Raw genomic sequence first — 60,948 nt, forward strand, 5'->3', positions numbered from 1 at the left:
TTGTTGTTTAACATGTTAAAAACATTGAAGCCCACCAGACTGTACTGACACTGATTAAAGCTAAATAAAATCAGAGCTTTATGCCTTTATCAGGGTGACAATATGATACTCTGGGGTTTCATGGGAGCGTTACATATTAGTTAGGGGTCAACTATGTAACAATAAAGTGCAACAATATAGGTAATAAAAGAACTCATATTACTCATACTTCAACAATCATATGAAGAGAAACTGGACAAACCATACAAGAAACAAATAACATAAACTACATGGGCTTTCTTATACCAAACTCTCCAAAGGGGGACTCTACTCTTAAAGACCAAAGGGAACACAAAAACTGATCATCAGTGTTCACCCAGCATCACAGCACAAAAAAAATATATATATATATTAAAATCATTAATGAAACAGTTAGTGATTTTACCCCTTCTGCTTTTGTTTGAAGAAAAATCTCTAATCTTGTCTGCAGAATTATCGAGACAAACAAAGTCATATTCTGCAGTGAATGTGGATGCAAGTGGATGTTGTCCACACTTTGTGGTCCTTGATCTATTTTTGATAAGACTTTGGAAAGTTAGAAATTTTCCTATACTGTCACCTAGTGCTTGCTTAATAGGGGTTTATTGTTTTTGCTTTCATACATTTTTATGCAAATAGCGAGCGTTAAGTTGACTGTTGGGGTATGTGGATGCAATGTTATGATTTATCCCTGCCTGCCAAAGTGGTTGGAATGGCTTACCTGAATGGGTTACCTGCATATCCTTTGTTTGGCTAAAAAAAAGCTTAAAATCAATAAAATGTGATGGAGATAGAAAGAGCTGAAGAGTTAGAATAGCGACCTTATCTGGAGAATTGAATTTACAACAGCATACAACAATGAACATGACAAAAACTATGACAACGCACTCTCGGTCCCTCTCTCTACACGGCTACCTGCCCCTCTACTGTTACAGCATCTCCCACTGCATATAGAGTCAGGTTTCAATAAAATTAACACGAAAGTATGCAAACACAGGCTGCTAGGCAAAGCGTACATAAATCTACATCAACTCAGTTTCTTCTTTTTTTTCTTTTTTTTTTTCAGTGCACACTAATTGTGAATGTTTAAGATGCCAAATTGGCTTCTAGGACACAGACCTCCTGTCAACTATCAGAGAAAGCTGAATATCTTTTAATTAATGGACAAAAACAATTTCTGGAATGTGTAGATATGTAGTCATTTAGAGACACTCTAAAGAAAGGAGCTAGTAATTACATATGTAAGGTACATAGATCAAAGGAGACATAGAAGACAGAGAAAGAGAAAAAGACAACAAATTACAGCAGCAGTTCAGACATTTCCTTAGAAGCTATGCTCACAAGTCATATCACCCCCAAAATGTATAAATCTCCAACTCTTAAGGGGAAAAATCCCCCCAACTCATTTTGGAAATCAAATTTAAGGCTCTGTACATGTTTTCCAGTTTGCAGAACCACCCTTCATTAAACGCGAATCACCTAAATATACAGCGCTTGTGGGAAACACATCACTGAAAAACTGTATGAGAAAAGCCAAAGGCCAAAAAGATCAAATTAAACAGAACAATGAAAGAGAAGCATCTAACCACTTGTTTCCTGTGAATAAATGCCACTATGGACCCTGACTATATAGGCCACATCACAAAAATACACATGCACAATGACAATGTACTCCCATTCACATAATTTGGTTCTCACAGGAGCGGAGCTTAATAGTTCACACATAGTTCACTGGTTCGTTGCATACACATATTTTAGTGCCATATGGGCAGCAACAAAAACACTTTTGGAAACAGTTCACAGTAAGGTTTGGGTTTCAAGGATTTAGAAGGACACTTCCCTTTTCACCCTATCCAGTCAACTGAATTTGGACGTAATTTTTATAAAAGAAAAGTCTTTTGGGCACATCTGATAATACACTACAGTATAAAATTAATTTGTTTCTATAACTATATTTTTCCACCTATAACCCATAGACAACCCATAGACACCTGTAGCTATTTACTCCACACAACTGAAGGTATAGGTATGTGTGCCACGTGTTGTTTTTCTACATTATAAAAATTGAGAATTTAAAGAGGATTTCGGTCAGCCTAGTACAGTTTTACAGATCTCTTACAGGTCAATGTTTATATGGTAATATGATGTCAAACAGAATATGATATGATGCCAAAGTTAAAGTGTGACCCTCTGAGCCGAAGTTCACAGTTAGGAAAATTATTAAAAGTCAGAGAAAGGCTCAGTCTGCAGCAAAAAGGGTGTTTTGGGTTATTGTAGGCTTAGAGCTGGACAGAGATATGCTGACGTCACCAAACTCCTTGTACCAATGAGGATCACAAAGGTGTAACATGTCTGACCCTAAGGTGTAACAAAAGAGCCCAGGAGATATCAGCGACACCCACCGTACATGTTTTCACAGCCCTGACACAGGTCTAATCAGCAGACAGAAAAAGAATTACAGTAAGAGCGACTGACAACTTTTCTCCTGTATGGGTGGACCATGCGCTAGTATGGCGGTCTAAATCTCTGAGGACCAAAATCAGTGTTTGAGAACCAGTCTCCCAGTGAAAACAGAGAATCTAAGTGTCACAGTGGCATGTTGTTGTTGTTATGCTATAATCCAGAAACTGTGGGAAATGTTTAATGCAAACAAGAACAAAAATAAGTGAGGTTTTAAGTATTGTCTCCTATCTACTGTTAATTCAGCACCCATTTAGACATAGTACAGATTTAGAACCCTTGCCTCATGTTAAAAAAGTGCCAATACAAGGTGATCGGGCAAAATATTTGAGCCGGGCTCAATTCTCACAACAATGCAATGCTCTTCAGGAAAGTGCTGAACAGATCAGAACTGTATGCCCATGATACCTACACCGGCATGTCAAAAGGCTGCGTTTTTTGACGAGTGGGTCAGACTCCAATATAGGTTGCTTCCCGCCAACACACTGACAAAGTCACTGACACATGACTTTTGCTGATCCCCCCCCCCCCCCCCCGAGTGCGGAGGGCGCATCCCTCAATACTTGGCTCTGCAGGGTTAAAAGGTCAGTATGCCATCATCCGTAGCTTGGAAGTCTGACATGATATCAACAGCTTTTGCTCAACGCAGCAAAAGCCAACCGAAAAGCAGTTTAGAGACACTCAATCCCTATTTGAACCTGATGACATTCGTTTGTGTACACACACAGAAATGTGAGGAAACTTCGCTTATACTGCTTGGCACTCCACTGTTTTCTCTTGTCAATCGACTGCAAGTGCTGTTTGGTATATGCCAATCAATCAACATAAAGTGCTTCAGAAAACCTTTTCCTAGGCTTGCAGCTTAATAAGATATTTAGAAGGGAGACAAATCAGCAGCATGGGCATTTATCGTTTCCATGTTGAACAAAAGTTTCCCCAATTGCACTGTACTTTGCGTCACATAAGTTTGAGTGGTTAATGCTCTGCCACTGCTGTCTTTCCTGCATTGAGTTCAAACAGCATAGAAATGCAGATTCCAGCTAGAAATACAAAAAAAATAAATAAATGGATAAAAATTCTTCTCTACTTATCAAAACCCGACTGCTAGCTGTTTAATGTAATCAGTGGCTAATGTTTAATCTGACTTTAGCTGCCGGTCTAAATTAATCACGGTAACAATCATCACGGATATAAAACTAACATTTACATTTTAGTTAATTCAAAAGGGTGAATAATAAACAGTGCTAAATAATAATGTTATTAGCAAGTCAAGATATCCACACACAGGTGTATTTCTGCTAACAACTACATTGCTAACAGCCGTGTCGCAAGCTAACTAGCTAACCTGCTAAATTAGACTTCTGGTCTTTACACAGTTAAACAACAAACTCCACTTTCAATTGTTTCAAAAAGGCTAAAAAAACAATCCCGTGAAACTAGAATACTTGCCGTGTTGACAGTGTTTACCTTCTTTTCTCCGTTGTCTTCCATAGTTGGTCCTTTTTATTTAACAGCAGTAACGAACAAGCCTCCTACAGGACCAACTAGCAAACTCCAGCACAGTTCGGGACGCGAAAAGGCTTCTATCCGAACCCTAAAGTGTGTCACGTTGAAATAAAAGGCTAAGCCTTATTTTAACAAGATTTTAACAAGCTTTTCAGGTGCAGTTTGGAAATGCTTGGGGTTACAGCGTCTTTATCCAGTCTGTCGGTGTACGAACAAGTAACGTTAAACAAACGTTGCATCCCAATACTCATGAGCAGGTAAAGTTAAGTGGTAGGTAAGAGAAACGGTCTTCCCTCAGAACCCAGTCCCTGTTAGCGGGATCTATCATAACTGATCAAACAAGACACGCGTCTCACTGTTCATTAATGTATCACATTTTGGTCTGTTTGTACCTCAAGCAATTATTAAATGAATCAAATACATTTTTATTTTAATATTAGCCTATAGTCTGAGCTAGACAGTCAGCAGGAGTTGGCCAAATAATCAGTCATTTTAGACATGTCAGTATTTTAATCGAGAACTGTCATCCACCATCATTTCTTAAAAGGCTTAATATGGAAGTTGCAGAAAGGTCTTCTTGAAGAATATTCAGTGAATATACACATGAAAAGGCATAACTGTATGACCAATCTAATGCAATCCAATACAGTGGCTCTGCCAAAAATGCTACTTTTACAAAATCATAATTTGTGGCCAGCCTTTTTAAAATGAATGAGGTGGTCAAAAAGTTAGAAGCACCTCTAGTTATAATGCACTCCAGTACGACTCCACTTCCCACACTGATCTCAATAATAATCACTTTGTAGAATTATCACCTTTCTCACGGTTTTAACCTAAAAACAAAGAAATTATAACCATGTAAAACGTACAATTCACGGCAGCGCCGCTGTATTGGATTGCATTAAATTGCACAGGTGTTCTGAATGTTATGCCTGATCGGTGTGTATATACACCGTGAAAATATACATATGGGAAAAGCTCACTTTTTTGAGAGATAAATTCATCAAGGTTTCTCATGTGAGCAAAAGTGATAAATAGTCATACAATCACATTCACGCATAAGTGCGTTAACACATTTGCCTCAGAAATCACCATTAAAAATTATGTTTGTTTGTCAACAGTGTTGGCAGAACACCTCCTAGTGCAAACAAGATCAGTCATCACTGTTTTCATTTTGAAATTGTAATGGAAGAATATATATATATATATATATATATATATATATATATATATACATAGCAAAGCTCTTTCATATGTTTGATGTAAGTAAAAGTTCCAATGTGTAAGGTGTGTGTAAAAATGTAAGGGCTGAAAGGCAAAGATCAGAAATCACTTAGAAAGCAAATCAGAAAGCAAGACCACCATTATACAGTAGCTAGAACAGATGAAATGACTTGATTAAGACGAAACATCAACCTAGATCAAGTACTGGACACTATTTGTTTGATTAACTTTGAAAGCATGACAGTTTTATGTATTCCAGAGCTTTGGCAAACAGTTTTATATGCTTGACGTTACTTGAATATACTGTAAAGTCTGCAGGACTGGCAGGTTCGTAGAAACTAACTGATGTGCAGTAAGCAGCACAACTCAGAAGGAGGGAGAGGGGGAACCTTTGGGGATATGTCCTGTGTGAGTAACTTTCATGGGAATTAAAGTATGTCATGTTGGAGTGAGGACTGGGACAGATGTGGCAGGAGGCAGAGCAACTTGTCCAACTGCAGAGTCGGGATTCAGTCCCCAGCTCCTCCAGTCCACATGTCAAGGTAAAACATCGAACTCCAAGTTGCTCCTGTGAATGTGTCTGTTACTTGCAATGTGCTTTGCATAAAAGCAACTAAACGTAAAAGTCGAGCACTTATAATACAACCATGTAAAGTGGGGATGCATGGTGGAGAACAAGGCTGGTCTGCATGTGCCAGCGGTGAAAGAGGGTTACTGTAGCTTAAGTAAAAGATTATCTTTCCCAATATGTCAGAGCTCTGATGCTAGTAGTAGTATGAAGGCCATGACCTGCATTGTCACAAAATACCTAGGACACACATGACACAGCAGGCCAGACATACAGCAGAAAACTAAGGGGCAGGTCCGTGGTGTTCTGGTGTCCTTCAAACTAGTAGGGGAGGCAAAAAAAAAAAAAATTAAACTGGAAGACCTCCATCCCATCTGCAGGATCTGATGTCTCCATTCAGATATGGGCAAGAATGCAGCACTAGCGGGAAGAAGGCGATTAAAGCTTTGAGGGCTAAATCAAAACCCACCTCCAGCAGCTTTGATATTAAGCCCCTCAAATACCAGAAGATTCCCTGTGAAACGCAAGGCTGTCTGCCGGACGCCACTGCTGGGAGAAGACAGAAGCACAGCTGCAAGAACTTTTCCTGATACACGCAACAGGAATGGTTTTGACTAAACGTACACACACGCGCACGCTCTCATACACACAGGCACAAAGGACAGCTCACACCATATGCTTGGACACCACTTCACATGCCTCAAATTAACACAGTTTTAATAGAATTCCCTCGCTGGGTAAAACAGGCTCTGCTGTAATATTTCCCTTTATGATGAATTGATTGAGTGGGACTCCTTTTTCTTTCTCTGGCTGCAATTTAAATCCCATTAACCCCCCTCACCTTGTCCAAGCCTTCCACTCTCCTTTTTCTTCTTCTTCTACCGATAATTCACTCAGGATCTTTGTCTCACTTTTTAACTTCACATCCAGATTTGTGAGTAAACGTAAATTCGCCATCACTCCTTCTTTCCCTGAGCTATAAATCTTCCTTGGTGACACTGTCAGAATACCGGTATGTTTTTTTTTTCTTTCTGTGACAGCAAATACCTTCTTTATAGGATATGGGCTATGCAGTGATCAGTATCATCTAGCACACACACACGCTCACTCGCAGAATGTAGCAGTACATCAACAAACACAACAAACATGCACAAACACATCTTGTCCTTATATACACAGACACACACACTCATACAGACTCTCACTTCTGCTCTTCTTACTGGTTGACAATAATCGCCCACTCTAAACACTTGCTGTACTCAGCAAACCGCCACACAAATAGAAAAGCCAATGCATTGAAACACGCACTATTTACAGCCATGCATACCTTCATATTATATGAGCTAGAAAGCTTGATATATCCTGTATGTGTGTAATTATGTAGTACCTTTATACGTAAGGCTTGAGTAATGATTAATGTATTTGCTGTTTTAGTACTTTATGTCCTGTACAAGCAGAAGACGCACTATTCAATAAGAGGAGGCTATGTGGGTTTAGGTGTAAGTCAAATCCCAGTCCTTATAACAACAAAGTTACGTAATGCTGGTCCTTAATCAGTTTCAATAAAAACATAATACTTTGATATCATTTGCTTACTTAGGGCCTAAGCACTGGAGCATTCCATCATCTCTTTACTGTTTTTGTTCTTGCTTTTCTAATTTTTTCTATCTACATTAGTTCCTTTTTAATATTATCAAATTGCAACTGATAAGTGTGTTATTCATAAACTTTAAAATACCAGGCTGATGCCTGGTGCTCATAAGGATTCAATTTAGACAGGTAGCAGATGATCAGACTATCCTTCTGAGACTTGCTGCACCTTATCAGTGCATTATGTCAGTCACAGTGAGCTTGCAATGTGCAGTTGATACGTGAAATTAAAAACTTTAAACTCTTTTTTTAAATGGTACAACCCAAGACACACGTGTCCCCTCAAGTACACTGATTATTAGTTGCTGGCACAATTCTCTTTCTAACATGGTCCATTGTAAGGACTGGAAGTAAAATCCACAACCCTATGTGACTTTGAAAAGGCACTTCAAAGTTAATTTGAAGCTAATATGAGGCTTATTAGTCAAATCAAGAAAAGTAGAGTATTGTTCACTGTTTTATTACAAAAGTCCAGGTTCGTCAAATAGGGGTATTTGTGCCATTACATGAAGCAGAAATAAGAGTAAAATAAGATTGACATTTAAAAACAATGCACCTTTTAATAATTCACTGGACATCTGTTCTGCCACGGGTGTAAGCCAAAGATCTGTTGAGCAGCAGCCCCTCCCCAGATGCCAGCTGGTGATCTATACTTACACACTTGTCAAAGGTCATGTCCAACATACCAATTAAACACACAGTAGCAGAGCAGAGAATGTGATAACCACACATCACATGTGTTTGTGTGCATGCGTGTGTTACACTGAACAGATACGGAGTGTCCCGTAGCAGATCTCAGTTCATGAGCTGATTCATATCTTACCAAGCAAAGAAAACCTTTTCACACTTTGCAAGAAAAACACTCAAACAAATCAAATGTATACACTGTTCATTAACAAGTAATTATGATCTCATTCTAGGCTAAAACAGGATACATGTCAGTCCATGTCAGTTTTGTGTTTGCAGGCTTTGAAGGAAAACGCTGTGCAACATGGCAAACTAAAATAGAACAGAATAGAATAAAATGGAATAGAATACTGCACATGAGCAGGTGTTTATCTTTACACAGCCCCTTTCACCAGGCACACACAGCACTAAGGTAACCCCGATGACCAGTCCCCCCTGACAACTCAAACCCCAGTGATGACAAACCCTCTCAAGCATATATAGCATGGCATTAAAGGACAAAGCACCTGTTCTGCTGCAGCAACACACACTGGTGCTCTCTGAGCCATGAGGTCACTAGTTTTGCCATCTGTGATGCTGCGACTCCAAAATGACCACCCCAAGCCCTGTCTGACACAACACCCCTCTCATTCCAGCTGCCCTATGAAAAGCTGGTCCCATATTTATACACTATATCTGGAGTATCCCATTCCTATGCGATTGCCATGAGGTAATCTGGGACTAGATCACATGAGAGTTCTCTGACAAATGATTTCAATAACATTTGAATTTGGAAATCATAGCAATGACAGTGTTATTCCAAACACTTCTTTAAGGAACAGAGAGAAAATTAGGTGGACAGCTCCAGACAGCTGGTGTGAGTGTGCAACATATTGAAGTTGCCGAGTGTGAATGGCATCCACAGATGTTCTTCACATGGCCTGCATGGCTGGACAGTCAGTGTCTGTTTGCATGAAAGTGCTATTCACAGAGCCAACTGGCTGTCTGAATGCTCCTCAGCTCTTTATTAACATATCACCATCCTTATTTGCCCTGCTCTTATAGTCCATATAACCCTTCTGGCTCTTCTGGGACTGATTATGTGGAAAAGCGGGGTTCTGTTATCAACTTTTAACAGCAGAAAATGGGATTTTATGTAGAGAAAGGTGTGAAAAAAGGAAAAACATGAGAAAGCGAACAGTGACAGAATGGTCTCCCTGCGGGGAAAGTGTGTAAATGCACTACTCTCTGAGTCAGCTCATCTGGACCACCTATGTGGTCTTCACTTGTCAAAATCCATAATTACAGCAACTGCTAAAAAATATCTAAAAAAAGCAACAGAGTGGATCGATTTAACTTTACCCTGGTGCAAATGTTTGCTGCTGTCTTATTTCACCATCTTTAAAATAATCTGTCAATCTGGTATTTGTGTCTCAGAGGTGATGACACATATATAACTGATTTTCACAGATGTGACAATATATCAAATTATCCTGAATATAACAGAAGGAGATGACTTTAATTGTCTGTATGAACATCTGTCTGTCTTAACATACAGATTTTATAATTACAGAGAAACCGAGTGTGAATCCTGTTTGTCATTTTGTTGACCTGAGCCAAATGTAGAACCAAGTGGAATCACACATGTGGAAAGTAAGACACAGAATAGATTTACATTGTGCTGACCTATGTTTTTATTTGTATTAGTGAATTTAATAGTGATAGCTGAGTAATCATTCAGTTAAAGCGTTTGTAGACTTATTGAGGGTCTGGTAACAGAATGATGATGTTTTTTGTGAGGATCTTATGTCGACAGCAGGGCATTTCATTTTGAACCTGTATTGTGATTAATGTGATTATAAAGAAAAAAGTCTGGATTTGCATTAAACTAGCGTCTTTGGAGTTGCTCTTAGATGAAGATCCTCAAGATGCTCAAACTAAAACAAACTGTTTAGCATCAGATGACACAAACTTAGTCATGCTTCATCAAATAAACACACACACATGCAAAAAACAAACACACGGCTGTCCTTGGCCTTCAGATTCCACTTAGTTTCCCTATGGTGTTTATGGAAGTACATTTTGACCCTTTTCATCTCCAGCCAAACAAACACACAGACACATGTGCACTAGATCGATACACATTAAAACAAAAAAAAGTTTTATACAATAATACATCATACATTAAGCAAGTTCAAGGATATTAATGCATTCAACTCAAAATACTCAAATGAAGTGAAGCACCATGTGCATCACCATTACTACCCTGCCGCATTAATTAGTGACAGAAAGGAGGAATGTCATAATCATCCCACGCCATGTGGGAGACTCAGAGATATTGTCTCAGGGCAAACACTCTGTGCTGCCCTGAAGCAATCAATTAATGACATACAAGAGAGTGAAATTTAAAATCACTAGGACCTTTGGTCTTACCTTATGTTTAGAGTGTGGAGACGCTGCTTCTGGTTCTTTCTTTTCCCCATCTGATGCTCCACGTCCCAGCCTATCCCTGTCCTGCTGCAGGCCCTCTCCCACCTGCACCATGGCCTTACATTCCCCACATGAGCCAATCACCAGCCTCCTTCCATCATCCACCACGAGTGTTCGTGCGCTGCGAGGTGCATACAGGAAAACAGGTAGCCTGGCCACAGTAACAGCACACAGCCTACCTTGCCTGCGTTGCTCCTGCCTGCAAAAAAAACACACAAAAGCCTCACAGCTGTACTGCCGGGCCCAGGGGGAACTAGGTGGCTGGGGGTTAGCACTGGGTAAGCTAGAAGTGGAAGGGCCGGAGTGACCCAGGCCCTTGTTCTCGTGTTGGGCCCACTGGGCATGTAGGTCATGAAAGCAGAGTTTACAAGCTGACACCAGGCCAGTAGCATCAACTGGTTTGGCACGGGGAGCAGGAGGGTGGACAGTGAGAAAGGGGAAGAAAGGCTCCCTCTCTCCGCGACGCCCGGGCGGGTTGACACGCAGCTGGTACTCTCCACTGGAACACAGCTCAGCTCCACACAGGTAACACACTGACACAGAGCTGCTGGGGCCAGAGGCCACACCTGTCTGGGAATGGGCTGGTCCCGACCCCTCTGTGGCCATGGCAGCGTGGTACCTGACCAGGAAGGAGCTGATAGACATGATGAGGTCTTCGCTGAGGCTGAGCCGATACGCACTCCAGATCTCCTCCAGGATAAAATGGCACTGTGGGCAGCAGTGAACACGGCCATTCCTCACCCCCTGGGAATTAGGTGGGCAAGGCAACATGTTGATGAAGGGAAAATACATGACACCATGGGATTTGCCAACACCAGCCTGTACATAGGCTACTTTCATATCCCCGCCACACTCCTGACCACAAAGGAAACAGGCATCACAGGAAGCCTTGGGTTCAGGTACACACTCCATAGGCTCTGAGGGTTTTTCATGGGGAGGATGGAGAGCGGTGTTGGCCTGGTTCAGGGGGACTACATAAAGACGCTGGAGGATGGGCACATCTGCCAGCTGGAAGCTCTGCCACTGCTGCATGAGGGAGGTGTGGCAGCTGTCACAAACCAGAGTTGTGCCTTCTGGGCTGATAGGCACTGCACCGCTGGGAGGGGAGTGAAGCCACAGGAAGGGAAAGAATGGCTCACCCTGTGCCCTCTCCTGTTTCTGAACACTTACTTTAAAGCGGCCATCATGTCTGAGCCCAGTGCCACAGATATAACACACACACTCTGGAGGACTGGAATCCGCAGTGTGGTGGGACTGGGCACTCTTCCTTGCTGAAAGATCTCTGGCGGACCTAAGCTGAGCCGTTTGGCCTGTTTTCCTGCCGTACATGTCCTTGTCATCATCACTTGTAATGTTAATCTCATCTTCACCAGAAGTGTCAGAATTATCTTCCCCGGGAACAGCTGTATCACATTGAGTGGTGAGAGCAGCGGTGCCAGCAGATGACAGCGCAGCGTTGAGGGGATCCTCGTCTCTTCCTCGGTACAGCAGCGACGGACGTCTGGATGGAGTGCAGCTGCTGTCGGCAACACGGTGCATCTGACGCGGCTCCGCATGTCTGACATTCCCCTCCTCCAGCCATCGCCTGTTGCGCATAATGACCCCATTGTCTTGCACAGGTGTGTCAGAAAGAGGACCGTCAAAGCATCGCTGGGGGAATCTCTCCTGGGACTTTGGCAGAGATTCTGATGATTGACACACATGATTCATAATTTTAGCTCCGCGTCTCGCCGCCAGAACGCTCTCCACTTTTGGCGATCCCTGTGCCCCATAAACACCCACCGGGTAGCGGATCGCCCGCTGTGAATCTGGACTGTTTTTAACACTGATGACATTGTTTTTCCTGCTACTGTCTCTTGGCGATTTGCCAGGTGCTCTCAGACATTTGTCTTTGCCCACACTGGCTCTGTCGACTAAATCCATCTCCGGGTCAGAAATGTTATCGTTGTCCGAAAAAGATGAAAAATCCGACTCTGCGCCCCCGTCGTAGTTCTGGCTGCTAATACTGATTCTCCTCTCCAGATCATAAGACATGTTCCACTCCTGTGGGACCCGCCGAGAGTCGCACTGGTAAGGCCGTTTTAACCAGTACATGCGCTTCTCGGTGGGCGTCCTGCTCCGTTCGAATGAGTTCCACTGCTCCGTCAGAAAGCAGTGGCACACGGCGCACACCAGCGCATGTCCATCCGGGCTTACTTCACACGCACCCGGGGCTGGCTCCTGGTTTTGTAGAAAGGGGAAAAAAGGAATCCTCTCTTTTTGGTATGCCACTTGTAATCTCAATTCCTTGCCCAGTGTGACTCCACTGCCACATATAAAGCAGTGAACAAGACCCCCCAGTCCATTGCGATCAGTCCTGGAAGTGTGAGCGGGCAATGGGCTGTCCTCACCGGGCATAGCTGCAGCCATGAGACGGTGCTTCCGAGATAGGGGTGCCAGTTCGTTTTCACGGGGGGAGTGCATTGTTCTAAACACTCAAAAGTAGGCTACATGACATTGCGTCAACAGTTAAGTTATGCTCATGGTCCGCACTTATCGTCAGGTCAGGGAAACATGCAATCAATTTTAGCCCAACTTACTCACTGAATGATGAGATGGGCGATAGTCCATTGAAACGAAGGCAGCAAACCGGTAGCAACTTTTATCTTTCAAAGACATGCAGAAATACACTTTTTAAAAAAAAAAAAAAAAGCCCACGACACAGCACAGAAGTTCCTGTAGACTTCGGTCACGGGTTCGCGTATCTGCATCGGAAATCCGTCCGAAACTTGACAGAAGAACTTGGGATCACGGGTCGCCTCTCCAGCGAACTTTCCTGCCTGCGCTCTGCAAACTTTGGCTGCTAATTCGCTCGCACTGTACACAGCGCCATCCCCAATTCGTGGGACCCGCTTCGACACCCCACAGGGAACCTCCACCCCCTTGTCAGCCCCCGGTAACAATTTTGCACAGATTATGAGCGCACACGCCTGCAGAAGCTTCCCCAAGCGTCAAAGGACTGACCGTGCACAGGATATCCACGGTTATCATCAGCTTTCTCCTACGGATGCACAAAGCCGAGGGGGGAACACATGGTTCCATGGTGTGTGTGTGTGTGTGTGCTCTTAACTGCTTCCAAAAGATTTTCAGCGTCAAATATGAATTATTGATACTCGAAAAATTACAGACAGAAAATCATGTACATATACTATTAAGAATGAATGATATATTTAAATATAATCATTCATTCTTAAAAGTATTCATTCAGTTTGAGCACATTTAAATGAACGCCTGTTAAAGAGTAACTAAGACAGCGATTTCTGTGGCATATTGCTTATAATTTTCTAAAGAGAATGACAATCATTATGATAATATTGCCTTTGGAAAATGTTTTTAAAGGAGTGTTTACAGCTAAATTATTATCTAATTCGATAGATAGATAGATAGATAGATAGATAGATAGATAGATAGATAGATAGATAGATAGATAGATAGATAGATAGATAGATAGATAGATAGATTGACTGATTGATTGATTGATTGAATAATTTAAACAATAATAACAAAGCTCGTCACGTCAGCAGAAATAAACATCCCCCACTATTAGGCATAGTGGGGGCAACATTATGATGTGAGGATGCTTCTCTATGTCAGAGAGCTCGTAGGACAATTGATGCGGCTGAGACATCTTGGCAAAAATCACAAGGAAATCTATCTATCTATCTATCTATCTATCTATCTATCTATCTATCTATCTATCTATCTATCTATCTATCTATCTATCTATCTATCCTCCTCACCCAACACACAGTCATACAAAATATTTACACGATACACCACCGTGCCCCCTGCCCTGCTGAATGCCAGCATCTCAGCATAGGACATGGCAGCAAGTCGAGAAATCACATCTCAAACACTCACGTCATCTAACAATAACACATGTAAACAGTTATGTCTGTCCGTTCCACTGTGTGCTGTCCCTGACCTCGTCCACTGTTTAGTGACTCACTTGTGCCAGAGAGTCAGGGAGTAACACTTCTTCATCACTGCTCTGCCCCCTGAGGACGAAATCCTCCTCAGCGCTCTGTAGTGGTTTTTTAATGATATTCAGTGAGCTTCTCTGCAACTCCTTGCCCACCCAAGATCTGCTTTTCTTCCTCAGCATGGCAACCAAGGAAGATTGCAGAAAAAAGGGCATTCCTGAGTGATGTGGACTAGTTTCTACTGACAATTCCCACAGACAGGGAGAAACGGTGTTTGAGGGCCGTGAGGGAGAACACAATCACTAAAGTAGATACAGTAGACATTGGACTCTATTAATCTATTCCATTCATAAATGAACACATTCATGCATTCACTTTGGATACCCCAACCTTCACTTAAGGTTATCCCTAACAAACACTGCAACACCATCATGTGTTGCCAGCACTTATTTAGAACACTGCCTTGTAGTGTTTGATCTTGGTATTGCATCATCTGGGAAATCCCCCCAATACAGCCTGAGGTTCATCCAGGCAAAAGACAGCTGAGCAGAGCAAGGGCTAAAAGTAGAAGCAGGAAGCAGAGAGCAGAGAAAGCATTAAAAATACATTATATTTTTCTTCTTTTCTGTAGCCTTGCTTTCTTAGTGTCCACCATCAACTGGGGCCAAAATATTAAAAAGCAAAAAAAAAAAAGAAAAGCTATGCAAGACTATGGATATATTTAGTGCTTGAAGCTTAATTTGATGAATATTTAAATTCATCAAATCAAAGCCTGAGGAAAGCTGGCAGCTCATATCCACACTAAGACAATAACCTGTGATAATGAGTAGTAGATGTTGATTTGTTTTGGGGGTCCGATACACACAAAAAGAACCTAACCTACTGCTTGCCTGTCTGTTTTTATACTGTGCATTATACTTGCCAGTGCATGTCTTTGCACTCATATGTGTATCATACATTAGAGGCTCTACCCACCTAGATTGAGGTCATGCAGGTATTTTGACATTTATAAAACCCTCAATGCGAATACACAAAGTGCACACATACTGATGTCTGTTCTCTTCTACCAGTCCGAGGTTGCAGCTAACACTGGCAATGTCCTTATCTTGATCACATAACTGTGTTTAGACTGAAATGCAGATCTCATATAGGTTGAGAAATCTGCTTGTTGTACACTCTTAAGTGTTTTTAATAACTCAGATTTAAAAGCATGCAAAGCATAGCGATACACTGTATGGAAGTGATCTGCTCTGACAGACCCTCCAGGCTGAGGAGAGTGGAAAGAGAGATGGGATGGGGGTGGGGGGGGTCATGGGAAGGGATATACACACACATGCTGATTTGTGTGTCTGTGTGTCGAGATGGGGGTAGTAGTGAGGGGAAAAGGGGGGAAAGCAGTGGGAGAGTGATTTGAATGAAATCCTCTTGCTGAGTTGTGCAGGGCCTGCAGGAGTTTTCTCAGAAGTGATGACAGGGGCAGACTGGGGGCACAGGCAGTACACTGAACCATGTGTGTGTGTATATGTGTATGTTGTGGTGAATGGGGGAAGGTTGCCAGCACCTGCCAATACAGGTCATGGGGGCAATCGTAATGGACTCTAGTGATTTGTTTTTATGTTTATGAGATATGTAAGCCACTTTCGAATACACAAAACCTCCACACTTGAATACACACACAACTCACACATAGAGTTGGCTCTTTATAAAAAGCTCATATTTTTACTCATGTTCCTTATTTATTATTGGCATTTAGTTACGGTTGCAGATACAGAATTTGACTTTACTGTGTACTATGACATGACTCCGTGTACACTATAGACCTGGTGTATGTCTGGGCCATATGGGAAGCATTATTTTACAGTTAGACAGTACTTGATACTATAAACCAGAGAGAGCTTTGGGAAATGGACATTTCAGTAAGAGGATATTAAGGAAGGATGTACATGAAAAACTTTCTTTTTCAAGTAGCATAACAGCAGTTTTCAAAGTTTAAGTTACAAATTTAGTCATATTCCAATACTGGTGGTTTACATTGTGGTATGTAGTATTTAACTGTAAAAATTAACAACTCGGCTGCGTTCCTGCCGTCTTCACAACAGAATTTTTGATGTTTTATCAGGACACATTATGGGGCAGCAGGGGCCCAGGTGGTAGAGTGGCCGCCTCCAGCCCCTCCTGACCACATGTCGAAGTGTCCCTGGGCAAGACACTGAACCCCCAAGAGCCCATCCCCATCCCCGGCCGCGCAGTGCTGGTCTGTAGCCCTGTAGAAATTGAGGAGGTTGCGCCAGGAAGGGCATCCGGCGTAAAAACTGTGCCAAATCAACATGCGGATAAATGATCTGCCGTGGTGACCCTGAACTCACAGGATAAACCGAACGGACAAAAAATTATATTTATATCAGGAAACATTATAAAAACTCTCATGGTTTCATTCAGATTATTAATGTATAAAGATTCTTATCAGAGACAGGTACAGCAGTGTTTATCTGAGTAATGCTTGTGGCTCACTTTGCCCACCTGTCACAGTAAACAAAAGGACTCCACATAGTACTCACACAGCACTTCCACACTTCAAAAGTTAATGCTTCTTGACCTGTCACAGTTTCAAAGTACGGCTAACACACATTTTTTCTGTCATTTTGCTTGATTAGACCTCTCCCTGAGGATCATTCCTCCTTTTCCCACATCTGTTTCTCTACTGCTCTGCTGCTCTGTGTTTTGTGCCCCAAAGCTGATGTTGAACATTTCAACATCAAATATACATCATCTTTTAAACTATTTTAACATTATGGTAAATATTTAATGAACTGTTGCAAATGTTCTTAAAATGGTACAATGATTAGTTGGTTATGCACAGTGTACTTTAAATATTTTTGATTATTTAAAGTACACTGAGCACTTGATTGGGGATTGATTACTTATAACATGTTACCTTCGTGCAAGTCGCAAATGATAATGTCTGATATATATATATGTAATATTTTTTAAGTTTGCTGTACTCACTTTTAGTCTGATAAATGGGGTCTGGGAGTAGGAGGTAACACTGTAGAGGAAATTAATTTTGATAACAAGAAAAGTTTTTTGCTGTCTTCTTACACATCGGCTACACGCGATTAAGTGACTTGAGCTTCAGCGGCTCGTCTTGATGATCTGACTAATAGAAAAACTGGGGAAAATCAGAATTTATTCTTCAATTATTTGTTCTTCCTACTGAGTCAAATTTATATCCAGTGTTGAGCAGAGATGGAAATTAAAAGGGAAAAGACATAAAGAGCAGGTGTGAAACTAAAAGGAAATTGAAATGTAAACATTATTGTTTGAATAAGAGACACAAAAATGAACTATTGGCCTGGCAGGCAGAAAACGAGAGGTGAGCACTTGCTGTATCTAGCAAGATTTCAAGCCGTTATTGTGTTTATTACTGTTTGACAGGGTTTAATACATTTTGATGCCAGAAATAACAGCCATGCTCTGCTCTGCATCCTGCCTGGCAGGAAGTGAGGGTGTACATGCCGTCACAGGGAGGTGACACAGGACGTAAAGCATGAGCTGAAGAGTCAGCAGTTCAATTCCTTGGTGGAGAGTCATCACAGGGGCCGACTATTAGTGTCGCCAACGCACTGTGTAAAAAACAACTACAGAATTATCTTATAGCTTTTCAAGGATGTGAGGTAAATAGAGGCTGCGTTTTTTTTCATTTGATATTCAGCGTAAAAGCATGCATCCATATAAAACCAAAATGAATGTATTACCTGGTGCTGTTAGCAGCAGTGAAGCATGTTCCGCTGAGAGAAAGGCAGAAAAAAAAGACGCCTGGACTTTCTCCTTGTTGTTTATTTATTCATTTACTTCTGCAGAATCTCTTCCCTTTCTCTGAGGCCAGAGGTGCAAATAAGGAATGTGTTTCCTCCGAACAAGGAAAAACTAACACATCCAGCTCACACAGTGCAGACTGGGCCACAGTTCATTCTGTGTTTTTGGACTGTAGTTGCCTGCTTTTACAGACCTTTAACAATATTAAATGAAGTGATAAATAGTTGAAGTTGAATAAATGTTTAACGTCCAGTCAGGCATCGATCATATAGTGTTTTTGAGAAAAGAAGTCATTTTGGGCTTTATGCTCCTTAACTGACATTTTCCTGATCATCAACTGAAATCTCTGCTACATTCTTCAGTCCACATTAAATTCAGACAAAGTTAAAAAAAAAGCCTGTGGACCTTTTTTTATCGAAAGCAAATATTCATGTGACAGGAGCATGTGACATCTGGGTCAGAGAGCTGAAACTTTCCCTTTTAACTAACCCCGTCACAGCTGTAGCTGACCTCTCCCCTCTTTCCCATAAGGCAAAGGCAAAGGCAGGCTGGAGTCTGTGTGTGTGTGTGTGTGTGTGTGTGTGTGTGTGTGTGTGTGTGTGTGTGTGTGTGTGTGTGTGTTCCCAGTGACACAAGGTTGACCCAATCCACTTTCACCTGTACTTGTCAGTCAGTCACAGAGCCCTCCCACCCTGCGGCTCCATACCTCTCCCATCTGAGACCATGAAAAGTCTTGACATACTGATGAACATTCCTCCCTGTTCAGGTCACTGAGACCCACAGGAGGAAGGGTCCATTGGGGGAAGACATGGAGAACCTTTAAAAGGAAAGAGGGAGTGATGAGGAGAGTACAAGCAACCAGAAGAGAGACACACAAAGGCTAAATGTTTAGAGAAGGAGGACAAGTGATAAGTGGCCCTGACGGTGTTTCCCTGTTGGGTCATCAGTGATCCACATGGAACTGGAGATGCTGGGACACCTGTTCTCTGTGGCAGATGTTAGCAAACTTTTTCTCACTTCGTCCTCCTTCTTTAGATTCCTCTATGATTTGTTTCCTGACAGCATGTCGAGGCAAATTATAACCCCTTTTACATGACCTAAAATCTTAAGAGGTGTGAATTGTGTCAAAATCTAGATTAAGATGACAAACATTCAAACTTATGCATGAACACATACACACAGACATACACACACACTCAGGCATGCTTTGTAGTAGCAGTAGCTCCTCACACTCCTGCCCCTCCTTAATCTTGTTCTGTGACACATCACCGTCTTTCACCTCTGCAGCAGAAGCTAATAACCCAAAAATAATGACCAGGATGAAAACACAGGACATCAGGGGCGAGAGGAAAGGCCAGCTGAATCTGGGGATGGTGCTGCTCGTAAAGAGACGCCTGGAATAATGGGAATGGAATGTGGTGTAACGACTCCCCCAGGACCAGGCCCAGCCGAAGGCCCTCTGGCTCAGCAACAACAAAGGGGAATGCTCGAGGAGCACAGGGGCGTGCGCGCACACACACACACAAACACACATAAGGGCTTTAACAGCCCCCCACCCCCCACCCCGAACCGCATCTCCACATACACATACACACTCATCCCCCCCACCCCCCTTCCTGTGCCGACCTACTGGAGTCGGCTGTTGTTGTTGGCTGCCTGCCGCCTTCGGAAGAAGCGCGCCCTCAGCCTCTCCCTCCTTTCCTTCTCTTCACTCCCTCCTTTCCTCTCTCTCTTTCTCTCTCTAGCTGCCAGGGAAATGATGATGACATGACATCTTCAGAGAGGTCCTTGGAAAAAGCAATTACCGCCCACCCTCATCCCTATCAAATAATCCCATTCCTTGAGCACAACTCCACCTTACGGTCCATTCAGCACTCCATATCCTCCCCACCAGACCACCTTTCTTCATCTATCTCTATCACCTTTCTGTCTTTGGATGTGTGTGTGGCAGTGCATGTGCTCATGTATGTGTGCTTGTATTTTCCTCAGTTTGCAGCTACATCACTTGTCCTTTGCCCTAAAGAAAAGCCTTTAGTTCCGAACCCCGGTAAACACATTTACACAGATTTACCAGACCCATGGTTTTATTCTCAGGTTCTGCCTATTAACCCATGTAATCATGTGTGTGTATATGTGCGTGAGTGTGTTAAGGGGGGTAGGAAAGCCCCTTGTGTCCTGTTCACAAACACACGCGGGCATACACACAGAATCTCCTCTCATTGCTTGTTTGGATTCCTAGGCTGTGTTGGTTACATGAGAAGCAGTGTGAGTGCTGAGTGTGAGCAAGAAGTCAGAAGACGAGGAAAAGTTCAGGGGGGGAGGAAGGATGGAGGAAAGCTTGGCTGCTGCCTTCAGGTCACAGTCATCTTCACTTTCACCCTCACGGTTTCATCCCTGTTTCCCGAGCCATTAAATCACTACAAACTCTGAGTACCCAGAGCGTGCCTTATAGGATAGCAAAGACTTCCACAACTGGAAGTCTTTTTGACGTTTCTAAATGGAATGAAGTGCAACTGTTTATAATTGCAGGAACAATAAACAGCATTTATTTGTTTTAACATACTCCTAATTGTGATGAATGATGTGCTGACTCTTCAATATATAATTGTATTACTCTGGTGGTAAATGTTGCAACAGTCTTTTTCTTTCAGCCTGTATTTCCCAGAAATCACAGCATAATTCTGGTGTTTGTAGTTCTTTGAATTTCTATCAACAAATGCTCAAGAAAAGCCAGCGTCTGGCACATTGGTCCACGCTGAACAACTCCTGGATTGACTGCCACAACATTTTACAGATAGAAAATTGATTTTGATGATTTTGTCATCCTGAATGAAATCATCCTGAACCAGCTCTTGGATGGGTTTGATTTTTTTACATACTTGAAGTGAAACTAGTGACATTTCAGCCTCATGCATGCTACGTGTTTAGTGATAATTAGCCAATGCTGGGCTAAGATTCTACAGTGAACATGGTAAAGATTATTATTATTATCATAATGGTCTGCATGTTAGCATGTTAGCATTTGTGTTAGCCTGAAGCCCCATGCTCCCTATTTGTGGTCTCACAGATCCGCTGGGAGGACTGCAGACTCTTACCCTTTGTTCTCTGATTCCTTTTGATTTTCTTGCAACATTTTTCTGTCTGCCAAGTCATCGTGGTTAGTGCTGTTAATCTGAACTATCTTTATCTATTAATGTCACATAAATCCTTTTCAGCTGCAGCTACATCTGCAACACGCATTACCTAGGTATGGGGGTATAAAATCACAAGTATTTCTTTGAGAATGACGTTACTGCTTAAAAATGTCTTATCTGCCACTTTGCAATTTTCCCCAAGCTTTTTTTTTTGTGCGTGATCGTTGTTGTTGTAGTAGCTTTTGTTGAGTCTATAAAATAGAGCCTTCAGCACAGATAAATCAAGTGACCAGTAGTATGCATCTCCAGAGAGTAAGTCTGTTTCTTTCCCATCCTCCTCTCCTTTTCTCTATTCTTATGCTCTCCTCCATGACAACTACTTTCACAATCCGCCTGCCCGAGCTATGCCGGGCCAAGGGCCAGAGTCGTGCTTGAGAGCAAAAGAGTCTCCCTTTCTTCTTCTTTGCTTCTCATAGACAACACATTTCCGTCACTTCGAAAATTCAGTTCTTAGTACTACTTACAGGTCTTCTCTTTTCTTTAGAAACTTATTGAAGTGAAGGTTACATATGCATAAGACTGCAACAGCAAAGTTTCCATTAGCAGCAGAGAAATTTTTTTTACAAAACCATTTCGAGAAGGATGTCAACGCGTAGGAGCACCTGAGCAGCTCGACAAAAGTGTAGAAACCTTTCATTTACATTACAAAGCCTAGCTCGGTGTGCTGGCCTGCATTAGTGTTGTTAAAATAAAAATAATATCTAGGATCTTCTGTGTTGTATTTGCTCCAGAGTTGGTGTTGTAATGCTGTTAGTGTAACTTAGTCATTCGAGCTCTGGCTTTGTCTGTCACATCCAGGAATTCGAGTTGAGTTTGTCTTTGTGTTTCTGTAGTATGAATCATATGTGTGATTGTGCATGTGACAAGGAAGTGTGTGTGTGTGTGTGTGTGTGTGTGTGTGTTTGTGTGTATGTGTGTGTTCATCCCCAGATGTACAGAGCAGGTGGCCGCATTACTCTCCTATGAGCTAAACTGCAGGCAGGGGCGGCCACTCACAACAGCTCACACATATTCTCATGTATCACCATTTGTCTGATGACAGAAAGAGTGCAGAAACAAAATGCAGCCTCTGTGCATTTAATCAAGTTGCACTCTGAATGTGCATGTATGTCTGCAAGTTCTCATGTGTGTGAATGATTGAGCACATGTGTGTTTATCATGATGCCTCACCTCAGCTCTCCCACAGCTTCCCGCCAGCTTCCCAAGGATGAAAGCGAGTGAAACCCCAGACTAGTGGGGCTCCACAGCCAATTAGGATTGTTTATTTAGCCAGCCACGGCCGCCTAGCTGAACAGGAGCACACAGCCAGCCACACAGCCCTGCAGGGGTAACCTCTCCTCTCTTTCACTCCCTCTTTTTCCACTCCTTTAAACTCCCTTGGCTCCATCTCCTCTCCTGCCTCTCTTCACACTTTGTCCCTTTTTTTCCCAACTTTCAATAATTTCCAGTCAGATAAAACATTTCCAGGATTTTCCTCAAGTAATGATAACACTAATCAATAAAATGGGAACTCTTTGATTTATTTACTCAGTGGGTTGTTTATTTGATGCAATTGCTACTACCAGCATTATTGTTCATTATCAACCACTCACACAGCATATAAACCACACACACAAATATAGACTGGATCATAAGCCATTTTTTACTCTCAAACTCTCTGATATTCATCCTCTGGTAACATAATAGTATGGTTGTGGTAAGGCCTGTCATACATTGTTGCATTTCCCTGCAGTCCAGCATCTGCACTTATCCAATCTTCCATTGTTGGACTCAGATCGTGACAGTACTGTGGTTTCTTCCCAAGTCGGAGTTTTACCGATTTCTGACCAGTATAAATCCTGCAGCCTTCCGTCTGATGTTTTCCCTGCAGTAAACCGACGACGTGGTGAGCTATGCTGTACAGGGTTTCTCACGCATATTGGCACCAACCAAGACAGAACGTATTTAGAAGGGAAAACAAAACCAAAAAAAAAAAAAACTAATTTGGAAAAGGATTCCACAAACCCCGCATCATCGCACCAGCCGTCCAATGTGCATGTTTTTCATGCTTGAGGTTATATTCACGTGAGAGAGTAGCCATCAACCAGCATCTTCTTCCTCATCCATCACTGCTCTACCTCTTTTCCCTCTGTAAACCCACATCTCTACCTTTCTCTTTCCATCTACTGTATTTTTTCTTTCCTCTTCTCATCAGCACAAACTTCCCATGATGAATTAGCTCACTGACTGATGTCTGAGAGGGGCCTTATTGTTGTGTGTGCACTGGGGTGAGTGTTGTATCGTATTGGAAAGAGGCAATCTGCTGAGCAGAGAGATGGAGGAGCCGGCAACATGATATACCAGTAAGATTAAATTAACTTGTGTGGAATAGTTTCATAAATGAACAACTGATCTTTATTAAATTAACCACTCTGCTCAACACCTCATCCATTCTTAAAAAGACATGCTCAAATAAAGTTATTGCGTTTAAGGCTGAAAGCTGTTTGTTTGGGAAAAAATAACTGCTTGGAGCTTTGAGAGGAGAAGTAAACTTAAACACAACCACACACGGGGCCCTGGGGTCTTCCAAGAAAGTTGTACAGTGTAAAAGGATCTTTGTGTACTTCTGAATATGCATGCTATGCCAGGGCTCAGGGCTAACTGGGGAAGTACCTGTTTACTCCAACACGCAATCAGTAACTCAATCAGTGTGTCTGAGAAATGCCGAAGGACAAATGGACTGCAGGTCTTCCACTGGGCAAGAAATCAAATGGGGGTCGCTTTAAGGTCAGAGAGCAGACAAACGAAAGCCTCCAGGTAAAAGGGTCTGCATCCACACAGGACAAAAGCAATTCAGTGAAACTGGGCTGGCAGTGGACACGTAACTAAATGAGTAAGCAAAGAGAACTGACACACAAAGTTTGGAAGTTAGAGTGAGGCAGTTTACTCATAGAGCAGCTCGGTGAAGAAATAAAGGTCTGTTCACTGACTGGTTCCACATGGGTGCTTGTGGTTTGGGTCTGTCGGGACCGCAGTGTGTATGCGTCTGTATATGTATCCATGTGTGTCCTCTAACCCTTCCTGCACCATCACTCGACACTGTGGACAAAACTGTAGAGTGCCAAGGTTCACGGAAACCAAAAGCTGAATGACATCATCTTAGAAGAGCTCACGGCACTTTGATGAGGAAAACCTGGTGGCGGAGAATTGGTCCAAGAAAGCGTTGACTAATTTTTCTTTGCATTCTTTGTTGGGTGCAGTGTGCCCACCTAAACATGTCATCCTCAACTATGAAAGCTGGTGGAGAATACACTCAAAATTCTTTGGTGAGGTGTAACTTTTGTACAGTGTTTGTGACGTCCTTTCATTTTTGGTCATCAAAATGTTGAGCACTAAAAACTTTAGGTGCACTGATGATTAAAGATCTTAAAAACGGTTCCATATTTAATTTAATTTACAGTCATGAGAGTCAAGTTACAGTAACTTCTATTTCATATCCCATTTACAAACTAAATGACAAGATTAAAACAAAAAACTTTGGGGGTAGAGATGGAGATGGATGGAGATGAAAGATCTTTTTTTGGAATTAGTTTTTAGTGTTTTTCTTTTTGTCAGCAGGGTCAGGGTTCAAACTGAGCCCAGAATAAACGAGGGATTTGGAAAACTACACAAAAATAGACCCACTAGTGGAAATTGAACCAGTTCCAGTAAATGTCGAGACCTCTGGTATCATTTTGGCTGAAGAAGAGAAGCCCATGTAAAAGATAAATGTGGGTTTTCGTTAACAGCACATTCAACACGTGAGACCCTCACGCTGCCTCATGTCTGGGCTCTCTGGGTCATATAAAGATGCATTTTCAAACCTTATATCTTATCCACCCTTTTTGTTCAATCCTCTTTTTAAAAAGCGGACTGTGTTGGGTACATCCAAGTCTTTCACTCACAGTCTCCGTCTCCACGACTTGCTGTCAGGTTGGCAGAGCTGTTGCTGGCCTGCAGACTGGCAGGGCTATTGTTTTCATTTCCCTTCCATTAAACACCGCCTTGGGAGAAAAAAAAAGGGGGGGGGGGGGGGGGGGGGGGGGTTAGTAGAGGAAAGTAGAGAGGAGGGGTGGGGATCCATCTTGGGAGGATCTGTTGCTACTAGACAGCGTATTTATCATAACAGCTGCTGTCCACAGGGGAAACTTGGCAGGATACATCAAAGAGTCATTCACGGCCCACCTCTACCATCTGACACACACAATCAGGCAAACACTCACACTTGCAGAAGGGCACGCTATCCTCCCATTCAATGAGCAAAATCTATTGACAGAAAAGGCTACCTCTCAGGTTAAAGGAAGTCCCGGTCTTTATTACCTAAGCTGTTAGCTCTTGGCAGTGAAGTCTGTTTTTACGATTGTTCTGGTTTTTGTGTAAATGAATTAAAGTTCCATCTGAGTGGCGCCCCTAGTATATGCCAACACATTCTGCAGATCGAGAGCGGAGCTGGCCCTGCTTCAACACAGCTCTCTCACAGTCTCTTGTTAATAGGCAGCAGTCCTTACAATTCTTCCCCGCAAGACAGAAAGAGAGAGCAAGATGCAGAGAGAGAGAGAGACTAGTTGAAGGCAGTGAGAGTGGTTTTATGCAGCTATTTTACCAAACTCCTCAAAGGCCCAGAGGATGAGGTTACCATTTATTTCCTTGTTAAGTCACCCCCTGCTCTGAGAGAGGAAACCAATCACGTCGCTCTGCTGCCACCGTGAGGCTGAGAACATCAACTACCTGCCAACACTAACTGGTATTGAAGGAAAAGATAGATTTTTGGTAAGTTTTACAACTTTTCCCAGAGTCAAAGAAACTCAGGGACGTCCTACTCATGTCTCCACATCCAGTTTGAATGTCAGTTAACAGATAAGGTTAATCCGTGGAGATCATAAGGGCAGCTCCTGTCAAGGCACTGGTGCATGTCTCCAAATGTGAGATCGTCATGTGAACAAACTCCTTGTAATTCACATATTGTAGCAACTAATTTCCAACACAAAATGAAACAAACCAACCTTCCTTCTGTACACATGCACAGGAAATGATTTGTATTGTGAAAAATTGGTTTTGCAAATACATAATTGCAAGAATTTTGCGCTTGAGCTCATCCAGTAGGAAACTGTGGCGTGAACATGAAGAAAGAGCCAAGAACGGATTGACTTGATATATGAAGGCAAAATATACACATAAACTACATTTTGTATTATTAATGTTAAAACAGAAGACATAATAACCAACTTCTCCATAATCGTATTTTCTCTAATCAACTTACAGATGTGGCCATATGACTTTAAAGCATTATCAAATTTAATAAGGAAGCTTTTCTTTAATCTGCTGTGAGGGAGCTCGGACCAGAGCACTGGCATCACCACTCCAATGTCTCAGAACCATCTGATATCGCAAGTGTTTGTATCTGATGATCACTTCCAACACCAGGAGAAAACCAAGATGAGAGAAAGCAGGCCTGCCAGCCTTCTGCAGCAGAGAAAAACTTCAAAAGAACCCGGCCATGGTGCAGACTGAAGGGAGACATGAGGAAGCAGGAGATGAATTTCATTGCTTAGTGAGCTTTTTTGTGATGTTTTCACCTGACAGGGACTCTGTCGTGAATGAATACATTTCCTGCAGCCGAGCTGTGATATGCAACAGCTCTCAATTATTATTAACAGCTCAGCTAATTGTCTCTAGATTCATAAATATCAGTGGTTTACTTCAGGACTGACATTGTTAAAAGTGTTGAGAATTTGAGAAATGAGAGTGTAGAGTAGATTAGAGCTTTACTGTAATAATTTGTGTGTCAAATGATCTCCACTTAGCAGCTCTGTCTGCTTTGACCTCAAAGCCACATTCAGCACTGCTGATCAATTCATTTTACAGAGACAGCTCATTCATTATGTCAGCAGTGGCAATTTAGAGTCTGGAATGGTTCGAGTTCTACACACTGACAGGGAAATATTATGATGGATATTCCTGATCCTTATTCTTTGTAACATAAGAACGTGTTTCATTTATAGGCACATTCACTATAAATTCTACAGATTTGTGTAGTTTAGGTGAATGTATACATTTTACATATACATGTTTTGTAAACTGTCGGGGCCCTGGTGTAGGGGCCCTGGTGGCTCAGTGGTAGAGCCATCTAGGAGAGCCATCTACACACACACACATATATATATATGTGTATATATATATATATATATATATATATATATATATATATGTTTTAGACATTGTGGGTTTAATTCAGCAAAGTTATCCAGATAATGCACATGTAACCGCATGGTTAATCAATGGAGGTACTACACTTGTTATAAAGCCATTGTTATTAAGTTGGATGATTGCAGATGAAGGATCAATATGTGTGACCGTTTATCAGCAGATAAAACAATGACAAAAACGCCCTCCTCTCCTTATTATCTCTCTCTCTCACACACACACACACACACACACACACACACACACACACAAATCCCTAAATCCACAGTTGCTCTAATCTAAAGAGTAGTGGTATGCAGCCACCCACTTAAGATAAATATGTATTACATAGTTTCCAGCATGGTAATGAATTTTTTATGCCAGCAAAATGACATCTTTGTGTCACAACAGTTACTGTTCAAATGTTGGTGTATTAAATATATCCCTGCTCCGAAACATTGACATTACATCTTCTCAGTGTGTGTGTCACAATAAACGTCACTGTGATGGAAAGTGAAAACATATTCTTTTAGCTCGACAGCCTCACCATGATGCAAACTTCAACATCATGTTTCCATTGAGTGAATTCTTCAGTTATGAGCAGCCCAGTGTTGGCCACCGATCATGAACGATAACTCCTGTTATTAGATTAGGATGATGCTGTGACCTGAGGCCCTGTATTAAGACACATCTTCTTCTGGCTTGGGTGTGTTAAATGTCTGTTACCACATGCTGTGTAGATAAATACCATACACAGCTCACGTGCAGGCGTTTGGGAACTCTCATCCATACAAGCACACACATTAGCATCAAGCTACGTCAGAAGGACATCGGCACAAAGACAGAGTGCACTGACGTCAATGCAGCAGTGCTTTGCAGTCATATTTCACCCCTGCTTTAGCCAGTCAGGTTCGAATGAGGCCATTATATTTTAACGCTGCGTAAGTGTCTGATGATGATTGTAATGAAAGAGAAATATGTCTTCTTTAATTTCTATCTGGACGTCTGTGGCAGTAAGAATGGAGTATTGCTCATCACTTGTCTGTGTTATTGAGATCTTCCCCCCTGAATCTCTCTCTGCTGTCCCTGAGGCTGCCCAGCTGAAACAACACAGAAAGGAGAACACATAAGAGCCTCGCTCTATCCCCTGTCACACACACTCACACAAGCTCACTCAAAATCCCAAGCCCTCCACTCATCTCGTGCCAAAACCGCTTCCTCGTGGCACCAAAATGTCAGCTATGTTTGACAGCTGCTGTGATAAATTTGTTGCAATTTCTAAAGGAATTGCTTGAATTAACATCTGTAAAGCTGTCAGTGGGGAAGAAGAAGGGGCAGGAGAAGCATTATGGTTTATTGGCTGGTATGGTGATCTCATTCAGCTGACACAAGACTGGGAAGATGGGGGTCTTACCTATGATGTAGTAGCAGATCACCATAGCAACAGTAAAGTATTTGGAGAGATAAACACAAATAGATTAGTACACCTGGTCAGAACGGACACCAGTGTGTGCATTAGTGCGTGTGTGTGTGTGTGTGACATGTGATCATCGCGGCCTTATTCGCACTGTGTGAATATCACTGGCCCAAACATTTCGATAATGTCATGGTAGCACACACTCAGACGAACACACTAAAACAGGACATAGGTGACCAGATGGAGGGTGAGAGGTTGAGAGGACGAGTGAGGAAAGTCAGTTTAGTCGTTCAGACAGATGTAGGCAATGATGCTGTTTCTGATCACTGGGTCCCAGAGATAGGGGCGATCCCCTCTGCCTCTCTGCTGCCACCAGGGTCTTACTCTGGGCTTTGTTCCCCTGTAGCACATTCGAACAGATGAGACACATTTAGACGGTTGTGAGTAAGAAGAGGCAACAACAGCGCGTCAGTCAGTAACCTGACTTACACTGAAGATTTACACCACTGTAATAGGATTTGTCTGTGTTTTTGTGTGTGTGAGACAGAGAGAGACAGAGAGAGAGGGGGAGAGAAAGAGAGAGAGGGAGAGAGAGAGAGAGAGAGAGATTAGAGTCCTGTGTTGAACTTTGGTAAAATTAACAGCACAGTAGGATTAGAGATGTGTATTGGGTCAGACTGGAAGCCGTCTCCTAAAAGACAGTGCCTTGTTAAGTTCTCAGCCGTGATGTCCATCTGCTGCACTGAAAGTATCAAAGGTTACAGACGGAAATGATTGTTTGAACATCTTTGCACATTAGAGGGCAGTAGAGAGTGAGCTTCCAACCTCAGGAGCAGAAGTCACCATATGCACAGTCTCAGTGCACACATGCATAAAGAACATCAGTTTGGATCACACTGAAATTTCTTCCACACGTGTGCACGTGCTTAAAAAGCTCCACTCCACAAATATTAAAGCAGTGGAGCTTATGTCTCCTCTAATTTAAGGAAAGAGTATAATAAATATATATGGTCATTTTAGGTCAATATATATTTGTTTATACTAAAACTCTTTCCAATGTACAAGAAATGTAAAAACAAAGCAGAGATTTGAATAATAATATAGAACAAAACTAAATGAATAAAACTGACATAATTATACTGATAGTACTCGCAGCTCAGACCCAGCCCGAAACACTTGCATGTACATGTGTGGATGGGTGGGTGTTTCTGTGGCTAAAAGAAAGCGACACTGTTAAAGGGAGACTACAGCACTTCCAGTCACACATTCACTGCATGTGACCTGCCTCTGTCTGTAGGAGGGAGACGGAGAGATATAAGAGAGTGCTTTGGGTTATAATACGCAGAGATGTGTGTGAGAGTGCAGTAACATAATTATTTCATGAGACCTGTTGGGAGTGCTCAGCACCCAAAGGCAACACGGCTCACTGAGATGAAGCCACCTGGGTGAAAATGATACCTTTCAAGTTACTTTAGGGCAGACAAACAGAGAAAGGACAACCTTAATATACAGAGAGCACTTTGACACACACACACACACACACACACACACACACACACAGATATGTATCCTTAGGCAAACTTGCAGTATTTACATGGTCCTGCTTCACTACCTGATACATCTGAAATCTCCAGTACCCATCTGCAGGGAGCTCGCTAACAAGCTAACAAATATTTGTTCGGACAACCGTCACGTTTTGCTCTATCACCCGGCCATGTTCCTAAACAGCAGAGTGCATGTTTATTTGGAAGCAAGGGGGTGGGGATGGCAGTCAGTGACAAACCGTCCCTAAGCCAAAGTACTCACGACACCCCTGTGGGGTCGGAAATGGGGAGGAGGGAGAGATAGGGTGCTTAAGTCACTGCACTCAGCACAAACACACAACTAGAGACAGACTAGCTTCTTTGGCTCCTGTTGCACACACAGTGTCAAGAGACACACGTGATGCATCTTTTCTTAGCACAGCTGAGTATTGTTAAGGGTGACCTTCTCCATTTTCTGCACAATGTATTCTCCTTTCTGCTGCACCCTCACTCACTTACAAAGACACACACACAGGGAGGAAATGCATTTGTTGTATGGGAACCAGATAACTGATCTAACACTATGAATTTACCCACAAAGTCCCAGAATGCACTTGCACTAGCTGAAAAATGACGTGACCAATAAATATTATTTGAATGGATGAAGCACTGACCGAAAGCAAGTTGGAAGGAGGTGGCGGGCTTATGCTAGGTTTAGGGTTAGGTTTGCATGATTTTGAAATGGCTAATAAGGGGATGTAAATTTTCAACCTAAACCTAAGACAATAATAATGCACATTCAGCTGTTCTGTTCATCATCTTCATCATCATCAAGTACTAAATTCATCAACAATAATACATTATTATTTCAATTACACATTTATTTTACTATATCAGTTTAATTTTTGCATCATCCTTGATAAATTCATTAAAATTTAACTCTATTTAATTTCTGATTAAATAATAATTGTATTTGCTGGATGTTCATTAAATATGTTGAATGGTAAAAACTTTGTTTTACTTAGTTAGGAATGTAATACCACAGCACTAAGTTTTACTAAGTTTAGGTGAAGTGATTTTTCTGCCTTTAACCAACCAACAGTCTTTCTGTAGCCCTAACAAACTGCTGTGAGGGCTCTACACAACCATAAAAGGTTTAACAGTGCTGTCGTTATGTAAACCAGATGATGCACTGTCAGGCCTGATAGTTAGGCCATCAAAAATCTGTGGTCAGGAAACATTTTATGGATATGTTCACTGTATTTGTGACTTGACAATTAGGTCGATGTATCCTCATTACGCAAACAGACCATATAATCTCATTTCAATTATGTTTCCCGTGCATTCCTCACTAACAGTGGCTGAAGTGAAAATTCTTTTAGCCTCTTGAATAAGCACCATATCTTGGCATGACTGACAGGCCATTTTTAGCCTGTCAGCTGGGAACTAACATTGTTTAATGTTCCACTGATTATCTCCTCACGTCACCTCTTAAGTGTCTGTATGTGTGTGTCTGTGTGTGTGTGTTTGTGTGTGTACGTACACTTTGATGTATGCTTTCATACAAGTGCCTACCAGGTTGCGCTCTCCACCAACTTGTCAGTGTGATGCTTCCTGTGTCTCTGTTTATCCATGAGACGTCAAAATGAAGTGGTTGAAGCATGATGAGAGTGTGGAAGCAGTCTGGATCAGTAGACTATTTATGAGCGTGCCTTTGGCCCAGAAAGGTCTTTCCTGGTGCCAGTGTAAAACATTTACCGTGTCTGCAGCAGCCTGAATGCTCACTGCATTACTGGAATACAGAATACACTCTGGACAGCGAGGAAGGACGGTGAAGGAAATTGAGAAGAGGGGGAGAATGACAAGAGAGTAAAGAAAAGAAGGAAGAAAATAGCATGTCATTTACTAATAAGTAAAATAAGTAAACAATGTAATGGTTGTTTTATTCAGAGTAATATTCCATGGGACAATACCCCCTGCTGTGCTCATATGAAAGCACAGAATGTAGGTGTTTTATTGCATAGCATCTGGGAGACCTGGGAGGTCTAGAAGGAGAGCAGCCCCATACGAAACCGTCACTGAAGGTGAAGAGGACTGCCTGGACAGCTTTTTGGACAAAGATGGTCAAGACTGCTTCTATTCAGAATGATTTTACAATTATTTAAGTTTTTCAATGCAGCATCCATCATCTGCTGTCCTGCAGTTTATCCATGGAAGATTCAGTGAAATGTCAACATATGGCCAACAGCAAAATGTAATATGTAGCGCTAATATTTGCATACTCAGCAGGTGCATTTATTACTGGGGAAAATAAACCATCGACAGCTAGTTAAAGAGATGGCTTATAAAAAACACGAATGCAGAGGTGGAAGATCAGCTTGAGTTATTTTCCCTGTGAAAAGACACAGTCAGCCATTAGTGTGTGTACAACACACTCCTCAGTGAACTGTAGTCTCAATGTGACATTTCTACTGTATCTCTTCAGGGATACACACATATCTAAAGCAATATAAGTTATCCAGAATTAACGTACATGATGATTTACCTCACAGATAGTAACTCTTAAACTACCAAACTAACACTTGATTAGAAGCAGTGTGGCAGGATTTGGTGCAGTTTCTAAGCACTGCAGCTTCATGGACATGTCCAAACAGTTTCAGACAAATTTAGGATCTCTAAGAACAATATCTTCAGCATGTCTCCATCTGTCCTAAGGGTTGTTCTTGTACACAGTAAACTACAGACAGAAAAGTTTGCCATGGTATGCAGCTGTGGCACAAAGCCATTGTTTCTCCTATTTCCTCTGAAATAGATCCAATCTGGTTCCTTTATCATGTCTAAATATGGTTTGAGGGGGAAACAAGTCCATCGTCCTTTCTCATAAACAAATCATTTCTAGGCAGTGGAAACTTTCACCGCCTGCTTAGTGAAAACAGCTCTTTGGGAATATATAAAAGTTTCCCACAGATAGAGATGAACCAACAACCTTTTCTGGATGCTGTGTGTGTGCATCTGCTAGTTTGTTTGTCTAGTTTTATATAACAAAGCTGTGATGCTGTGGACATACCTGAGGAGACAAGTAGGGTTGATCAGCAAGAAGGAGTCAGACAAGCAAGCCACGAGCTAGACATTCTCAGACGGCTGCACTCTGCTTTTTTGTTCTGACACTACTTAACATGCAGGGTTACATCACACAAATCTGTACTTTGACACAATACAGTCAGAAAATTCATAAACAATAATACATTGTTATTTCAATTAGACAACAAGGAATAACAAGAGACCAATGGAAGAGTGTTGCTGATCTTGTAAAAATCAGTTTTGGCACCAAAGAATAGTTTTACACCTAAACGGGAGCTGGAGCAAGAAGGAAGGAGGAGGTGTGAAGAGATGGGGGAGAGAAGATGAGAACAGTGGAGAAACACACTGATTAACATTCAGTCTCACTGATTTTACCTCTTTCTACATTGGTGTTTACAATTTAAGTGAGTATTTGTAAGAATGTATCAAGGGCAACAGGAAAAAGCTGGTTTTAACACAGTTTTGCTTGGGAACCCACTTGATGGCTTATTAATAAAAAGAAAAGTAGGCTTCGGGAGCAGCTGTGGTGAGGACAATAAGGATGCCATCCTGGTTCATTTTGTGGGTAGCTTTGTGAGTAGACAGTTCAAAACAACAAAATGAGTTTTCCACAGACTTAAAAGATACATTTTCCAATTAATAATTCAGCTTCAGTATTTTAAAATGAGAGTATGGCTGCACTTTGCACTCTGGCCCTGGTTCCTGCTGAGTCAGGATTAGTTTTATGGCACAGCATTTGTCTAAATGCTCCACATAAATTATTGAAACAGAAGGCAGTTTATTAAAGCCAGAGGACACACTTTGAATTAGATGGGAGCTGTGCAGGTGGGATTGAATGACTGTGGGTTTATGGTTCAGTTTAATAATGGTTTCCCCTGCCCGGTTACACCCAGCACCCCCAGCTGCAACCTCTCTGTGTGGAATTTGCATGTTCTCCCCCTGCTTGCGTGGGTTTCTTTCGGTTTCCTCCCACAGTCCAAAGACATGCATGGTGTGTTAATTGCTGACTCTAAATTGGCTGTAGGTGTGAATGTTATTGTGAATAGTAGTCTGTCTGTGTATGTCTCTGTGTATCTTGAGATAGACTGGACACTTGTCCAGGCTGTACCCCGCCTCTCGCCCTATGACAGTGGTTGCAGATAACTGTATGGATGGAGGGTTACACCGACAAGTAAACTAATGAACAATGAGCAGATACACATGGTGTCAGTTTTTTCTATGTGTGACTGCACACTCACTCTTTCCAAAAGTGAACTTTGCTGTAAAATAACTGTTTAATATTGCTATTCCTAATATAACCCCCCCCCCCAAAAAAATTTAATACAAATCCAGACAAGATAAATGTGCCTCACACCACTCACAACAAACTGTGCATGTCTTAATTTTTCGCTTCAACACTTACTGACATTGGATAATTTAATCTTCTTTTATGTCTATTCTGTGGAATTATGTGATTTTCCACTTGGTGCAAGCTGCTGAGTGGCTCTAATCATGGAATTAAATTAGAATCTCACAGCAGGTTTTTATTGACCGAGCATATGGATTCACAGTGACTGGATGCTGAAAGCATTAAGCCAGCATGCAGAGCAGCTCCAAACTGTCAGGATGCTTTCAACACAACAATAAGTAAGGAAAGTTTTACTCAACTTCCTCTGAATGTGGCCCAACACGGGCAGTCAACACTGCATTATGGTTTACATGAAGATTAAGCAGAAGCGTGTTCCAAACCCACCGCAAAAGACCCCCCTAGTGCACCACAGCCTATATCTGTGATAATAACATACACATTTTTAGTTGTGCACTTAATTTACTATGCGCAAAATAAAATAACTCTTAACTATTAATTAAGAAGCTATTGGATGACATTGCTATTATCAGCCATATAATTCCTGTAATCAATGAGAGGTTTTATTGAGGGAGTCTAGAGACTAGGTTTTATTTTATTGCATTGCATTTAACTATACTGATTGTCTCTTTGTGTTTGTTAACCAAACAGGTAAAACAGCACAGGAAGTGCCTGAAGGAGTTACAGCAATAACACTGTTAAACTGTTAAATTGAATGTGCGATGCACTGTTTACACGACCAGATGTGATCCAGAGGTGTTTGGTTTTATAATGTACAGATCATCATCCTCATATGGATTATAATTTTTTTAAAGAATTACTTGTTCTTAACATTAATTCTCCACTAAGCTTAAAAAAAAAAGATGATTAAAAAAACTAAATAAGCAGCTGCACTAATTGAGGTGGTGCAATGAAAAGTGAAAGGTTCAAACACGGTGGGTCACCAATATCATTTTCCGTGCTTTTTCCGTGTCTGTTCATTGTGCATTTGCTCAGATCTTGTTGCATCTCTTACTGCTTCGAGCTCCACCCCCTCCCCCATCTCCTACCTCTGAAGCATGGCGTCAGAGTGCAATCAATTCAAGGACACATCGGCAGCCATGTTTACAATGGCGATGGCCACTGCAGTGTGTTGCTTAAAGAGTGGGGACCACCTGCAGCAAACACACACACTCACACACACACACACACACAGAGAGAGACACAGTACACGTCACAGTAATATCATATTTTGTATTAGAATAAAAAACAGTGGAGGTTAGCAAATGCGATGCTGCAATAATAGCTATGATTAAGCAACAGATTGCATCGATGTTCACATCATGGGTATATGCAGCTTTGTAAAAAAATGCATTTAGGGGGCTTGGTTTTCATCACAGAATACTTTATTAACTGTTGTGTTACAAAACCAATGAGTTACATTAAAAATTAAACTTAAACATAAATAAAAGTACGTTTCAGCTGTACATGCAAACATGGTTAACGTTCACTGCAAAATAAGGAAATTAGACAGTAGAGATTAACACAGTCAGATGTTAAAACACACACAGGACATGCACAGGAAAATAGAAACTCACAGACAAGGAAACAAACTCAGAAAAAAAGAATTCAGTGCCGTACAGTGGTTATAAATTAGACATGTTTCCATAGTGAGGAAAATAAAACGAAGAACATCTTAGTCGCTATTCACAGAAGCTTTCAGATATATACTTTATATACTTTGCCACTTTTCCCTGGACTCTCTCAGTGTAAAAGACCTGCTTTGACAGAGTCTGCTCATTATCAGCTACAGTCATATGTCGCTCATGCCAAACACCAAAGTGCATTTCATGTTACCTGTCCTGCCCAGACAAGTCCCTGATGATTGTGCAGAGGTCACATACTCTGCAGTTACGTCTTACGCATTATGTCTCAACAAACAAACACCTGCCATTATCTACCTTCCTTACATGCCTATTAAAGTACTCATAGTTTATTAACGCAGTATAAACCTGCAATACATTTCATTCAGAGACACTGCTCACATTTTCGTAAATGTTTTAGAGAATTTACTCCAATGTGGTTGATCAGAACATTTTTCATTGTGTGTACTGAGATATTTAACTGTAAATGTGCTTTTAGGACTTCAGTATGTTTGGGTTCATATTTCATGTTTGTAATTTAGAGATACACCAACTAAATAACTTCAGACAATCATCGGAAAACAAACTTTTGCCATTTACATCTCCCAATCGATACTGCTTTTAAAATTCTTCAAAATACACTAACACAGACAAGTAACTGGAAGACATTCAATATAAGACATGAACACATTTACATACATATCTATATATCAGTGAGTTCTGATGCAAACTGTTTTGTATACATTGAGGTGAAAATCTAATCAGCCCAGAAGCCCTTTGTTTCGTTATGGTAGAGATGCACCAATAACATCAGAAAAGTGTGAAACGTCAACCCCACGCTGAGCACCTGCGTCTTGCAGTTTTCACACCTTTTGGATGCTTAAACCAAAGGGTAATGTGCAATGGAGAATGGAGAAAGCATCACAGTTAGACAGTCATTCAACTCGAGTAATCCAAACACTATTATATGATCAGATGCCGGCCAAATGTCAAAATAAAATCACATTCTGTGTTGGCAGTGATTACTTAGTATTGATGCACCTCTCTGTACTCACATCAGTAGTCTCGGCCTGGACAACTAGTGATTTCTGCTATTGCACTGCATGGAAGCTTGAACAGTTTGCATAGACCAAAGCAGACAAATACCCACTGATTTAACAACATAACACACAGTAAGCTCTGCCATAACCACACCTTTAATATCTACGGTGCATTTCAAAAGAAAGAATGACTAAACTGCAGCTCTAAACACCAAAAACCCATGAGTTGAGCGCTAGCAAACATCAGCTCACTGCTGGCCATTTCTCATTTCACCTAAACTATTTTCACAACAGCAGTTATAGCACTGCAGTGACACAAGCCGTGTCAGATTGTGAGAGTAACTTTACTGATGTGGATTCACAGTGGAACTGCTCCAAAAAACTAAGTGGTTACAGGAATAGTCTTTATCCAAATGCCGACCTGATGGCCTCATTAAATGGAGAGCTTCCCTCTGATGTAAACAAATGCCAGAGTGATGTTCAGATTTCAGTCAGAGCGTTGGAAAAAGAAGAATCCTCCCTGTTGCTCCTCCAATTACTGAACTGGAGCCTAGTGTTTCTACGCACTCCCAGGCATTGATTTTATCACACAGCTTTTTTTTTAAAAAAAAAAAAGCACGATAAGTAAATGCAGTAACATATTGTGAAAGTCTTGTTGCCATAAAGACAAAGATCTTTGATCTGGAGCAAATTTGGAAAACGGTTCTCCACTGAATTATTGAAAAACACAGATGTAACATGAGCTGATGTTTGGAGCGGGACCGCTGGTCGTATAACATCAATCAGGTCGGTTAGGGTAATCAGACAACAGTTTGCCATGTAAAGATGAGAATGTCAGCCAGTCAGGTGGTTCACACCACTTTGGTCATGTGTGAGGAGTGTACGGAGCAGTTGGAGCACAAACTGGTTTAACATAGGCCTCCCTGCAATAGCTACTTTGTCTAAGGACAACACTGCTCTAGTAAAAGTTACACAGTGCAATCACAAATATTAGACATTAATAAGCATCCTGTTCTAAATCTGTAAATGTACAATAATACGTTTCTGCTTTAATGCATCTATTAGAAAATAATTGCTGTGAAAATAACATCTGTTTTATCGCGATAAACCTGAAAGAGGGAAAAAGGTCCACAAGTAATCTGAGGTAAATTTAACCTGCTGAAACCCATCCATTACAAACACAGTCCTTATGATTTGATGGATTATACATAATGGTGTGATAGTTTGGGGACTGTTTTTATCGAGAGAAAACGCTTTTATTGTCTTTGGGTTAGGTTTTCTTCTTAATCTATCTCTACATTAATGCAGCAAAAAAATATATCGTGGGCACTGAATAGGTGCAAATACGTGGCTAAAAGGCAGGTTCATGAGCAAGTATGATGTCCTTGGATTGGAAGGCTACAGATATATGGAGTCTAGTAATTCCCAGTGCCCATAGGCCTTATTCTAAAATATAAGTTTAATAATGATGACAGCCGTGTAATGTATTTCATCTATTCAAGCCTATTGAAAAAAATTATGTACAATATTCAATGCACAACTTCCTGCGTCATGGCTTCAAAGTAAGGCATGTTTTCAATGGCGTGATGCTGGGATATTATAAAGGATGCGTTCGCACATTTTCTTGCAGCTCAGTAAGACAGTTGTGTGTATGTGTCCCAAAGCCAGCAAGAGACCACCACCACCGTATGCTACTAGGTCGGCTTGGCACCCACACCAGCCCAGGTGTGATGCTTTCTGCGTCCCAATTGAACCCAATGTTTGCACACATGCAAAACAAACTGAAATTTTACATCATCTCCTGAAATGAACGTTGATGCCTAAAGTTGGCATTGCCCGGCACGTTTTCCGTGGCACGTGTTTCTACATTACATAATTGGAGCGTGCCCTCCCAAAGGGCACCAAGCTGTACAGAGCCTTGACATCAAGGCAAATTATCTCACAGCATCCACACCAGGTACCTGTCTACGGCTGACTCTGTAGTCTTCCACCTTCAGACTGTCACAACAGCGATGTAAATATTTCAAATGTTCTGTCACAGCACGTGTGTAGCTGACAATGTTAGAAAAGAACCATGTGTAACAGGCTACAGTCATATTTAAGGTACCCGGGGATCCATTACGCGCCAGTCGCGCATGCAGTGAGCCACTGCAGAGGACAAAGCTCAGATAAAGTGAATCCATCCATTCTCCCATTCCCGAGGTGGAGACATCTTGAACCGGTGGTGGCGCACTTTGTAGTTGTTCCCGTGATTATTATCCCAGAACTCCTGTCCGCCAACACAGTATTTAATTGCAAACTGTAACGTGCCTCCGTTGTCGAGGTAGGTCGGCATGACGATCTTGAAACTGAACTTATCGGTGACTCCGTCGCTTGAGTTGGGGACGTAGGACGCCAAACTGTCCATGAACGTTATCCAGTTGTTCAGAGAGTATCTCAGAAAGACGCTCTTTTCGAAAGCCAGGTTCAACACGCGCACGAAGCCAGAGAGGCTGAACTCGTCGGCCTGGACGCTCTCCAACATGACCTTAACCTCCCTGACTTTCTGATCAAACCCCGGTAATGTGTCTGGGTTGGCGAACTGCAACTCCATGAAAACCGACTGCGACGGAGCCCTGGGGAATTTCGTGTCCAAACGGTTAAGGTGGAGGGGTCCTTTGGCGAGTTTGGCCAATATGCGCTCCGGCACCTCAGGCACATCTGTATCATCGAAATGTTTCACTGAAATGAGCTCTAGGCCCAGGGAGTCGGCGAACCGGACTTTCTTTTGACTGTTTGGACTTCTGCTGCGACAGATCTCCAACTTTGCTCTTTCTGTGGGTGTGGGCAGCGACTTGCATCTCCGACGCAGGTTTGGACTCTGCGGCTTCGGGAAAATCTCTCGTCCCCGCGGTCTCTCATCCACGACGGGACTCTCGATGGGCTCACAAGTGCCGTTTACCATGTCGATCTCGTCCCCATCTTCAAGCCGCGGGTTTGCCGCTGCCAGGCTTCCGAACAGTCCAGCTATGCAGCTGTAGTTCCTCGGCAGGCAATTCTTTGGGGGGAGCATGACCACGACAGGATGCACAGACTCCTCTTCCATAAAACGCAGGAGTTCCCGCACTGCAGAACCAAAGTGGTCGTGATGGGGGAAAACCGGCGAGCCAATATGGAACCGGTGCTCTGCAAAGTGAATGGACAGTCTAGCCCCACCCCTTACCTTAACCCTAACGTCACGGGCAAAATGCAGCACAGATCCGTCGGTGGCAACACTGGATAGTAGTCCAGTGTTGCCGGCGTTGTCGGCGTCCTCCTCGCGGATAGGCGCTCCACCTGCGTCAGACGCTGACGATGAAGCTTTGGACCAATAAATCCATTTGTTGTTGTGCGCCAGCAAAGTGTGAATCTCCTCTTGTAGACTTACGTCACTTTAAATGACAGTTTGCGTGAAGAATAATAAGCATTTGGAGCCGCAAGAGAATCAAATGAGAATGAGAGTAAACCGGTGGTGAACAGGCAGTGGCTCCGTCACGACTGCCGTGAACCTGTGAGGGGTTAATTTGACGTCTTCTGTCGCTCTACGTGCAAAACTGAACGCAGCTGTCAACCACTAAAATGGTTTCCTCCCACGCAAATAATACACTCACGAATAACAGCGGTTCACTTCCTCATCCTCATTTCTGATTGTGACATTAGACCAATACAACAAAGGCTCAAAGAAAATGTGTAAATGCTAATGTAAATACTTTATTCTTGCATTTGGGCATTTTGTATGTGAAGTGACAGGGCACGTGGAGCTCTCCGTGCAGTTGGATCATACGTGTCCAGCGTGTGTGCCGCAGGTAAACACCGTGGCAACGAAACAACAAACAAAAAACATCAGAGCTGCATCATTCATCCTGAGCAGCCCTAGCCACAGCACAGCACCGGGCCCCTCCCCCCTCCCCCCTACGTCACATCTTCTCCTGTGGTGCCTCTACGGGTTGTCAGGACGACGGCGATGCAGCTCATTTCGTGTTTGGGAAAAGTTTGTGAAGCAGAAAGTAGCTGTTCTTTGTGAACGGTGCGCACAGACATGGGGAGAGTAACACAGACCCGGCTTCAGTCAGGTGAGTCCGTTTTCTTGACGTTTAAAGCAAAACTGTTGCTGTAGCTTCACCCAAACAATACGCACTGTTCACATAAGTCATTTTTTAAATGTCCTTTTCTAGACCACACCAACGACTGCATCAGCTAACTAAATAACCAAATGGCAAGCTTCAAAGAAGTGTCTCCCACGGCTGAGAAGCGCTCAGACAGGGAGCTTCCAACACAGGAGGACGCAGCTGTGGAGCAGCCTTATTACAGCGCAGCAGAGAGGAGACATGTGGATGCCCTTCTAGATATTAGCGAGGAGGACTTCTTGAAAGAACTGGAGCCACATGAGTATCACTGTTACTCTGGGTGGGAAGAAGCCGTAAGTGAACGTTTTATTGCCTGTCGTATTATTTAGAGGCTAATGTCACACATGTTGGTACATGTTCACCTCTTTACCTGATCTACATGTTCAAATGACAGCACGTGAATGGCATATCTGTTGTTTAATTTCTGATCAATCTTCACACCTGTTAACCCTTATCTATAGATCAAAACATGGAAATTAGATTTTTTTTGCTTTCATTTGATTGTATTTATACCTTTAAATGTCAAAAACATAGACCCCATTCTGTGTACGTTGTTCTGCACACCAGTGGTTCCTTTCTTTTCTTTTTTCTATTTCAGGACATCCAAAAATCCATTCACGGCCTATGTCCAGTGTCTGTGTGCCTCTGATTGAGTTTACCTATTTTTCCAGTTTAAAAATATCTTGTTGATCACCCATAGACAAAATAACAAATACGATCTTTACAGGTAAAACCCAAGGCTAAATGCTAAAATCAAGAGCCGCCATGAAGGGGCAGTCACAAGAAAAAGTTCTGGCAATGTCCTGGGTTTCCACATATAAATTGGTCCTTCAGTGTGATCTGGTCTTCACCAAAGTCATAAATATTAACAAACACAATATTTCTAAGTTGATAAAACACAGTCATGAAATTCCGTGCCTTTATTGAACACGAAATACAAAGTGATGGTGGAAAGAGTAACAGCAACAGTGGATTAATAACTGGTAATGATTCACCTTTGGCAGCAATATCTTCAAGAAAGCATCTCCTGTACATTTACATTTAGTCATTTAGCAGACACTTCTATCCAAAGTGACTTACAACTGAGATAAAAGCAAAGTCCTATCAGAAGAAACGTTTACATTTCATGAGATGCAAGAATAAGTGCATAGGAAGGTGCGGAACACTTCTGTTTTCAGCAGTTTTTTGAATATTGGGAGTGAGTTTGCTGAGCGTGCAGAGTTTGGTAGCTCTTTCCACCATAGTGGGATCACTGAGCTGAAGAGTTTTGCTCGGTGTCTTCTGTGCGGTGCTGGGACCACCAGACGTCATATGCAGAGGACTGGAGTGGTTGTGGACCTGAATGAGGGAGTTGAGGACAAGAGCCTGTAGGTGTGGATTAGACCTGCACAATGCTCAGAAGGAACTTGGACCATTTTTTCTTACAGAACTGCTTCAGCTCCGGTGTAATCTTAGGATGTCTAGTGTGAACAGCTCTTTTGAGGTCAATCCACGTGATCTCTGTTGGGTTGAGGTCTGGGCTCTATCTCCAAAAGGGGGATTTTGTGTCTCCAAAGCCATACTGCAGTAGATTTACTTAAGTATATATGGTCATTGTTTTGCTGCATCACTCATCTTCTCTGAGCTTCAGCTTGCAGACAGCCACCCTCCTTTATCCTGTGGGATGCCTGTACAATGTTTTCCCTATGGTTGACTCATAAACAGAGATGTTTACTGACTCCACTGGACATTCTGCACTGTAGCTCTGGATGCATTTAGCTCTGAAGAGTATCCACAGTACCACATCATCTCAATTTATAGACAATATGTCTAACTATAGACCGATGAATATTTGATGGATTTGAGATCACTCTGTAACCCTTTTCTAGCTACATGCAAATCAACAGCTAGACAACAACTCAGTCTCTGCTTTGTGAGGCATGACAGGGTTTGTCAAGGACTACAGGACTAACACCTGGCGTTTAATAACATCTAAAGCCTAGTGTTTCCATGACTTTTTCCACCAGCCCTTTCTATGTTTTATGTTTTTTTATGTTATGGGTGTGTTCAATAACGAATGCTTTGCATTTTATGAGCTTAGAAATACTGTGTATGTTGATATTAGTGATTTTGGTGAAGATCAGATCACATTTTATGACTAAGTTATGCAGAAAATGTAGGATTTTGCACTACATTTTGTTGCAACTGTATCTGTTGTTTGAAAAGTGAAAATCACACTAAACACCTGGGTAACAAGTAATGTCTCTCAGACACGTTCCAATACTTTTGGAACAGATAAAATAGGGGTAGTCTACAAAAGGTGTGTTCTATGTTGTTTAATGTATCAACGTGTGAACATTGAATAAAAGCCTAAATTTCCAACTTTCATTTAATAATCATTTGTTCTTCTTAAACCCAAATGTCTTCAGTGCACAGCAAAAATACACATTAGTACAATAGTAATTTTACCAACGTTGATATCAGATTCAGACTTGCATTCGTTTATTTGACACAGTAAGTCATAATTACTTTTTATTTTCAGATGAAGCATAATGATTCTTCCTATATGTTTGATTCTGAATCAGGTCCGGGGCTGGGCCAGAGTTGCTCCACTGAGCTGCATACTTTTGACTCTGAAGAAACAGAGGAAACTAAAGCCTAAAGAGGCTGACAATCAGACCCCCCTCTCTGTTGACCAAAGACTCTCTAATGCAGACAGCTCAGCCAGCATTGCAGAGAACCACTGTGAGTCACATGCAGCCCCTTCTAACAGCTTCAAGAAATCCACAAAACAACAGCCAGGATCTTTGCGTGATGCTGCATTGCAAGCTCTGCAGCAAGATGCACCGGATAGGACTGTCCTCAACGACACGCAGAAAACTACATCTCAGCTCTTGAGTGAAGAAAAGACTGAAGAGGAAAAGATGCTGCGAGAGAATCATTTGGAATACCATAATCTGTTCCCAAAATACTCTGTGTCGGAGTACAGGCCCGCTAAGCCACAGAAACACAGCCATGGGCCCATTAGTACAGTGGTTCCCATTAAAACCTTTACATTTTTACCACTGATTGAATCACCGTACCTGAATCCCAAGTTTGTTGGCCAGCTCTGCAACGGCAAGACGTCTTCAGAGGGAGAAGCCTTAGATGAAAATGGTTTCATGTTTGATAAGAGGAGCAGGACAAGAGGAACAAGAGTGGAGTCTGTTGCTCATGCAGAGCATCCCAACCACTCTGCAGGCCTGACCTCCAAGTACCGGACATGTCAGCATAATCTCAACTTGTTGTCTGCTGTTAGAGTTCCTGTTTCCAAGAGGTATCAGGTACCTTTGTCTCCGAAACCAGACTCAGTGCACCACACTGGTAACTCAATGTCCAAGAGCCTCAGGCCAGCCCTCCATTCCAGCACGGCAGTAGGTTCACAAGCTTATTTGCACCCCAGCTGCCTGTTCTCCTAAGCGAACAATACTGTCAAGCTGTATGAGGCCAGTAAAAAAAAAATGTTTTAACAGACTAATGATGTATGCAAAAAGATCCAGGGTCAATGAAGTAAAACCTGTTTTATCTATCTGCATACATTTACCACAGCTTCACCTCATTACACAATGTTTCCATGAAAATAATCGAAAGAATAAACCAAATGTAAGAGACATGTTCATATTGGTAACTCACACCTCAGGCAAACAGATGAAATTGATTTGGTTTAGTGTCATCCTGGCATAATGGTTTGGACAACACTAACCAGCATTGAAGAGAACATTGAAATGTTTAGCTCAGCATGCCATTGTTCTGACCAGTCCCCACGAGTGCTTTTTCAGCTGTGCTAGTTACCTAGCAACGGGACAACTACCTCATAAGAAGTAAGGCTGTGTGCTTTCTCACACCTCCTCCTCTCTAAACAACTACAAGCTATGGCTTTGTCAGAACTTTAGTGTTACGCTGTGTCTGTGCATGATATGGACTCTGGCACAAACGTCTTTCTGTGCTCAGTCTTATAAGAGTCAGTAGGTGATTCATACTGAAATGCCCGGAATGTTATGTCGATGGCCAAAGTCCATTCTGCAATTGCATTTAAACTGGGATAGTCACTTTGCCTTATCATAGTCTCTATTCGCTGCCCATTAAGATTACGAGCTGCAGTGTTACCCTAGATGAAACTGTTATACCTGAATGTTAGTAAAGCAGAGTTTATATGTCAAGCTGGAACTTAGTATGTCTGTTTTTAGTAGTTGTGCGGCAAAGTGATAAAAGACAGCTTTTATAGATCTACAGGTAGTTTTATGTCCTTCTGTAAGCTCAGCTCTCAGTTTCTACATTTAGCACAGGAGATTTGAAACTGTTTCAAAGGGTATTTGAAACAGGCATCACTGGTTCATGTGCACATGCTTCTTCCCCTATACTGAACATGGAAACTAAGAGCTGGATTAAAGGAGTCCCCCTGTATGTTTTGGACACTAACTATGGTCACACAGAGCTAAGCTTCCTGGTTTTAAGTTTTATTCTCCTTCTTTAATCAATAATATCTCAGGGAACAAAAAACAGTACACACTTTCCAGCAGTTTATTAAGAACATCTGTAGTGTAGCTTTAACAATTAATCAAGGCAGCCATTAACTCTTTACAAAGAGGCAAGAGAAACTCAAATTGTGCTACAACATATATTTTGTTCTGGGAAAATATCTGCATGCACTCCTCACAGAGAACAAAATAAAGCGCTTTAACTGACACTTAAGACTGACAAGGCTTCATCACATGGTTCTGTTTCAAGCAAAGCTTTTTCCCAGGCCACTAAACCAGCAGGAAGCAGCTATGCTTTATCGGCGTTCAGGAACCACAAACTAGAAGTAACTCATCTCAATACAAGAAAAGTTGAAATTAAACAGATGCCAAAATCCTTATTAACACAGGAAAAGTATCTTTAACTGTCTGGATATGGTGCAAAAGCTAGAGCACAGTGTCATGTTCTGTAAGTTCTTCAGTTTCTAATAACTTCAGAAACTGTAAGAGCATTAATCACCTGTTGACAAAAATAGAGAGATGACATCAAACAAATTCACTTCATTTAAATGCTGCACAGCATAATTAGTATGTGACAGAACATAACTCTTTTCAAAAAAACATTAGAGAGATTGTAATATGTCATGCAACCATGATGAAATGACCAGTACAGGATGATTTAAACATGCTAAACTAATGCCAAAAGGATTCTGTTGTTTTTTTTTTCCTGGTTCCAGTTCTGATAAATGTGTTATTTGACAGCAGCAAATTTAATTGTTTGTAACACAAGTAAAATGAATACTTGGGTTAAGGCACCAATGTTACAAAATAAACACATAAAACAAGTCCTACGTGTCACTCTATGTTCCCTGGCAGAACACAGGCTGCATGTGGTACCTGTGCTTAATGAGGTAACTCAGTGCAATAGCATAACAAAAAACACAAATAAAATGTTAGTTATTTCATAAAACAAATTAAAAAGTAAAAAACAAAACAACAAAAATACTGTGCCTAAAGTGTTAAGGGTGTAAAAATGATTATTTTTAACGAAAGATATTCAACAAGATTCCTTTTCCGTCAAAGTTAGGTGGTGAATACCTAGAATAACTCTGTGCTAATCCATCTATGTGTCTGTACAGCAACATTCATGTATTACTTGCTGTACTTACTGTATTACTGCTACTGTATACATTTACACCCAGCTAATGAATAAGTCACAGACAACGACAGCCTAGTCTGCCTACTGACTTGAACGGACTGCTTAGCTGTACACAGACACAAAACAACATACTTCACATTTCAAAGAAAAGTGTGCAACAACTTGGTGACATATAAACTGTTCATTTACACTTGTGCCACACGTGTATTAGTAATGTTATATTTCAGAGATGCATCTTAACAGCTATGAGCAATGCTTCGCTCCCAAGTGGAGGCTTGATGGTGTTTCCTTTCAGAAAACTTGCAGCTGGTTCTCACTGGTCATGTTTTTCCATTGACAAGGCAATTTGAAAGAGGCAGCCGTCAGACGCACAAGGTGAGAGTTGATAGTTTCTTGGTCCAAGTGAGGGCGTCATGCACATTTAAAACACTATCTACTGAGACGCATGAGTTTGTGCAGTATATGCATATCTGAAAGCTGCGATACAGCGTCAAAATTGTACAAGCCTTTTACAGCAAAACACTACCTTGACATCTTTTTAAGTGCAGATCTAACATTGCTGAAATGGCATTTTTAAGTCCAAACAGTGAAAACCAGTCACAGTGGTCACACACTGAATTATAGAAGTAAACTGGAATTTCAGACAAGACACATACAATGTGTTACTTTATGTGCAAATAAATATGTAAACTGTCAGAAGAGCTGATCAAACATGCCCATTGAGCTAATAAAGTGCAGCAGAGCAGTCAGGATATATGCCTGGAAAGGCTCTGGACATGAGGCCCGCAGTGGAATGTTCAACATTTTCGCAGACTTCTTGCTGCTAAGACTATGGCCTGCTGGAGGACAGCACAGACCCTTTCCTCTTTTAGGTAGAGGCAAATATCAGAAACCTGTTTTGCAGATTCTTTAGACACCTTCGCTAGGAGAGCTTCAGCTAATGGGTTTCTCAGGGTGCTGAAAAAGAGCACAAAGCTCCTCACATGTCTGTGTCTCTACAGAGCTGAAATGGGACTCCATATTCCACGCAAGGTCTGCCGACAAGAAGTCGTCCATGACGGTTTGTGTTTCGTTGCTGGTCAAAAAGAGGTGTCCCAGGCCTACTGCCTGGCTGGTCACAGTCTGTGTCTCGGTGCTGCTCAGCAGCCTTGCGTTCTCACCATGGCTGGCAGGTATCTGAGCAGACAGGCTTGAAGCAAATGGAGGGAGATCTGTCTGTGTTTCAGTAACTGAAGACTCTGTGCTCATAGAAAAGCTTGAGTGTCGCAGAATGCTGCTGAGGGGCATGTGGCTCCCAGCGTTCAACAGGAAATTCAGGTCAGTCTGAGTCTGAGTATCAAACAACTCCAGGTCACTGGCTTGAGCTCGACTTGGTCCCTCACCTTGGTCCAGTTCGTCCACTAGGAAGAAATCTGTCTGTGTCTGGATGTCCAGAGACTCCAGTGGCGTGTCACCCCCCAGTCCTCCCAGCTCACTCTCCTCTGTTTGTGTCTGGATGTGCACAGCATTAAGGAACTCTTCAAAGTCAAAGTCTATGCCATTGTGTTGCTCTTGAACAGTGCCCAGGCCTGACCCACAGCCTGCGGAGCCCTCGGTGAGCACCTGGTGGCCTGACATGCTGCCAGAAAGAATCTTTTCTAGGTCATTTAACAAAGTTATTGTTTGGGTCTGGTTGTCCGCCATATTGTTTGTATTAAGCTCATCTGTCTGCACCCCAAAACACATACCACCCACTGATTTGGAGTCCTCGTATATGTTGTTTCCTGGAGCATTGAGGGTGCCATCTATGTCCAGAGCTGTTTGAGTCGAGACACTTGAAGAGTCATTTCCAAATAGGTCGGCGCACGTGATGGCCTGGTCCTGAGCCTTCTCCTCTGATTGTGGCACAGCAAAGTATGTCTGCGTCTGCCTGGTTTTGTATGGGGGAACAGATGAGGACGAGCAAAGAATATGACTCAGGCATTGGCTGTCTGTCTGGGCTCCAATAGAAGATGTGGCTTTGGCTCGGGAGGAGAATGTCTGTGTTTCAACACTGATTGGCAGCAGAACTTGGGCACTGACGCTGATGTCTGTTTGGGAGCAGGATGATACTGACGAGTCACCCACAGAGGACAAACCTACTCCCTCTCCAACCCCCACCCCTGTGGGCATTTTTGACAAGTATGATTTATCTGTCTGAATGTTGGTGGAGGTGCTTCTTCCCCGTTGTCCTGTCAGGCTGCTGGGTGACACCTCTGTTGTGCCTGCAGTATCCAGTCTGACCTGCACCCCTGTGCTAATCAGCCCCAAGCTAGAGCGGGAAGTAGGCAAGCTATCCTTGAAGCCCAAACTCTTTGCATCGAGTTGGGGTGCCATTGCACCAGTCCCCTGTGGCAGGAGGTGAAAGGTGCTGATAGAACCTTGGGTGTCCACTGCCAGCACTACAGACCTCAGAGCCCCACTTTCTGTGGACGGAAGTAGGACGGGCAGGTGGGCCAGCTGCATCACAGGAACACTGACCAAAGCCATTTTGGGCTTTGGTAGAAGCATCTTTTGGAGGTTCTTGTGGGGACTGGAGTTCTGATTTACTGAGTCAGGGACATAAACACTTGTCTCAGATGGGAAAGCAGTCTCTGCCAGCTCTTTACCAGTAGGCGAGATATGACAAATTGACTCATTGGTCTTAACCTTTTCAGAACCACTTAACAGCTTCTCCATCTTTCGCTTTTTCACTGGGGGAATTCTGTAAGGAAACAACAAATATAGACAGAATGATTCTCTTTTCCAGCCAAAACTCAAGCAAAGACTCAAAACTAAATTTTCTGGAGTGTCCGTGTACATGCCTGTGTTCTGTAGGAATCTCATGTCCAGTCCTGTAGATATGTGACAGAAGAGCAGCCCTGCTTGCATATGGACATCCACATGTACAGTGATAGGTCCTCCCACAGTCTTCTATATGCCTCTTTAGGTCCCACTCAGTACTGTAACCATTGTTGCACTTGGAGCACTTATGTTTCTTCTCTGCATGCATCTTCATAAAGTGCTACAATTGAACAAACCAAACAAATACAATAATAATACAATAACACCAAGACTTCACCACAAACTAATTTTACCATTTAGATGATGATGATTAGATTAGAAAATTTGACAATAGAATCAAAAGGGCTTTTATTCTGAAAGTGTGTTTCCTGTGTGTGGTTAGGCAGACTTCAAAGCCAGTTAGCGTTAAAAACTACAAAGTCAATAAATTCAAAAGGCAATTATGTGATGTCATTGATGATTATTTAGAAAATCATTTCTCAGGAATTGTAGACCCGTATTAGGTAAACAATACCTCAGTAAATTCCAAAGTAATTCTGTAACATATTTGGTTTTAACTGTTATCATGTGGGCAGAATTACTGTTCACTGCAAGAAAGTCTTACTTGTTTAACCAGGGAGAACTGGGAGAAGGGTCTATTAGGGCCCCTTGGACAACCTTCAATGGGACAACAGTAAAGCTTCTGAGAGCCCTTCATGTTCTTTCTGATGGTGGGATTAACGATACCATCCTGAGGATGACAATGACACAGAAGAAAGAGAAAGGCGACGAAACAGTGAGTGGTAAAGAAATATGTTTATATCACCACAAATACAATCAAACAGCAGCAAGGCCTGTAGTGTCAAGTGACTGTAAGACGTTGAGGAAAGTTTAAAGGTAGGTTGCTAACAGGTTTACCTGGAGACCGAGGGGTTTTACTTGCCAATATTTCTTAAAGTAACTGCAGTAAAAGGCACTAAAGGTAATCTGTGCTTTATGCTTATTTCTCACTCCAAGGGATCAATAATAAAAGCTACAATAATTAAAGTGATTGTTGTGCCTTGCCTTGCTTTCCTTAACTTGTCTAAGTAAATTTATCTGTGCATTATTGTAATGTTGTGCACACTACAGCGGACTCGTTTTCACACAGCTTGAAAAGAAATTAATGAGCATATTGTATTTAACAGCTTCTCATAGCCCCAGCTGTGAGAGCATTGTATAATAAAAACTGTAATTATGAGTTATAAATAATTATTTTATTCAAATGCTTCTTGCTGTATAGCATGACATTTATTACAACACTAAGAACAACAACAGTGCCTACAATAAATTTGTAATGGATGCTGAAAACAGACAAAACCCTCAGGCTGCCTTAACAGTGGTCAAGGTCACCTCCATCTGCTGTAACACTGGAGGGAAGCAGATCAGCTAGAGCTGACAAACATAGCTCAAAAGCCAATGCAAGCTGGTCCTTTCCACCCCAGGGTCAGTAGGTAGGCTAGTCATTGTATGTGTTTGTGTGTGTGTGTGTGTGTGTGTCTGCTCTTTAATGCTGCAAAGGAATGTGGTATGGATGGAAAGGCAACTATAACCTAAGCCAAACCAATTCCATTAGTCTTGCAATGCACCAGTATTTCCAGGAAAAAATCCCTGTTTAGCAAATACATTACTCCTGTGATGCAGTAGAGCCTCAGTATTGTTAAAGCAGATGTAATATAAAAAGAAACAGTGTCCTAAATCATTCCTCATTGTAGCAGTGTGATTTCATGAATAACGCAGAGCAATTCCTGCATTTAAGCATGTCTCCATGTCAATCAGAATATCATTACTACGGCAACAGATTAGAAAGTATAACAAACTCAATCTGTTACTACTGTGTAGTTTGTTTTCGGTCCTTGTCAGTCAAGCACATCAGAAGTGTGGGTGCACAATGACAAATCAGACCAGAGGTGTAGGGATTCTTTTGTAACTTCCAAAGTGGCTGAAGTGTCTTTTAGCAAAAACAATTATCAGCAGAAACCATCAACGTTTGGATATGCCTACTGTATTTTCAATTCGCAACCGACTCAGCAACAAACTTTTAAATATACCTGATAGTAGCTGAAACTAAATACGGTAAAAGCACTGCTTGGGCCTTCAAAGTCTCTTAGCTCGGCCACATGGGCCACTGGTAGGAGCTCATTCACATTCTTACATTCACCCGGTTTAAACAAAGAGCTTAGTCTATTGCAGGACAAAAGGCAGCTTTTCCCAGCAAAGAACTTCACTCATGGAGGGGAGGCAGTGAATTACTGCCTACCACAAAACGGCTCAGTCCACTGAGGACACAAGAACCAGGATCAGAGGTAGACTATGGTCCAAATGCTTTGGCTTCTCCCACATGCCTGCATTCATGTGAATCTACAGCACTTGTGTGTTTTAAGGTTTGTTACTTACAATGAGCAATTACTCTTTTCCCCAAACTATTGCAGTCAGACAGTCCATAAAATCCCTGTTCTCAAATAGTGACAGTCCATTGGGCACAATGCTAACAGAGAGGGCGTAACTTGGCTCCATGTGTGACCCAAATCAGTAACTGATAACTCGGGTAGTAGCTAGCTCGCTAACGCTATCCAAACTAAAGTAACTATCTTGCTAACGAGATGTTATTGGGCTACTCTCACACAACGTCGAACTTCTGACTGATGTTTACTACAACGTCGTGTGTGCTAAACATCCCAGGTTGTTAGCTTAAACGAAGTTCTGGATGACTTGCAGTTTCCAGCTTTTAGGGCAGTGTTTTCTCAATACCGAGCTAGCTTAGTTAGCGTTGGAGTTATGAGCACCCGTGCGCAACATGGACATTAAGCTGGTCATATGTACGAGTTTACCTTTATCCTGTGCGACTTCACGAGATGCATGTTTAGTGCTGGAGTGTTGGGGAGAATCTTGCCACATCCTTCCACGGTGCAGAGGATGTTCGTCCTCACTTCTTTAGTCAGCTCCATGACAGTGGGTTTTATTATTTCCCGTGACTGCGACAGAGACCCTTGGTGACCCTCCGGGCTGTCTGCTGTGGGGTTGTCTCTGTTGTTCGCCTTGTCTGTTGCAGAGGCAGCCATGTTTCTGTGTTGACAGTCGCCTCTGTGTTTGGCAGAACGCCTCAGCAGCAGCGTTGTGCGGACAGTGCAATTCAGGCCCTCGGCTTTGCCTGAAAGGCTGCTTCGCCACCTTCCGTGTAGAAGACAGAAGGTGGCGTAGCAGCAATTTACTTCCGTTCTGCAAAATAACCGACCCAATGGTTACCATTATACCTTTTTCAATGTGGCGGATTTTCTCCATAAATATACGAATATTGGGTACTGAAGCTAAGCATTGTGTCTCACTGTGAGCTCAAATTATTATTAAAACTATATATACAAATGATCTATCTATAAATAAGATTATATTGTACACATTGTACACAAGGAGGAAGGCGTGTTCATAGGTAGAGAGAGAAGAGGAAAGCCAAGAGTGTAGGACTGACAGTAGGGACTCTCATCTCTTTTAATGGACATGTAGGTGACGGGAACAGAGGTGATGAGAATGTGATGGGCAGGTTTGGTCTGCAGGAACGCAGAACAGATGGTGGTAGACTTTGCAAAGAGGATGGAAATGGCTGTAGTGAACACTTTCTTCCCGAAGAGGCAGGAACATAGGGTGACATATAAGAGCGGAGGTAAAAGAACTCAGGTGGACTACATCTTTTGTCGACTTTGTAATCTTAAAGAGATTTGTGGCTGATAGAGATGGAATGGATGTGCAGCAGGTTAGGGTAATTAAAAATAAGGATGGGAATGTATTGACATGTGCCAGGAGTGTGATGGGAAATGGAAGGAGTACTTTGAAGATTTGATGAATGAAGACAATGAATGACAATGGCAAGTGAATGAAGTTGTGGGAAAGAGTAGTGGAAGCTTGGTTAAGGGCAGAGGTGAGCATTTGTGAACAGCAATATGGTTTCATGCCTAGAAAGAGAACAACAGATGCAGTATTTGCTTTGAGGATGCTAATGGAGAAGTACAGAGAAGGTCAGAGGGAGCTGCATTGTGTCTTCATAGATTTAGAGAACGCGTATGACAGGGTGCAGAGAGAGGAGCTGTGGTATTGTATGAGGAAGTCTGGAGTGGCAGAGAAGTATGTTAGTGGTGCAGGACATGTATGAGAGCTGTAAGACCGTGGTGAGGTATGCTGCAGGTGTGACAGTGGAGTTCAAGGTGGAGGTGGGTCTGCATCAAGGATCGGCTCTGAGCCCCTTCTTGTTTGTTCTGGTGATGGACAGGCTGACGAATGAGGTTAGACAGGAATCTCCGTGGTCTATGGATGTTTGCAGATGAACATTGTGATTTGTAGTGAGAGCAGAGAGCAGGTGGAGGAACATCTAGAGAGGTGGAGGTCTGCTCTGGAAAGCAGAGGAATGAAGCTTAGCTGCAGCAAGACAGAATACATGTGTGTGAATGAGAGGGACCCAAGTGGAACGGTGACGTTACATCGAGCAGAGGTGAAGAAGGTGCAAGATGGACGGGTTAGATGGAAGATGATGATTGTGGTGACCCCTGAAAGGGAACAGCAAAAGGAAAAGACACAGGCTTTCGTGAGTTGTAAATAATACAAATATAACATTTTAGCAATTCTCTTAGATCGGACATAAGAAGGGAAATTGTGACCGAAATGTTGAACATAATGATATTAGCTTGTATATTGGTATTGCCATATATCCATGCACCTGGGAACTTAAACATTTTAGTATGTACGTTTGACACAGTACCACTGTTGCATACCTTAAATGCTTGCTTTTTGTTTTCTTTCTTGGCACCTACTGGTAATGAGCCAGAGAGGGTGGAAAAGAGGGACAATCAGTGCTACACTGATCTTTTAACCTTGGGAGACACCCCCTTGGTTTCATCGAGCCAGATTTGTTATCTTTAGATGAACTTTGGAATTAATTTAGGAGTACAGCAGATGGTGAACTTTGTACTCATCTCTTAGGGTAATTTTGTTTGTACGGGTGTCATCACTGCCAGAATGTGCAAAGGAAACCAATGAGCCCTTCAGTGTACATATGGGCATCTAATAATCAATTTTAATACTGATGTGAAAAACATGAAGGATTTAAATTAAACCTTTATACAAGCATTATAAATGCCAACTTGTGAGGAGAAATATGGTAGTGTACAAGACTTTACATCCAGTAGATCTACTCCACACTAACAGATTAAAAAAATAAATTATTTAATTAGGGCATTGCATAATATGTCAGTTAAAAAAACAAACAAACAAAACTTATTTGAACAACACAAAAAACCAAAAACACACACAACTATGCCAACAACTAAAATTTGCAACTAAAAACACACAGAGAGTAAATTAATCGATTCATAAATCCAACGAACAAAGACTCTTCAGAAGCCATAGTAACAGGCAGGTCACTGGGAAATCAGTAAAAGCAAGTCATGTATGATATGGACAAAGCAAATTTGCCATTCCATGTGTTTTGTATTCATCCTCACGTACACAGTGTACGTTTTATTGATGACTTGAAGTCCAAACTCTATGACAAATGTGAGTGGATTTGCAAATCCCCCTTTCACATTGAGGAAAAAAAAAGTGACAGATCCTGCAGCCTGGGCGCTGTAGCAGCAGCACATGTGCTCATATCAGACTAACACCAACACCACCTACGCAAGAATTACATCAAATAGTACAGAGATAACCTTCAGATGAGATAATTACAGAAAGGTTCCAAGGAGACAATCAAATATGACAACCTTAGTTATTTCTTTAAATGAAGGGTCTTCCACCCATCAGTTCTGAGGTTGGCAGGTTTGTTATGATGGACCAAGGCCGTTGTCTTTGATGACAAAATAATTCCTTCCTTTGATTGGAATTGATGAGAGCAAAGGTGTGACAGGGGTGGAGGCAATTCCTGTAAAATGTAGAGTAAATTAAATTAATTGGCCTGACTTTAACAGCAGTTAATTTCAGTTGTGTTCAACAATGATGCATGCAATAATCTGACTAAGTTGTCAAGAGATAGATATGAAGAGAAGTAGGATGAGAAACAGAAGGCCCTCTTGTGGCGGTTTTTGGAATTACAAGTAGGAGAAACCATTTAAACTGTTCTCGGTATGATTTATTGGCACCTGAAGATGCGCACTGCCTGATTGACTCCAGGAGGTTGCTGCTTGCAAATTTGACAACACATCTGAAAGGCTCCTCACGCTCTGTCATGGTCTTATTGGTGTCGTCTTTGTATTTTGTTTCCAGCTGAAGAGAGGTAAACACAAGGCATAATTCAGATAATCACAGCACAGAACAACACTGAATCTTTTGCTTCTTTCCAACAATACTGTAAGACAGCAAATTTCTACCTTAGTTTATGACTTCTATTCTACCTACTCTGCAAACTCGGAATTTTAAAACACAAGCACGACTCAGGGCACCTTGTAAACTGCAGACTGTAGCTGAGGTAACACCCCATAACCAAAGGCCTCACAGGCCATCTGAAGTCTGTTTGCTAGAAGCCCAGCTTGTTCCCTTTCGATCCGTGGGTCTGTGAAGCCAATAAAACATACATAAAATGACATGAAATGAAACAAACAAAATATAGTATAGTATAGTGTGACATACAAACATGGCTTTGGTTTAATCAAATGATCTTGTAAACATACTGGAGACGGGTTGATTTGTTTCTTCAAGAGGGCTGGGATACCTGGTGGTGAAAACCTAAGGAAAAAAAAATCAATGCAATCAAGCAATGTTTAATGCAACAATGTGAAAAACAGAGCATACAGAGTATTCTAGAATGTGTTGAGTTAGAAATTATGGCAACCTAAAAATGTAACATTTAATCACATCAGTTTTACCTGTTGATATTGCTTCATCAGCAGGTCCCTAATGGCAGTGAGTTTCCGTCCACTGAGGTTGGCATCTTTAATACCCTGATGTCTGGTGGACAGAGTTAAAGCCTGCAAAACACATCACTCTGTTAAAGGAGATCAGAGGAACATTTATAAAAAAAACAAACAAACAGCTACCTGGACATTGTAATGGCAAGAATTGAGTTTAGGCTAAAACTAATTACTTACCTGGGATAACAGGGGCTTTTGCTTTGAAGTCAGGCTGGTCACAAAGACGTAAGGGGTTTGAAGATGGTGAACAACATACGTTGGTTTCAGGTGGTTGGGCTTAGAGAAGCCGTCTCCCCATGCAATCCGAATCCACACAGCTTCATCTGTGTGTTTCTTTATTTTGATTGACACCTTGGAAGTAAGGTCAGAAGCAGACTTAATATAGGACATTGAAATGAGAGAAGCTCATAGAATACATTTTAACAATACAGCTATATAAATAGTACAATTATATCACTTAAGTGATGAGGCCATTTTTGCTTACATGTCTTACAAGCTCACGCAGGTGGGACTTAAATTGTTCCTTGAACTGCGTCAGTTCTACGGTGATGGCAGTGTCTAGACAAAACAGGAAACAATTAACACACATTAGCAAAGAAAAAGGATAATCTATTTAATCCATTTTCACATTCTGCAGAAATGTGAATGTATTTGTTAGAAGTAATAATTTTTGTGTGAATCTCTTGATGTAATGTGTTAATTTCTCAATTTACATGCCACACACTCTCCAAACCTTCACCATGTAATATATTATTCTGTTCAGATTAGGTTTCAAAAAATTTAAAATTAGTTTGTTAAGGAAATTGACACATTAATTTATAATGTAGTTGTAAAAGTTAAAATTTTCAAATCAGTTTTTTTTTTTTTTTAAATCAGAATGAGTTATTTTATACTGGGAATAAAAAGAAATATGTGAGAGAATAATATAATGTAGACAACAAATCTTACTCCTTGGCTAGAAAACAAAGCTGCAAACATTGGGCCCTCAGTGGTACATGATAATTTTTCTTATAACATACCGTCAGGATCCATGAGATGGAAGGCATGCCACATCCCCTGGTTTGGATTATTAATGACATCTGAGAGACAATTATAACAAAGGAACACAGGAATGAGTTACTGGACTGACTGTAATGTACACAGACTGACAATGCAGACATCCAGTGTTATTAATCTGCAAAACCCTTTGAGTGACATCACCAGTACCCACAGTGTTTACAGTGTGTTGCAGATTACAGCTTTACTGATGCTGCACAGGTGACATTTTACCTCACAGTCCAGTTTTGAAGCACAATGCCCCCTTTGTACAAGCTAATAGTACTTAAGGACCAAACCAGCATGGCCAACTTTGTCTTCATGTTGTTTTTTTAGGCATTTTAAACCAGTATTTCCACCCACTGCGCACACACACAATACCTACATTTTAAAATCTCGGAATATAGATTATATAAAGTGTTACAAGTTTTATTTAAATAGCTTATTCCTGAAATGCATTAACTGGCATCCTCCCACTACATCCACAGCCTTCTTTAATTAATAATACTACTATATGTGCGTCATCAACAGCTGCCTAACAGCTGGTTAACAAAAGATACTGTTACAATGTCTTAGGGGCTATTTTAAAGTTAATGATCAATTTAATATTGGACTCGTCATTGAATGTGTCCAATTATGAACTGGCGTGGTCCTTTTCTTGCCATTGATGCTCAGGTGTGACCATCTTCTTTAGCAGATATTCCCGTGGCCTTTCCTTTCTAGCTTTGTCCAGTCTCTCAGGATATTATGATCCGTAATGTTTTTGCTCACTTTCTTCAAATTGTATGTGATCGCTCGGTTTGTGCCTAATTAAGTGTAAGGTTGCCCGCCTTGTCTTATTTAAAAAAATACACAAATGGTAAAATAGCTTCACTCGACTTACGTAACATCTCGAGTTCCGTTATGTGTTTGACTGTGAACTCGTTTTCCTGTAAAAGAAAAGAAGTGAGGTTACAAAAAGTGCGATTCATGCAAACGCTAGTTAAACACGAATCCTGCTGTTCAACCAGCGTCAATAAAGCTGATAATTTGATGATAATCATGTTAGTAAAAAATCTGTATATATTTATAAATTAATCTATATCACACACCTCGAAAATGGTAAGCAGTGTTTCAATTAACGCCCATTTTGGCTGAGTAAAATCCAAGGACTGTTGCTGAGCTGCCGTCAGACGGTCCCACTTTTCCAGCGTTGTTTTTAACATTTGAGCTGGCATCCGTCTAATAAGTCGCTGTAGCAATCGTTTAGTGAGGTCATCCATTTTCCTCTACGGCAACAGTTAAGACCTAGCAGTTCAATCAGAAGACAGTTTCAGAGTTTCAAAAGACCTTTAGCTCCGTCCAACGTAGCCAACGGCGGCACCAGTGCAGTACAGATATTTCTAAAGAAGCCGCCTAGAAAAGAGCGCACGAACTGACCAATCACGTCTTACCAGGAAGTACAACGCTCCTCCTGCAGCGCCGTTTGTTGTTGTGGAGTGGTAGTACTTGTAGGACTGGCACACCACTAGCAGTGCTTTGGCGATGCACTTGTGGGGATTGATCCTTCAATTAAAACATCTAGTAACAATTATACTACTGTCGAAGTTTAAGTTTAACTTTTTTTTGCAACTTCACTTCTGGTACGTGTCACACACAGATATCACTGACCAGGATTGAGAAGCACTGCTCTGAATTGCCTGTATGTTTGAATGTGTGTGTGGATGTTTGTCTTTGTATGCATCTCTGAGTTTACCCTGAAATACTGTCCAGGGCGTACATGATGTTTATGGTAGCTAACATGAATTCCTTGGATATGCTACTTGGTGAATAAATCAGATTCTGAATCAGATGTTATCAACAGTATATGCAAGTTTACATTAAATGAAAAGTATGGTCCCCTTTCCCACTCTGGTTTTAACCATATTCACATGGAACATTAGGTTATTTATATTCTTTTATATTTCTTATGAATTAAACGTTAAAATAAAAAGGGAAAGTCGATTGATCTCCTAGTGCATTACCCCTATTTTTTTTCAGTATTAGAATTATGGGAAAGCTGACAGGCCCCATTCCCCCTAAAAAACATCAGAGCTCCCCCAAAGGCCAGAAATGTTTTTGTCTGGTGGCATTGGAGGGGACTATAAAATCAATTTACAACCAGCTACTTGAAATACTGCATGCACTTCACGGTGCATCTTTTAAACCTGGTATGTACAGTATTATCCATGCTTTTCCTAATCAGTGCACTTGTCACCTTGTCTGCAGACAGGCCTTTCTTCTCCAAAGAGAGCAGAGACAGAAACAAGATTCATGCACCATTAATACCAAAATCACAAATTCCTAAACTAGACAGTCTCTTCTTCTCAGAGAGAGCCCTAACTCATCTGCAGAATAAATACACAAGTGTCTGAATGTGAGGGTTATAATATTCCTATGGCTTGCTATCAAGAATGACTTGACCTTTTGGTATAATTGCCTCTGCCTGTGAAATTAATGTTGCGATTTTCTGCCATTTCTATTCATTTTTTTTCATAGGTCTAATCTCTAAATTGTTTTCTTTCTTCTTTCCATTGCTTTAGCCTCATTCAATCTGTTTGTAACAACACTCTTTACCTGCTAAAGTTTACCATCACATCTGTTCTTTGTGTGGCTTTCTATG

At 41.7% G+C, this 60,948-nt stretch overlaps 5 protein-coding genes across 6 annotated transcripts in view; 1 reads left to right on the forward strand and 4 right to left on the reverse strand.

Annotated features, from left to right (window-relative positions):
• The window catches only part of gse1b (Gse1 coiled-coil protein b), a 163,825-nt gene extending 150,412 nt beyond the window's left edge, over window positions 1-13,413 (reverse strand). Inside the window, exon 1 of the mRNA XM_067487016.1 lies at window positions 10,526-13,413. Within this exon, the coding sequence (XP_067343117.1) occupies window positions 10,526-13,045 (2,520 nt within the window). The 5' untranslated portion in view covers window positions 13,046-13,413. The remainder of the gene's footprint in view (window positions 1-10,525) is intronic.
• Window positions 13,414-36,488: 23,075 nt separating this feature from the next.
• Window positions 36,489-41,195, reverse strand: LOC137105227 (protein phosphatase 1 regulatory subunit 3E). Its single transcript, XM_067487099.1, has one exon. It carries the CDS (start codon window positions 40,866-40,868, stop codon window positions 39,948-39,950), a length of 921 nt encoding a protein of 306 aa, XP_067343200.1. The 5' UTR covers window positions 40,869-41,195; the 3' UTR covers window positions 36,489-39,947.
• si:ch73-103b9.2 (uncharacterized protein LOC100150067 homolog) lies at window positions 41,157-47,249 on the forward strand. Its single transcript, XM_067487090.1, has 3 exons — window positions 41,157-41,874; window positions 41,977-42,221; window positions 44,493-47,249. The coding sequence occupies exons 2-3, from the start codon at window positions 42,015-42,017 to the stop codon at window positions 45,363-45,365; spliced, it is 1,080 nt and encodes a 359-aa protein (XP_067343191.1). The 5' UTR covers window positions 41,157-41,874; window positions 41,977-42,014; the 3' UTR covers window positions 45,366-47,249.
• atmin (ATM interactor) lies at window positions 46,454-53,559 on the reverse strand. The gene is made up of 4 exons (XM_067487085.1): window positions 53,214-53,559; window positions 50,969-51,094; window positions 50,385-50,584; window positions 46,454-50,284 (listed from the first exon to the last, which is right to left on the reverse strand). The coding sequence occupies exons 1-4, from the start codon at window positions 53,442-53,444 to the stop codon at window positions 48,496-48,498; spliced, it is 2,346 nt and encodes a 781-aa protein (XP_067343186.1). The 5' UTR covers window positions 53,445-53,559; the 3' UTR covers window positions 46,454-48,495.
• A 148-nt stretch (window positions 53,560-53,707) lies between these two features.
• cenpn (centromere protein N) lies at window positions 53,708-59,691 on the reverse strand. 2 transcript variants are annotated; one of them, XR_010911779.1, is made up of 11 exons: window positions 59,399-59,691; window positions 59,191-59,236; window positions 58,292-58,351; window positions 57,757-57,830; window positions 57,450-57,623; window positions 57,228-57,329; window positions 57,033-57,087; window positions 56,805-56,914; window positions 56,505-56,628; window positions 56,130-56,287; window positions 53,708-54,917 (listed from the first exon to the last, which is right to left on the reverse strand). XR_010911779.1 is itself a non-coding variant. In XM_067487091.1 (10 exons), exons 1-10 carry the CDS (start codon window positions 59,567-59,569, stop codon window positions 56,190-56,192), a joined length of 1,014 nt encoding a protein of 337 aa, XP_067343192.1. In that variant the 5' UTR covers window positions 59,570-59,691; the 3' UTR covers window positions 55,400-56,189. The 2 variants fall into 2 exon arrangements, 1 of the variants encoding a protein (XP_067343192.1); XM_067487091.1 differs by lacking the exon at window positions 53,708-54,917 and having other exon boundaries at window positions 55,400-56,287.
• Between the last annotated feature and the right edge of the window lie 1,257 nt (window positions 59,692-60,948).

Source organism: Channa argus, chromosome 2 (assembly GCF_033026475.1).
Source record: "Channa argus isolate prfri chromosome 2, Channa argus male v1.0, whole genome shotgun sequence".
Lineage (NCBI taxonomy): Eukaryota > Metazoa > Chordata > Actinopteri > Anabantiformes > Channidae > Channa > Channa argus.

What these genes read in the sequence shown, in the direction of transcription:
- LOC137105227 (XM_067487099.1), bottom strand. Translation starts at nt 40,868, where the DNA reads ATGGAAGAGGAGTCTGTGCATCCTGTCGTGGTCATGCTCCCCCCAAAG.
- si:ch73-103b9.2 (XM_067487090.1), top strand. Translation starts at nt 42,015, where the DNA reads ATGGCAAGCTTCAAAGAAGTGTCTCCCACGGCTGAGAAGCGCTCAGAC. An exon ending in ACTCTGGGTGGGAAGAAGCC is followed by an intron (nt 42,222 to 44,492) that starts GTAAGTGAACGT and finishes ATTCTGAATCAG; the next exon opens with GTCCGGGGCTGGGCCAGAGT.
- atmin (XM_067487085.1), bottom strand. Translation starts at nt 53,444, where the DNA reads ATGGCTGCCTCTGCAACAGACAAGGCGAACAACAGAGACAACCCCACA. An exon ending in AGTTCTCCCTGGTTAAACAA is followed by an intron (nt 50,585 to 50,968) that starts GTAAGACTTTCT and finishes GTTCAATTGTAG; the next exon opens with CACTTTATGAAGATGCATGC. An exon ending in GAGATTCCTACAGAACACAG is followed by an intron (nt 50,285 to 50,384) that starts GCATGTACACGG and finishes GTTTCCTTACAG; the next exon opens with AATTCCCCCAGTGAAAAAGC.
- cenpn (XM_067487091.1), bottom strand. Translation starts at nt 59,569, where the DNA reads ATGGATGACCTCACTAAACGATTGCTACAGCGACTTATTAGACGGATG. An exon ending in AACGGAACTCGAGATGTTAC is followed by an intron (nt 58,352 to 59,190) that starts GTAAGTCGAGTG and finishes ATTGTCTCTCAG; the next exon opens with ATGTCATTAATAATCCAAAC. An exon ending in AAAAGCCCCTGTTATCCCAG is followed by an intron (nt 57,330 to 57,449) that starts GTAAGTAATTAG and finishes TGTGTTTTGCAG; the next exon opens with GCTTTAACTCTGTCCACCAG.